We start from the raw sequence: 65,299 nt of genomic DNA, 5'->3' as shown, positions 1-65,299 counted from the left end.
TTTAACGATTTGTCATGTTGGTGAAAGTTCAGCTCCACAAAATTAATTACATTGCTGAATGGATTCACTTTCACAGATTTCATCACTGAAGGCAAGTGCTCTTGTTCTTGGCTTTTTATCTGACAGAATATTATTTGGTATTATTGTTATCTGCCTTTTTTGTCTGCAGTGCAAAGCTAATTTGATTTATGCAGTGGAGCAGACTTGACCTAAACATTTTGGCTAATTTTATGTTGCTTTCAGCTATCAGAAAGAGTGTAGTTTTACAAAGTTTAAATCCCTTCCTCAGAATTCCACAGATTTGCCCTCAATAACAGCACAGAAAATGTGGAAAAAGTCAGCAGATTCTGGCTGGCCCTGCAAAAGACCTAAAACAGCAGAGCAAGATAATTAATTTGGGGCAACATCAGCAAAGGAGGTGACACAAGCTGTTCATTTACTTCACATGTGTTTTAATAGTCCATTAGTAATTACTATTACAAATGTGATGTGTTGCTCTGATATCAAATAATATTCTAAATTAATACGATTTTCTTTCTTTTGCAGCAAACAATGCAAGGTATTTTAAAGGATGTTTTAATGTTTTTATAAAAGGCAATTGATTCCTGACACTATAATTTGACCCAATATGGATTTTGATCTATGAAAGTGAAATTATCCTGTTTTGGCAAATATTTCAGGAGCACATCTATGATGCAGAAAGTGGGAGTGGATATCTTGCTTGGCTTCTGAAAATTGTGCAGAGAAACTTGCTGTGCTGAAAAAGAATGATCCTAACTCTCCTCAATGAGGTCTAAACGTCAAGAGAGTCACTAGCTCAAAGAAGCAGCGTGATGGAGATTCTGCCAGAGAGGGCATCTCACTTCTTGCCCATACAGCAATTGAAGCAACTGTGTTTGAAGAGGTGAGGTAGATATTTCCCATTGTCAGGAACTAGTTCACAATGCAGATACAACAACAGATATTCTAAAAACCTTTCCGAGGTTTTAGACACCAAAGGATTGGTGAATAATATTTAAACATACAGGTGACTGTTGCTTCCCATGCATAGGACATGTCTAATTCTGATAAATGTAATTAAAGGTCAATCAAGACTTCATTCTTCTCTTCAATTTTGAAGCATCCTACAAGCTCTTGGAGAGGTGGGACAGTCAGTACCTTTAAGCCAAAAATGATCCAAGAAGTGAGATGCCTGACAGCAACACCAGCTGTTCATTACCTCCTGATGTTAGCTGAGAAAACCCCAGAGAATGCCATTGATTCTAGTAAGCTGAAATGGTCAAAGTTAATATTAAGTCAGATCAGACTCATTATCCAGTCCAGAGCACAATATTCTCATTTCTGTCAAAGTAGAGATTGTGTCAGTTGTTTTATTTTTTATAGTGGTAGCTCAGCGGTTAAGGTTCTGGTTTACTGATCAGAGGATCGGGGGTTCAAGCCCCAGCACCGCCAAGATGCCACTGTTGGGCCCTTGAGCAAGGCCCTTGACCCTATCTGCTCCAGGGGCGCCGTATCATGGCTGACCCTGCACTCTGACCCCAGCCTAGCTGGGATATGTGAAAAAGAAGAATTTCACTGTATATGTGCAAATGTATAATGTGTGATAAATAAAGAAAATTATTAATTATTAATTATTATATATATTTATTGTTATTTATTTTTTATTTATTTTTTGCTCTTGTTTTACTACAGCCTGGAATAATGATTTGTCCACACTGCTGTTGCTGATTAACCTTCTTCAACAAACTGAAAGAACAGATTTACAACAGATTTGCACATGCCGCTGTGGCATGTCTGGTTGTTAGTGGCACAATGCTGTCTGTTCCTTCAGTTTCTGGATCCACAGGGTATGAAAGTTTTATTAGTATTTCTTTAAAGCTCAACTAGTGACTAGTCGAGAGAGTTTACTGTAAATAGATGTTGGTCAATGCAGCATTATTTGCATGCATTTATGTTTTGTCCAGTTAAAATCAATCAAACCTTACTATGCTAAAGCTTTGTGTTTAAAAAATGGAATGTGCCAACTTTCAGTAGCATTGGCACATGTTGCTATATCTTGTGGCATCTACAGTGCCACATGCTACAAGATATAGCAGCAGGTGCCAATGGCACCAGAACATAAGATGCCATAACGAAAAATGTGTTACATGTCTGGTAGTGACTGACACATGCCACTGTATTTTGAGATACTTGGGTGACACTTGTGGAGTCGGCAGCTTAGACAGACTATTTCGTTAGGGAAAAAAGGTAAGTGGCTTGTTTGATAGGTGTGTGTGTGTGTGTTGCTCCTAGTGGTGCATTCTAATGGTTTATGGAATTAACGTCTGAAGCCAAACATACTTTTGTACTGTATGGCTCTACAAACTGAAGACAGCTCCATTTTATGTAAAACTAATAACTTAATGGTTTCAACCTGAAGGAATTAAACTTAATTCACTTTCAAACATTCACAGTCTCTTCACATTCACTGATTTTGTAAGTGAATAAAGAAGGTTGAGAATGTGAAAGGTTCTAGTTTGTAAATGTGAATTCAATGAAATGTCAACATACAAATGAGGTTTATTTTTACATATATTTTATCTATGAGGACATGCTGTGATCTATGAGACCCAGAAATTGGCCATCCTCACACCACCAGCTGTGATGTCAACAATCAAGACTTCTTCTAGAAGCAGGTTTTTCCAATGCTGTTCAAAATATTAGGGATGCTGTCATGTGCATTGTATGTATTTTTATTTATTTATTTATTTTTTTTTTTAATGAGTTGAACCATTTTTAATTTATCTGTATTTTCTAGGGTACTACTGTTAGATCTCTGCTGACATGGACATAATGGCATTTTGTTTTCCTCTTGTAGAGAACACTTTATTTGATGTGTTCTTGGTTTAGACACTGCTCGTAGTTAGGGAGAGGTGAAAGGTACAGTTCTGTATTTGCAACAGTGTACATAAAACTGTATATTTAAGCACTCATTCTCTCTTAAGCATTTAACATAGGCGCACACATAACATCTATGTGTGTGTGAACAGGTAAAGGCACAGAAAATATCTGTGTGTGTGAAGACACATAATCTCTCTTTGTGCGATCTGATGAAGATAAATAAATGCATGTGTCCCAAACTTCGTGCACTTTCTTCTCTTCTCCTCAACCTCGACTTCCAGAAAACTGGTACTCTGTTCTTATTGACACAGTGACATATTGTTTTACATATACATTTCTTGTGTTATGTCTGCTGTATAGGTTATATATAGTTATGGTTGTTGGAATGTACTTGCCATGTACCAACAACGCCACAACGAATATATGTAGGAATGAGCGACATATCTTGTCCAGTCTGGTTACTTCTTCACAACGTCACTGTGTTGGGCTGGGTTGAAAGTGAACATTCCAGCATGAAAGGATATGAAAAGGATGTTTATAATAAGGAGACGTTCTTGAGAACTACACGAGTGAGAGTATGAAAAGAAGAAAACAGGATACATGACGTATCTTACTGAAAGGTGTTTGGTTTTGACCCAAATGTGTGTTATTATTTACAAAGTTAATTAGAAATTGTGCTGAGAGTACACCATACAGGTGCAGAGCAATTATTTCAGACCAATTATTAACAATAAGCTCCATGTAGACCATATAAAATATAATAACCATTTAGTGCAATGACCATTTATTATACATTGGCCATATATTCCCAAATTATTCTGGCAACATCTTGGACAAAAGTAAGCATTTGGCTAATTTCAAGATTATCTGAGGTTACATCCTTTTTAAGGTAATGAGAAATGTAAAACTATATAGACAGTCACAATTTTTTTCAATTGCTAACAAGCTTCGGTCAATACTGAAGTCACATTTCACACAGTCAGCGAAATAGAAGTGTACAGTATGTGGACCAAACTGTGAATACATTTTCATTGCTTTTACACAAAATGCATTCAATGACCACATTCTCCAAAATCCATGAACTCTTTTCTCATTCATACTCCAACACCTGCAAAACTATATATTTGCAGCACATGTTTTCAAATGCTAACACACTGTTTCCACAAATGTTACTGTAAAATCGAATGATGGCAAATGTTGTGCATTTCTGCAGTAATCAGGTTGAACTCTGGTATCAATATGTCCAGGTAAGATATCTGTTCAATAACCAAACCTGGTACACACACAGCTCAGCTATGCAAAATGTAATGTACTGTAAAACTGTGGATTTACTGTATTTTAGAGAGTAATGGAGATGGAAGCTAGGCAAACTGCACATACATCCAATTTGTGGATGAAGCTGGATTCAACCTGGCAAAAACACACAGAGAGCAACCATGGATGTCCCAGGCCAGAGAGAAGCTAACATCATGTGTGCAGCACTGTCCAATGATGGTTTGCTGTTACACAAACCACTCATTGGCCCCTACAATACAGAGAAGCTCATTTCTTTTCTGGATGACCTGCATAATCGACTTATGCCAGCAGTGGAAAGAGGGGCAAGAAACTCCCCTACTTCATTGTTGTGTGGGATCATGTGGCATTCCACCACTCTGCTGCAGGCACAGACTGGTTTGCTGCACATCCCAGGATGTCAGTACTATTCCTGCTTCCATACTCCCCCTTCCTAAACCCTAAGATGAGTTTTTCTCTCCATGGAGGTGGAATGTTTATGACCACCATCCACATGACCAGAAGTCCTTATGCCATGAATGCGGGGTGTGGAGACACTTCTCCTGAAAGCTGCCAGGGTTGGATTACACATTCCAGAAGATACTTATCAAGATGCATTGCCAGAGAAGACAATGTGATGTTGATGAAAACTTGTGGCCAAATGCAGGAGAGAGGGAGAACTAGAACTCTCACAGTACTGCACAGTATGAGTGATTATACTATACATGTTGTTAATGTTTATTATTATTATTATTATTATTATTATTTTTGCAGCCCTTGAATTTCAGGATTTAAAAAAAAAAAAAAAAAAAAATTCACAAGTAAATTACTATATGCAATGATATAGAAGGAATAAAGAATATTGAAGCAAATTGCTGCATTTATGATTCATTCTTGGTACATATACTTCAGTACAGTCAATACAGTGAAAAGGTGTTATTGTTATTCTATAATGAAATACTGATTTATGTGAAAAATCATTCAAACTTCAAAGATAAAGGTTAATCATTTATGTAATGCTCCCTATTATCAGTGTTTTTTAGGTCAGTGTGTTCTGAGTGACAATGGATGCTTTCTGAGTGAGAATTGTTGCCAGTGTAATGGTCGAACATGCTTATTCTGAGACATTGCTGCACACATTGTGATGTTAGCTCCTCTCTGGCCTGGGACAGAAATGTTTTGGTGGTTTGAGTGAGTTTTGGAGGTGACATTATTTGTTTGGCCAAGATGCATGTATGAAGCGTTTTGAAAAAGTGTCTTCAGTATTGACTGAGCGATGCTTGTTAGCACATGTTTTACTGGATACATTATATGCATTATTCTGAATGAAACTTCTTTTATGTTATTGACAGAATGTAACCACTGTTCATCAGAAAGCTACACAGCAGTTGGTCTGAGTTGGTGCAGTGACGTCATTCTTAATTTAATTTCGGCCGCTTAAACGTGTGTGTGTGAGTTTGTGTGTCCAGGTATTGCCTACGTTGTGGGGAACAAATGTCACCACAAGGATAGTAAAACCTGAAATTTATGATGTTGTGGGGACAATCAGTCGGTCCCAATGAGGAAAACAGCTTATAAATCACACTATATTATGTTTTTGAAAATGTAAAAATCCAGAAAGTTTTCTGTGAGGGTTAGGGTTAGGGGATAGAATATAAAGTTTGTACAGTATAAAAACCATTATGTCTATAAAGAGTCCTCATAAAACATGAAAACCTAATGTACGTGTGTGTGTGTGTGTGTGTGTGTGTGTGTGTGTGTGTGTGTGCATGTGTGCGTGTACTATGTTTATACTACATTGTGGGGACCAAATGTCCCCTCAAGGATAGTAAAACCTGAAATCACCTACCTTGTGGGGCCCAGCCACTGGTCCCCATGAGAGAAATGGCTTATTAAATATACTAAACAATGTTTTGTTTTTTTTTTAATGTAAAAATGCAAAAAGGTTTCTGTGAGGGTTAGGGGATAGAAATTATCGTTAGCTCTGTATAAAATCCATAAAATGCATGGAAGTCTATGGAGAGTCCCATGATGATATAAAAACAAGTTTGTTTTTGTGTGTGTGTGTGAGTGTGTGGGCTATAGGGTTGCTTTGATTCCTCATCGCAGACCGGGAAGGTGATGGAGTATTGAGGCGGTTGGGCGACAACTGGAATGTGAATGGATAGGAGATGATAGAGGGAAGTGCCAGGATTCTGCGAAGCGGAGCATTGTTGATTATTTGTGAAGACTGTGCTCAACAAGGTAAGGCTATTAAATTTAATACAATTGAGGGTAAAAGAGTGCTAGCTACATTGGTTGAGAATAAAAACATTGTCCGAGGAGTTATCTTGGGAGTACCCACAGCCATGCCAGTTGAACAAATAAAGGATAATATAGTAGGGGCAAAAGTGATCGAGGCAAAACGTCTGGAAACAACAAGAAATGGAGAGAAATGCAATAGCTTAGCGGTAATGATTAAGTTTGATGAGGAAAGACTACTGATGAAAGTATTTATAGGCTATATGAGCTATGAGGTCAGGCCTTAAGTTCCCTCGCCATTAAGATGTTTCAACTGTCAAAAGTATGGGCATGTTGTGGCCATATGTAAAGGGAAACAATGATGTGGAAGATGTGCAGGTGCACATGAGTACGGAAAGTGTGAAATGGGAACTAAGTTAAAATGCTGTAACTGTGGAGGGGAGCATAGGTCAGCCTATCGTTGATGTGAAGCCAGTAAGAGAGCAGCAGAAGTGCAAAGAATGAAAATCTCTCAAGGGGTAACATATGCTGAAGCAGCAAGAAGAGTGCCTGTTCAGTTAGAGGATCCAAAGAAAATCATTACGGAAAGCAACAAAACAAAACCATGTGAAGGGTGTGTCAAAATAAAGAAAGATACGTTGATTGTAGGTAAAAGCAATTTTTATTATTCATGGTGGATGTGCTAAAGTTCTCAGCACAAACAGATAAGAAAACTAAGAAGATTAATATAATAGTGAAGTCAGCAGAGAAATATCTTGGAATCAAAGGTTTGGGATGGGAAGTGGTTGAGGAAAAGTTAAATGGGGGAACTTCTAGTTCAAAGCCATGGGATGGCAGTTCTTCAATGCATTTATTATTCTGCAGTGGAATGCAAGAAGTCTCATTGCTAATGGTCAGGAACTTTTATATTACATTTACAAGATAGACCGCATGTAATATGTATAGAAGAAACATGGTTGAAGCCAGAATGGGCTTTTTATATATGGATATACTGCTATCAGGAATTATAGGAAGGATGGAAAAGGTAGAGTTGTGGTAATATTTGTGCAGAATGGGATGAGATACGATATAATTAATATAGGGAAAGAACATGAGTCAATAACAGTCAAGATTTGGGCAGGAGAGGAGGAGTTCAATCATGAATTATTATAACCATTGTTATTATAACTGAATCATGATACACTAAATACTGTTGGTGGACAACTACAGGTTAAAGTGGTATGGTGTGGGGACTTAAACGCACACAGTACATTGTGGGGAAGTAGATATACTGATGTAAAAGGTTCAAGCATAAATAAATAAATAGAGGAATTTATTGATGAGAAAGGATTAGTGTGTATTAATGACGGTAAAGATACTAGATATAATAGCATGCGGAACAAAGAAAGTGCAGTAGATCTGACCCTGACATCATATGAAATAGCAGGTATCACAGCATGGGATGTGCTTAGCAAAACATCAATTGGCAGTGATCATTATCTCATAATGATTAGAGTTAGAATAGAAGTATATCAGGAAGGGTTAATGAGAATACCAAGATGGAATTTTAATAAAGCCAACTGGGACAAGTTTCAAATATTAAATAAGGTTTGATGTGAAGAACTTCTAAGTGAGAATCTAACATATGTGGATGAGTTTAATGAAAAACTGGTCACAGCAATTATACAGACATCAGAGGAAACAATTCCAAAAAGTGTAGTGGGCAAGGATAAAAAGAGTGTACCTTGGTGGGATGAAAACTATAGGAAAGCTGTTAAAAGAAGAAATAGAGCTTTTAGACAATTAAAGAAACATTGTTCGTTAGACACGTTGATTCAGTATAAAAGAACACATGCAATAGTCCGAAAAACTATAAGAACAGCTAAATGTGTATATTGGAGGCATTATTGCAATAGTATAGGTAGAGAGACTCAGTTGTCGGATGTTTGGGGAATGATCAGAAGAATGAGTGGCATGAGAAGGAAGTATGAAATACTAGTGTTGCACCAAAATAGTAAAATAACAGTTAGTAACATAGACACGGCAGAGCTTTTGGCTCAAACATTAGTGAGGATTCAAAGTTCAAATTTATCAATTACATCTAAGCAAGATAGGGACAATACACTTGCACTAAACCCAAGTGTAACAGTAAGAAGAACTACGTCAGGAGAAAATTTAGATCTACCTTTCAATATGCTTGAGTTAGAGAGAGCCATCACAAATACACAACAAACTTCCCCAGGGAAAGATTATATCTGCTATACTATGTTGGCACATATGGAAGACAGCTCACTTGCTGCAGTTCTGAGGTTGTTTAATATAATTTGGGAATCCAGCATAATTCCATCAACATAGATGCAGTCTGTTATTGTGCCAATCTTAAAACCTGAGAAAGACCCATCAGACCCTTCAAACTACAGACCAATAGCCTTAACATCTCAATTAGGGAAAAAAGTTGAACGGATGTTAACTGAGAGACTTAGGGTATGTTTACACGACAACGATGTACTAAAAACGGAAAAGTTTTCCTTTGCGTTTTTGAAAAGTTTCGTGTTCACACAGATCCGCGAAAATGACTAAACACGCTGTATTATGCATGCCAGGCCAGTAGTTAGCGATGTCACTTTGTAAAGAAACACTACACGCCTGCGCACATAAGCGTTCTTCCACAGAGCGGTGAATACAAACAATGAAGATGGCGAAAGCGTCGAGCAATTTTGTCTGGACGGATGATGAGGTTGCTTTATTACTACAATTACTTTGCTGGAGAAGTGTCAATAAACTCAAAATCTTGAGCAGCACAAACACAGTCCTGTAGTCTGCCACCGTAGTTTTGAATGTCTTGCGCATTGTTTTGAAGTACTCGCGCGCTTGCCTATAGACTGAACACGTAATATGCATGCGCATTACGTGATCGTTTTCACAAATTCACACTTCAAAACCCGTTTTCAACAGTTTGCGATTTCAGGCCCCAAAATGCCGTTGTCGTGTAAACGAACAGCCAAAACGCATAAAAAGTTTTCCGTTTTCAGTTGAAAACGTTGTCTTGTAAATGGCCCCTTAATTGTGTCCTAGAGAGTAAACACCTGTTCTCACCATATCAAAGTGGATTTTGTAAAAGGAGAAACAAAATGGATTCTGTTTTATGTCTAGAGTCAGAGATCAGAAAAGCTCAGACAAATAAAGAAATGGTTGTAGCTGTCTTTTTTATGTTGAAAAAGCCTATGATATGTTGTGGAAGAAGGACTCCTTATTAAATTAAATAAATTAAGTGTAAGGAGTAGGCTATATAACTGGGTGTTAGATTTCTTGTTTGGCAGATCAATAGAAATAAGGGTAGGTAAAGAGTGTTCTAGTATGTACTTAGTAGAAAATGAAACCCCGTAGGTATCACGAGCGCACTGGGCTCTCCCTCACCGTCAGTCACCCTGCTCTCACTGGCCTGAGTGTTAATCACACACACCTGCAGCTCATTATCATCTCCTTTGGACCTGCACTTAAACCCAACACTCACACTTAGTCAGTGCTTGGTCTTTCCTTTTGTTCCGTCACAGTGGAATACTGCTTTTCTGTTTTTTTTTTTAGTTACCTGTTTGTCAACGATCTGTTCTGGATATACAAGATAAGTGACTTTGTGAAACCTGAGTTTACTGCATATATATATATATATATATATATATATTTCTTTTTTTTGAACTGGGAGAACAAGGTATAGGGAAATCGCTATATGCAGACGCCAGAGCCCTTTGGATTGGGGGCTGGAATCTAGAGCATATGCTGAAGAAAAGGCAATTAAGATGTGGAGGAATGGTCAAATGAGGTTTTAAGTTATCAATAGTAACATCCCAGGTGATGTTTCTGTAAATGGCATAACAGCTTTCATTGAAGTTATATGGTCAAACACTTCAGCAAGTAAGGGTGATTTAGGTTCCTTGGGGTTTTATTTTATGATAAAGTCACATGGAGACAGGACATAAAATAAAATGTAAGATCAATCTTTTGTGCTGCCTGTCAGGACGGGACTGGGGAGCAACTAGGTCATCATTGCTGAATATACACTGGGCCCTTTTATGAGAGCAATTTTGGATTATGGTTTTGTATCTTCATGTCAGAAGCTGAGATTATAATATTAGATTCATATCAAGCCCTAATAATATGAAGTGGGGCATTTTAAAACACTTCCAATAGCAGCAATACAGGTTGAAATGGGAGAGATGCCATTGTGCATTAGTAGAATAAGATTTATGCTTTCATATTGGTTAATCTGCAGGGGAATAGTGAATTGCACAATGGCAGCAGTACCTTTTTTTTTTTTTTTTTTTTTTTTTTTTTTTTATACATGCTTGTGGGTTTCTTTTCTCCGGGGAGGCCTCATTGAATGTGTAATGTTATTTATTCGTCCCCTGGTGTTTATTATTATGAATGTGTGTGAGTGGGGTATGAGGGCAGGTTGTTTCTCTCCATATGTATTCTGTAACGTAATTGACGACGGCTATGTATTTAGCTTGAGTGGTATTAATGGCATGTGTTGACTAATCATTGATTGGTATATATTTATGATATGTGGCATTTATGTATTCCGTGGATATTTGTGTTTTAGAGATTTGCTGTGTAAGGAGTTTGTGTATTGTACAATCATTTAAATTCCCCTAATGAATATATGGACTCATTTGTTGATGCTCTAAATGTCCCAAAGTCAATCTACTGTGGATTGTTAGCAATATCAAATGTTTGCTAGGATAATTGTACTTGTATTAATGGGATCAACCTGCAGTCCCCCCAGGGTTTTAATACTTTTTTTCTCTCCTGTACAGCACTTTGGTTAGGCCGCTCACTGTTTTTAAATGTGCTCTATAAACTGAATAAACGTACTTAAGTTTTATTTTTATTCAATTTATGTATAGAGTTGTGTACTTGAGTGTTTTCCTTGGTTATTTGATGCCCAAATAAATATTATTGTCCAGTGGAGGACCTGTGAGCCCCTGCGCTGGGGGGGGGGTTCCCTGCTGGCTTCCTAACCCGCTACCGGATGTGGGATACAGCATCCGTAAAACACATCAACAGTGGCCGCCTAAACCTCGAGTTCAAGATTACCCCGAAATCGTAAATAACCCCTCCCAATTTACTCACGGTGTTTTCGCAATAACAGCCAGCCCACGTCCCAGCACGGCAGCTCCGGCAAAAAAAAAAAAAAAAAAAAAAACTAGCAGTACCAAACACCCCCACCCAACAACAGAAATCATTACTTTTATAGCTTCACGCCCATACTGCTAATACAAAACAGGTGTGTGTAGCCTAATATTCTTCCCCCCGCGGAACGATGCTTTAGGTGATTCCTCACCAATTTGTTTGGGATCAGCGTTTTACATCGGCATAACTGTCTAGCTCATGTTTAGACAGACCAACAATATTATGTCATTCTTCATCTGCAGAAGTGAAGAGTTCCAGTAGACGGTGTGTTTCAAAAGCACAGACAACTTGTTATATTGTAATTACTTTCCACCATGAAAGTCTGCCCATGACATCCCCGTTCAGTCACGAAGATTTAATTTAAGTGATCTTTTCGTTTAGAAATTAGATTACTTACAACATTAACAGATATACCCCTAACACTTCAAAAAACAGACACTAATAATTTCCCCATGTTTTCCTCAATGCATTCCTTCGCTTCCATGTAACACTGAGCAAACGGCATAGATGGTTTAGAAAGGCCAACAATTTCAAACAAAAAAAATAACTCCAGTTGTTACATGACAACGAATGCCATATCAAACATATGTAACCTGATTTTGTCTTAAGGTTTGCAAACCCTTAAATAATAAATGTATTATTCAACTATATAGCAACAGAGAAAGCATTAAAATCATATTACATGTTTACTGAGTGGCACCTGGTGGCCAAGGTTGGTACCGCATGTTTTTTTATTTATTTATTTATTTATTTTTTAAGACTTGTGTCTCAGTTCCTTCCTGAGCCCATTTGCTTCCCCCCCCCCCCCAATCTCGGCTAATCTCCTGATCCACACTCCAGTTCAGTAGGTTGCGGTAATGCATCTGTAAGCTAGTTTGCCAACCGCCAATAAACCCTAAAAGAAGAGAAGTGTGCGCGTGTTTGTTTGAGGAAGTGAAACGGTTTCACCATAATGTGAGTCGTTGCCATTAACAGGGAACTTTGAGTGAAAATGAAACGGAGTGTTTAACCTCCATCAGATCGAGCTGCAGTGAGAATGGACGGACCGAACCGTCTGATTCACGATGACTGTCTGGAGTGTTGGACTCTGATCGGATCCGGCGGGTTCGGACAGATCTACCGAGCAAAACACACGAAATTGGGAACGGATGTGGCGATTAAGTTACTGCTTGATAATGACGGGTAATTTGAGTCTGTGCTGATTTAAAATGTGTTGATTTTAATGGCCTCTTCAGTTTAAGTTTGTTGAAATTAATGATTCACTTGAAGTATTTGACATAAATGAACATGCACGATTTGTTTTTATATGGTCAGAAAATTTCCTCCTAGTAAAAAGACCTTTTGAAAATCAATAGGAGGGTGCAAATATTGACTCTTCATTAAAGGAATATTCCGGGTTCATCGACAGCGTTTTTGGCATAATGTTGATAACCACAAACATAATTGACTCAAAAGGACGGATGAGTTTGGAGGGTTTAAAAGCAGAAATGTGAAGCTTATAATTTTATAAAAGCACTCGCATTAATTTGTCTCGTAAAACTCGTGTATTATTTGCTCTAAAGTAATTTAAATCGTCTTTTTAACAGTCCTTTTAGTGCTTATGCCACTGCGTCGTCATGAAAGTAGCTGTAAAATTGTATATACTATAACTGTACACAGATGCGGTTAGTAAGTGATTTTATCACACTAAAATCATGTGAACACAGATGTATTGTGTCTATACTTTTGAAACCGATTGGCTCCATTCACTTCCATTGTGTTTCACTGTAACAGATTTATTTATTTTAAAAGGAGAGAAATTAATTTCTGTGGTAATTGACAAACATTATTCCACAAATGTTGTTGTTTTGAGCATAACTTGTATTGAACCCAGAATATTCCTTTAAAAAAGTTAGGCTCATGTCTGAAATCTTATTTTTTTATTTTTTTCAGGATGACTTTGTAATTTATTGCCAACTCAAAGTACGCAACAGATTTATACACAACACAGCCTTTCATTACTTTTAAATATTCTATATTAACAAAATAAAAAATATGAAAAAATCTTTGCTTATTTAACTAAACTTTACAAACAGCTACTGTAAAGCTGTTCAAGTTGTAGTCCAAAAACCTGGAGGACAATTTGTATTTTCAAGCCCTTTTCTTTGGGTTTTGTTGTGGCAGTTTTGAATTTGAGTAACTCAAATGTGGATTTTGAAGCCGACATGTTATGTTGCTGCTAACAAGTTGCTAGATAAGAACTACTCTATTTACGTCAGGCACCTTCTCTCATGTTTGTGGTATTTGTAGTCCTTATCTAGCAACTCGTTAGCAACTTTTAAAAAAAAAAAAAACACTGCGGCTTCACATTTTGAGTGTTTATGCTTGTGTAATTCTATGTTGCAGAACAAGTCATTCAAGTACTGTATCTTCAAGCAATGTTTACCACAGACCTTATTTTACTCGAGTTGAAAAACTCCATTAAAGAAAACCCAGAGGGAATCCCATTTCGTCCTATGTACAGTATATGAAATTTTCCCAAAATAATAACTTGTACAAGAAAAATTGAGCTCGGGTGCATCCTGTTTCCACTGATCATCCTTGATGTTTCTACAGCTTGATTGGAGTCCACCTGTGGTAAATTCAGTTGATTGGACATGATTTGGAAAGGCGCACACCTGTCTATAAGGTCCCACAGTTAACAGTGCATGTCAGAGCACAAACCAAGCCATGAAGTCCAAGGAATTGTCTGTAGACCTCCAAGACAGGATTATATCGAGGCACAGATCTGGGGAAGGGTACAGAAAAATTTCTGCAACATTGAAGGTCCCAATGAGCACAGTGGCCTCCATCATCCGTAAATGGAAGAAGTTTGGAACCACCAGGACTCTTCCTAGAGCTGGCCGCCTGGCCAAACTGAGAGATCGGGGGAGAAGGGCCTTGGCCAGGGTCACTCTGACAGAGCTCCAGCATTTCTCTGTGGAGAGAGGAGAAACTTCCAGAAGAACAACCATCTCTGCAGCACTCCACCAATCAGGCCTGTATGGTAGTGTGGCCAGACGGAAGCCACTCCTCAGTAAAAGGCACATGACAGCCTGCCTGGAGTTTGCCAAAAGGCACCTGAAGGACTCTCAGACCATGAGAAACAAAGATAGAACTCTTTGGCCTGAATGGCAAGCGTCATGCCTGGAGGAAACAAGGCACTGCTCATCATCTGGCCAATACCATCCCTACAGTGAAGCATGGTGGTGGCAGCATCATGCCGTGGGGATGTTTTTCAGTGGCAGGAACTGGGAGACTAGTCGGGATCGAGGGAAAGATGAATGCAGCAATGTACAGAGACATCCTTGATGAGAACCTGCTCCAGAGCGCTCTGGACCTCAGACTGGGGTGAAGGGTCGTTGTCCTGTTGGAAGATGAACCTAAGCACTCAGCCAAGATAACAAGGAGTGGCTCCGGGACAACTCTGTGACTGTCCTTGAGTGGCCCAGCCAGAGCCCAGACTTGAACCCGATTGAACATCTCTGGAGAGATCTGAAAATGGCGGTGCACCGCCGCTCACCATCCAACCTGAGAGCTTGAGCGGTCCTGCTAAGAAGAATGGGGGAAAAACTGCCCAAAAAATAGGTGTGCCAAGCTTGTAGCATCATACTCAAAAAGACTTGAGGCTGCAATTGGTGCCAATGGTGCTTCAAAAGAATTGAGCAAAGGCTGTGAATACTTGTTTTTTTTATAAATTTGCAAAGATTTCAATCAGTTTGTAGAATTGAGGAAAATAATGAATTTAATCCATTTTGGAATAAGGGTGTTGTATAACAAAATGTGGAAAAAGTGAAGCGCTGTGAATACTTTCTGGATGCACTGTAAATCATGGTTCGAGGTGAACGTGTTTGTGTATTATGATTTGATCACAGATGTATAGGTTATATATAAAATGACCCTGCATAGTTGTGCTCAAAACAAACTGCTCTGTGGAAATAAAGTGAACTGAACTTGTGATACTATTCTTTTTTTCTCAGAAGACTGAAACAAAGAGTGAGAACCCTTTACGTACGTGTTCCACGAGACTGCGCGCCTCCAAACAAACAGCGCATCAGACATGCGCACAAACGGCTTTTCTGTCATCTGTTCTTAATTTAATAAACTGCGTTTCTTCAAGTGCGTGTCTGTTTCTAACAGAATTTCTTGTCATTCCGAATCCGAGACGTCTTACAGTTACCCACCAAGAACATTATATTCGCTACCTGCAATTAAACATCTCCTGTCAGCGCAAGTACTTTGCTGCCAATGCGTTATTTAGGTTCATTTATCATGGGTTGCAAACGCTTCATTAGGCAACTGTTCTTTATTCAAGGCTATTCTATTCGTTAGGCTATTGTATTGATATTGGAAGTTCCATTCATAATGTTTCCCCCTTTTACCCGGTAAATTTCACACCGGTGTTGTCCCTTTTACCAAGTAAAACCGGTAACGCCGTAGGCTACACCGTGGTAACCCTAGTTGGAAGACATGAAAAAATGATAAAGCAATGATTTTGTAATTTCTGTGCTTTATTTCAAGAATCCTAATATTCAGTCCACACAGCACATGTTGAAAGAATTGTTTTGGATGTTGTCTTTAAACAGAACTCATTGATCATAATTCAGTAAATAATGATAATGGGCAACTTTTCTTCATCTTTATATTCTTCTCATTCATTCAGCAGGTCAACGTCATCTCTTCAGAGAGAAGCTAATCTGATGTTCCAGGGTGGAAATCCAAACGTCCTGTGGATCTACGGCTTGTACGAGGGGTGTCGGGGCGATGCGCGTAACCCGTCTCAGGTGGGTCTGGTGATGGAGTTCATGTCAAGGGGCTCTCTGGCTGATCTGCTTCAGATGTTGGGTGGACCCCCACCGTGGCCTTTGACCTTCCGCATCACTCATCAGATTGGTCTGGGAATGAACTTCCTACATCAGCTGGACCCTCCCCTTTTACACCTGGATCTAAAGCCCAGTAACGTGCTGCTGGATGACAGCCTCAATGCCAAGGCAAGTCCCTGTTTCACATATGCAGCATATAAAGGACTGCAACATCAGGCTCACGTTGTGCTTTCACACTGATAGTGTTTCCGATTTATACAGAAAATAAAGTTATGTTCTGCACCCAGAAATCACTTAATTTTCTGTGTAGCACTTAATATCATCCAGTTAGCATAACACCCAAAAATTATTGCAGTTACACGTTGCTTACGCAATGCAGTACGACACAGGCAGAATATGGTTGTCAGTCCTGTATTTGAGTGCTTAATACGGTTACGTTCTCACGCAGTTCGGTTATTTACGAGAGCGACAACTGCATTCTATAACCGAACTGACATCTGCAAATTTTCAGGTCTCGCAACTCGCCAAACCTGTGCTGTGTGAACGGAACTATACTGGACAACCAGCTGTTAGTCACGTCATATAATGTGACACATGATGCACTATACGTGTGTGTGTGTTTCATATGGGGCTCGTTAACTCGCGGCGATATGAGCTGTACATCATCCCAAGATCCAGCCGTTGTCTTCCACGTGACACAAATGGTGCGATCTGAACTTGGTTAAAAAGGTTTCAGATTCGCTGTTAGTTAATTATGATCTGATGGATAAACTCGCGCCTCATTTGGACATGTTTATTTGATAATGCTGTGTCAATTGTGATAAGACATGCCGGTTTTTATGGAAGTCGCCATCTTTAGTCACTGTTGCTATGTTTACAGCTGTTAGAATATGGTTGTGACTTTGGTTGTTAATTCATACAGATAGTATTCGAACTGGTATTGTATGAATGGGACATTTCAAGACTCACATGTATGCATTTGTCAATCCCAAACACTGACTGTGTGAACGTAGCCTCTAACTTTTCTATTTCCTTTTAGCTTACAGATTTCGGCCTGTCGAGAATCGCTCGAAGTCTTTCTAAAAGTTTCCGAGAGAAAGATGAAGTGGAGGGAGGAACTTTGAGCTACATGCCGCCTGAAGCGCTGGAATCTGTGAATTACAAACCAAACAAAGCCTCTGATATTTACAGGTATCAAAACAAACACAAAGTTGTCTTCAGAAGACTTGGAAGAAAAGCACACAAGTCATATTAACATATCCAAATATTCACACATTGAGAAATGCTCAGTACTGTGCAGAAGTCTTGGGTACATCAGATGTTTCACAAAAACATTTGTCTTCAGATGGTTATTTATATCTTCAGCTTTAGTGTGTCAATAGGAAATATAAATGTTTGACTCACAAACATTACTTTTTGCAAATAGAAAGATTAGAATTGCAGGGCTCCATGTTCTACAGATGTCATGGCCCCCACTGAACATTGTGTCAGTCTGAGATTACATAAAGAGACAGAAACAATTGAGACAGACTAAATAGAACTGTGGAGAATTCTCCAAGAAGCTTGAAACATCCTATCTGCCAACAACCAAGAAAAACTGTGTCCAGGTGTACCTAGGAGAATTGGTGCTGTTTTAAAGGCAAAGGTGGTCACACCGAATATTGATTTTAGCTTTTTATGTTTACTGGACTTTGTTAAATAGTTTTCATTTATCAATTGTGGCATTATTTTTGAAGACATCCTCACTATGCAACATTTTTCCCAAGTGCCTAAAATGTTTGCACAGGACTGTATATACTGCCTATAATTATTTAAACGGGTATCAAACATATGAAAATGTTTATGTAAGAATGTCACATAGGATGAGTTTGAGTGTGGTAATTAACCCATTGGTAACTGTACTGGTGGAATGGAAACAATGGAAACAAACTTTGACTGGATTATTTCCATCAATTCTTGTCATTTTCATCAACAGTATGTTTTAATTACAGCCGTTTGATTGTCATATGCCTTTTTTTCCTCTTGTCCTCGTTTATAGTAAAATAAAAACCCTATTCTAGCTGAAGGCAGTAGGATACAGAAGATGGGGTAAGTTGACCAATCAGATGAAAGGGGCGTTTCAGTGCCGCTTATGTGCGTATCAAATATTCAAGGTGTACTCTTTATTTTTTTAAACATTGGGGGGGGGGAAAAGGCTTCCTTCAATCTCATTTATTCCTTTTTAGATAGAAAATGAAATGGTCAACAGGAAATTAGTTTGTATCTGCTTATTTATCAGTGTTAACCAATAAAGAAATTTCATTTTTGGGTTAAAGGAATGGATGCAAAAATGCACGGACTGTGTACCTTTTGGATAATTCATTTTCTCATTTTTGTCTTCAAAATGAAATGACCAATAAACGGTTCATTTATCACATTTCTGTTATCTCATCACATCACAATTTGTTGTATCTGCTTGTTTTTCAATTTAAATTGTTTTTTCATTTGTGCATATAAACCGAAATTATAACTTATTTGTTTCGCACGTATGGGTGGGCCTGACAGTCCCGTTTCCACTGATTGGTCAACGGGCACTATCATCTGTTCTTCCTGAACCCCGTTCATAGAAAATAAGAGTTAACCAAGTTTAAGTTTGTTGATTGTATTGATGGGGCAGTGCTTTTTTATTTTGAAAAGGACAATTGTGAATTGGGATGCTGTGCACAGACCAAACTCTAACTAAATAGACTTTGTTATCTGGTTGTTGTTGTTGATTTAACAGTTTATTGATTCATACAATTAACAAAGAAAAGCAAAACATATATTCAAATAATCAAAATTTAACCCACACTATTACCCTTCCCAATCCCCATCCTGACCCTCAACAAATATCCCTGTGGTCACGAGTATACACACACACACACACACACACACACACACAAAAGATATATATATATATATATATCCATTATAGATTATATATAAGTAATAATAATCACACACATTTAAAAGTATACTTCTCTCTCCACTGCCCCTCCCCGAGAGCCCTCCAAGAATGCCAAATAGCTGCCCCATTTCCCATCAAATGAATCCAAGTTCCCCAGCCTTCTACATAACACTTCCTCGAAAGCCGCCACCCTCCCCATCTCCATCCACCACTCTTAAAATGAGGGTGCTCCAGCCGACTTCCATCCCCTTAAAACAATCTGTCTGCCGATCATAAAACTGGCTAGGACCCAATTTTTTTTTTGTTTATCCCCTATATTGATGACCGCCCCATCGCCTAAAATGCAGAGTCTGGGGCAAAATGAAATTTGAGTTCCCAATATGTCACACAAAACTCTAAACCTTCAACCAAAACTCTTGGATCTTAACACACCACTAAAAAACATGTGTCTCCATATTCTGATTGGCATCGCCAGCAGGTGGGTGTGTCTTTAAGACCAAGCCTATACAATCTAGAGGGGGTCCAATAGAATCTATGTAAAATCTTGAATTGCATAAGGCGCACCCTTGCATCTCTAGATGCAGACTTGATGCGTTTTAGAATCCTAGCCCAAGTTTAAATAGTTAAAGCTCTGTCCCCCAGACTCTGAATTAGCAGGGAGTAATGCACTGATGCCACATGACCTTTTCCAAAAGCAGTAGTCACCACTCCCAGAGTATCTGCCGCTTTAGGGGGGGGTGTATGCTACTCCCAAGAATAGTACAGAGCAGATGGCACAGCTGTAAATACCTAAAGAACTAAGATCTGGGAATCCCAAAATGTTGAACCAAATTTTCATAGCATCTCAACACTCCACTATTAACCTCCATCACAATCCACTCTGACCAGCAGAAAGGGGACTTAATGCATAATTTTGGGTTCAGCCATATGCTCGAGGCAACATTTAAATAAATGTTTGAATTAGACACTGGACTTTTTTTTTTTTTTTGGTCCGTATTGAGTGTAAATGCGAGATAACGGGGTGTTTTTTGCATGATCAGTCATTTTCAAAATCAATGCCAAAATGTCACTTTCTGCCAGGGTATGCAAACTTTTGAGCACTCATGCTCTGGGACTCATCTATTCAGATAGAAGACAAAGGCAGGCCTTACACAGTCGTAAACTTAACTCAGGCCCCCACATACCAGGTCATAAATTTTACCGATGAAAAATCGTGGCAAACTCAAACAAAGGGAGTCCAAAACAGACTACAAATCCCACACTAAAGGATCAAAGGATCAAACTCTCAACTCCTATTGGATGAGGCACACGACAGAACGCACCTCAACCATGACATCACCAGGAGTAGAAATACCTCAGAAATGCTTCTGGGATTTGCTTCCAGCAACTTTGCTTGCCGTGTGTAGACGCAGCTTCTCGCTGCTCATGTGCAACCTCGTGGCACAAGGAAGTAACGTCCGACTTAACTGTGGCCATACAATCTCCATCTCTCTGAATGAGTTGAGAGTACTGTGTTCCACCGAACACTCTAACGGATCCGAAGGAGACCGCCGAGCAATCCGCATCTTCATCCGTTTGTCTGCAGAAGTGAAGAGAGAGATTTCTCTTCCATCAAGTCGATGTCGCTAATTTCTCCGCCAGCCCGCCGAGAATCAGCAGCCGGTACCGCCCGCCGACAGAGCGAGGAAATGGCCTCCCGTCATCACCCAAGCCTCGAGGAACCGAGTCCGAGTTAAAGGACGGATGAACACACATTCTGCATCCTCATGCGATTCAAGAGGTTTAGGTCTGGGCAGAGATGGAATATTATAGTGTTATTCTTGTGTATCAAGGTTATTGCTTGTACAGTTTACGGACCGCCATGTCTGCTCATTAATACTCGAGGTATTTTTGCTGTATTGTCAAACCGCATTGGGCTGTTTGTGCATTTTCGCCATCGTGGGTGAGACAGGTAAACTGAGCTCATCCATTAAAGAGTCAAAGAACACGGGTGATAAACTAACAGTTGCTTTCTCTCCCACGATTGCGAAATCTGCTTTGGGGCCATCACTTAATTCTCTTTCTCATACCAACCACACAAACACGCACGACCCCTCACAAAATTTTTGGCTAGTAGATAGCTTCGTGATAAAGCTCAGCTTTGTCCCTAAGCTATCGTACAAGCGGATACACGTGGTAACTGGTAGACGCCATTGACTGGTTTCTCTCCGCCCACATTCGCGGTCATATTCCCTGGCCGGAAGTCTCGCGTGACACTCTAGTGGAGAGTCACGTCCGCCATTTTTGTGCACATCCCTCCTCACACACACACCTTATGTGTTATAGGATTATTTTATTTCCATATCCAATCATAACACTGTTTAGTTTGTAGTTGTAAGTCGGAAGTTTATTGACTGCATTGTATTATTAATTGATATTACTGCATAAATAAACTGTTATATTTCAAAGAGAAGTGTTTTGGTTTATTTTGCATACACCTGTGTCATGCTGATGGGATGTCAGTGCTCGGATTCAAGCCTTCATTTTTTTTTTTTTTTTTTTTTAAATCGATATTCTTCGGATGTCGATTTTTCCTAAAACAATCTAATATTGAGACTGTTATACTATCTGGTTATTAGTCCCTGATTCCAGGGTGGTGCCCCATCATTGTTAATCCTTATTGATTTAACGTATCATAGATGTTGACAATTAACGATTATCTTTGTTGATTTAAGGGATTAAAAAAGCTAACATTGATTCTCAATGTTCTATTGATTTTAATAATTCTTTAATAATTATTGCTAATAACCAAACCGCTCCTAAATGTAGCGCACTACATTTACTGGAGCCCATATGAGGTTTTAATGAGTTAGATTTAATTAATTTAAATCGCTAATTATTTTAGTTATTATTTCTGATAGTAACACTGATCTAAACAACCAGTAAAGCCCTACAAATATATAATGTCTATTGTGTTCCAATATATATATTATATTTAGAAAATGAAATTGTTTTATTCCATTTTTAAGTCTTGTTGCTGTTTTGTATTGTGCACTGGAAGCTCCTATCACCAAGACAAATTCCTTGTATGTGTAAGCATACTTGGCAATAAAGCTCATTCTGATAAAATACGGAATCAGTTGTATAAATTAAACGCCTCCTCCCGAACATTCCCCCAACCGACACAAACATGCACTACAGTGGTCACTTATAACGTAAAAATAAACATTTTTAGAAACCTAAAAAAAAACTTTCAAAAAAACAAGAGTGCATATACACGTCAAACTAAAAATTTAAAAATCCCTCTCCACTGCCCCTCCCCGAGAACCCTCCAAAAGCCAAATATCCACCCCACTTCATATTAAACAAATCCCATTTTCCCAACCTTCTAAAAATCGCTGCCTCAAATGCTGCCACTCCCGAAACAAGGGTGTCCGCACTCTCTCCTCCAATACCAAGTTTAAATCTCTCTCCCATAATCTCTTGACAGAAGTTGAAGCTCCGTCCCCTAGACTCTGAATTAATAGGGAGTAATACACTGATGCCTCATGACCTTTTCCAAAAGCAGTAATCACCACATCTAGAGTATCTGCCCCTTTAGGGGGGTGTATGCTACTCCCAAAAATAGTACAGAGCAGGTGGCGAAGCTGTAAATACCTAAAGAACTGAGATCTGGGAATCCTGAAATGTTGGACAATTTTCAAACAATCTCAACACTCCACCCTCATAGGTCACCGAGCGTATTAACCTCCCTCACAATCCACTCTGACCAGCAGAAAGGAGACTTATTAATATGTAATTTTGGGTTTAGCCATATGCTTGAGGCAACATTTATTTAAATGTCCAAATTAAACACACTGAACACTTTTGTCCATACCGCAAATGTGAGATAATGGGGTGTGACCTGACTTCTCCGGTTAGTTTAATAGAAAGGCTTTGCAATGGCAAAATAGGGGCAAGAACTTCCTGTGCAATACCAAACCAGGGAGGGGCTCTCTCAGGTGGAAGCGACCAATGAGCCAAATATCTGCATAATACAACAAAATCTTGGGTAGGCCTAGCCCAGCTATTTCAACTGGCCTATGTAATTTATTGAAATGTAATCTGGGACGCTTACCATTCCAAAGGACTTCACTATGCTATCAAATTGCTTGAAATAAGAGATTGTCCCAGGTAGTTGAATTTTGGAATACAATTCATTTTAATAAAATGAACCTTCCCAATCATAGATAAATGTAATAAAGCCCACCTGCCCACATAGCTCAAACCTTTTTATTAAGGGGTCAAAATTAACTCAAACAAATTTGCTGGGAATAAAATGTCCAAATATTTAATGCCCTGTTTTGGCCACTGGAAAGTGCCTGGCTGAAAAGCTGTTACTGGGCAGTACACTGTCAGAGCCAAAGGTTTGTATTTAGACCAACTGACTCTGTATCCTGAGAATTTAGAAAAGGAATCTAATAATTCTGTAGAGGCAAGGCATAGATCTAGTAGTGTTGGAGACGATTAATAAAATATCATCTGTGTAAAGCAAAAGCTTATGTGCCACACCTCCAGCCACCACTCCTGGACAATCATCTTCCCTTATCACGGCTGCTAATGTTTCCAGGTCAAGACAGAACAATAATGGGGAAAGAGGGCAACCCTGCCGGGTGCCCCTGTCCAGAGTAAAATAATCTGAAATTAGTCCATTTGTTTGTACTTCCGCTACCAGGTGTCTATAAAGTAGCTTAATCCATCCAATATAAGTCTTCCCGAACCTGTTGTGAAGGTTCCAACAGCAGGGAAGCGGGTTGGTAGTCCAGGTAAATCCAGGTTTTATTCAAGCGTTCAGCTTCACAGACAAAGTATAGGCTTTTCAGCGTCACGCAACTCTCTCTCTCTACCTTATTGCTCTTCTTGGCGGCCTTTTCAAGTCCATCTCCGTCGTCACTGTAACGAGAAACGGGTGTTACGCATCATTAATCACTAGGTGATGGACCTTACCGCTTCCCCTCTCGCCAGTGACTGACCCACGACCACGTCTCTCTCCACACCTGTATATTTCCAAAATCTTAAAGATGATCCCTTTCTACCATATCAAACGCCTTTTCAGCGTCAAGTGAAATGGCAGCGACCGGAGTCTGCTCATTTGCCACTGACCACATTATATTAATTAGAAGCCTGATGTTATCAGAAGAGCTGCAGCCCCCAATAAACCCCACCTGATCAATATGTATAAGAGATGTCATAACTTAATCGGTTAGCCAGAGTTTTTGACAATTTTAATATCTAGCTGGATCAGGAAAATTGGATGTTAACCCTTACACTCGCTTGGATCTTTGTCCTTTTTTAAGAATCGGACTGATCCGGGCTTGTGTCATGGTTGGTGGAAGCTTTCCATTCTTTAATGTTTCTGTATAAACTTCTAACAAAATTGGAGCCAGTTCTGTAGCATAAGATCTAAAAAGAACTCGGCAGCAAAGCCATCTGGCCCCGGAGCCTTTGCTTGTAGGCAAGGCCTTGATTACCTCGCCAAGCTCCTCCAAGGTTATCTCAATCAAGAGAATTTTTTGCTCAGTCGTCAGTTTAGGGGTTTCTAATATCTTCATCGGTGGACGAAGATGTGGAACTATAAAGATCAAGATACAATTCTTTAAGCATTATATCAATGGCTGAGGTAAATATTTCACCACCAGCAGATTTCACTGAGGGAATGGTAGAAAAATGCTTTTATATATCTAACCAGAAATGTTCCTGCCTTGTCCCCGACTCAAAGTATGACTGTCTTGCCCTGAATAGCCAAAACTCCACCTTCTGTGACAAAATGGTATTATCTGTATTTCAATCGGGCCAATTCTCTGAGGCCATCAGACGACATTCGGTGCTTGAGCTCTGCCTTGGCACTTTTAATATTCACTTCCAACTCCACGAGATCTTGTGCTTTTGGATTTTTGGTGAATGAGGCATACTGTATGATCCAGCCCCTAAGAACCGCCTTAAGTGCCTCCCAAGCCACACCCACAAAGGATACTGAGGACCAGTTGGTCTCCATAAAGGCTAAAATCAATGTTTATAAGATTTGTTGGAATTCAGGATTTTGCAAAAGGGATACATTAAAGCACCAACTATGATTTCCTTTTCTCCATATGTGGCAACACCTTTAAACACCAGGGCATCATGAGACTAAAATGTTTCCAATTGAGCAATCACCAACAGATGAAATGAGTGACTTAGAGTCCCTACCAGATGGGTTCAAAAGTCTAAAAATATTTGTAAGGCCAAGATTTTTACACATCCTGTGAAGCGTCAATGTTGCACTAGGGGGCTTGCACACTTTTGCTTCACTATGATCAAGGACTGAGTCCATCAAAATATCAAAGTCTCCTCCCAGTATTATATCATGAAGTGTGCCAGCAGCTTGCAACATCCCTTCAAGATCTATAAAAAAAAAAAAAAGCCCTGATCATCAATGTTAGGTGCGTAAATATTAGCCAAAATAAGACTCTGCCCCTGAATTTCTGCTAAAACAATGACTCTTCCTAATTTATCATTAATCTGTTTCAGACATTTGAATTGTAGATACTTAAGTGTAATGACTCCCCCGCTCTTACTTGAGCCAGCATGAAAGAAAACATGTCCACCCCATATCTTCCCAAATCTTTCAGCTTCCTGCAGGGAAATGTCTTTCTTGAAGAAATATATATATATGTATATTACTTAAGAGAAATAGCCTTCGTTCTTTTTATGGGGTGCACCAACCCATTCATGTGGAGAGAGACAATCCACTCATATTAACATTTGACATTTTTGCATATGAGAAAATATAGATTGTGTGTCAAAAACAAAATTATAAAGACCACATTCCAACATTAGTGCAACAATCAAACCCTGAACTTCCCCCAGAACCAAACAAACAGATAAAAGAAAAACATGCGCATTAAACCCGCGCACGACCGCGCCAACTGGTGTCCATCACTTTAAACTCGAATGGTCCATGTACGCCTACGAGAGCCTCAGCGACAAGTTTGCCATCAGATTGCTCAAGTCCGGTGTTCCTATACAAATTTTGTGAGACAGAATTGCACAACAAAAGAATCTATAAAACAAACTCCAGCCAATAGGCGCACAAATCACAGAGCATGCAGTTTCATCCACAAAATCAAATAAAAAATCAAATCACTTGTCACACAACCAGATACATAAGTGCAATGCTGTGTGAAATTCTTGGGTGCAGTTCCGAGCAACATAGCAGTTGTGACAGTGATGAGCCATATACCAATTACAATAAACATCAGATTTACACAACACAATTTAAAATCTAATATACACAATATACAAATAATAGCATACACTGTACAGTATACAATACACACACATTATTAAAGTGTGTATATATAGAATGTACAGTAGGTTGTATTTTTACTGTGTTGACATTCAGGCTTTCGGTTGATAGTAAGTTGTTAAGAGAGAATATAATAATATAATTTGACAGTCTGGTGTGAGATTATAAGATTAATAAAGTGCAGTGCTGATGTATTTTGATTGTGGGAGATCAAGAGTTCAAAAGTCTGATTGCTTGGGGGAAGAAGCTATCATAGTCTGCTTGTGCGGGTCCTGATGCTGCGATACCGCCTGCCTGATGGTAGCAGTGAGAACAGCCCATGGCTCTGGTGGCTGGAGTCTCTGATCCTCCGAGCTTTTTTCCACACACCGCCTGGTATATATGTCCTGGAGGGAGGAATGCTCCCCTCCGATGATGTGTCTGGCAGTTTGCTATTGCCGTACCAGGCAGAGATGCAGCCAGTCAGGATGCTCTCTACAGTGCAGGTGTAGAACCGTGTGAGGATGTGGCGGTTCATTCCAAACTTCCTCAGCCGTCTCGGGAAGAAGAGGCGCCACTGACCCTTCACAACGTCTTCAGTGTGGATGGACCATGTGCGTTCCTCAGTGATGTGGACACCCAGGAACTTGAAGCTGCTGACTGTCTCCACTGGTGCTCCATTGATGGTGATGGGACTGTGTTCTCTGTCTTCTGAAGTTCACCACAAGCTCCTTTGTCTTATTGACGTTGAGGGAGAGGTTGTGCTCCTGACACCAGTGTGTCAGAGTGTGCACCTCCTCTCTGTAGGCTGTTTCATCATTGTCAGTGATCAGACCTACCACCGTCATGTCATCAGCAAACTTCATGATGGCATTGGAGCTGTGTGTTGCCACAGTCATGTGTGTACAGAGAATACAAGAGTGGGCTGAGAACACAGCCCTGTGGGGCTCCAGTGTTGAGGGTCAGTGATGAGATGTTACTGCCTATTCTAACCACCTGGCGTCTGCTTGACAGGAAGTCTAGGATCCAGCTGCACAGCGAGCTATTTAAGTCCAGAGCCCGGAAATTCTCATCAAGCTTGGAGGGCACTATGGTGTTGAATGCTGAGCTGTAGTCTACAAACAGCATTCTCACATAAGTGTTCTTTTTTCCAGGTGGGAGAGAGCAGTGTGTATTGTAGATGCAGTGGCATCATCAGTGGAGCGGTTGTTGCGGTAAGCAAACTGCAATGGGTCTAGAGAGAGAGGCAGCACAGAGCAGATGTAATCTCTGATTAGTCTCTCAAAGCATTTGCTGATGATGGGGGTCAAAGCAACAGGATGCCAGTCATTTGAGCAGGTGATTTTGGATTGCTTTGGAACAGGCACAATGGTGGATGTTTTGAAGCATGTGGGGACTACAGTCAAGGAGAGGGAAAGGTTGAAAATGTGCATAAAAACACCAGCCAGTTGGTTCGTGCACGCTCCGATCCCTCCCCCGCCCAACATTTGGCAAATTGGACCACTTCCGTTCTCCTTCTGCCCGCTTACAGGCAGAAACTGAAACAGGAAGCACCCATCCTCGGAACGATCCAGTGCTGGTCGGACCAATCAGACTCTACACTACAAGACTGTTTTGATCACATGGACTGGGAGATGTTCCAGTCCGCCTCCTGATGACATCGAGCTTTACGCTGATAGCGTAATGTTTCATCAGAGTGCGTAGAGGACGTCATTCCGACCAGAACAATATGGATCTATCCGAACCAGAAGCCATGGATTAATAGCAATGTTCGCACGGCACTTAATATGTGGACCTCCGCTTTTAATTCCGGGAATGCGGAGGAGCACAAACAAGCCAGTTATGCCCTCCAGAAAAACAGAACAGCAAAACGCCAGTACAGGAACAAGATTAAAGGATAGTTTAACACCACCAACTCTAGAAGCATGTGGCAAGGAATTAACATCACGGACTTTAAAGGGAATAAAAAGTCCGTCGTGAACACCGCTGCATCTCTCCCGGATGAGCTAACTTTTTATGCTCATTTCGAGGGAAATAATACCCCCCTTGCGGAGAGAGCTCTCGCGGCTGACGCTACAGAGGTTAGTTCACTCTCCATCTCTGTATCGAATGTAACCCGGTCCTTCCAACGGGTGAATATCCGCAAAGCCGCGGGTCCAGATGGCTTTATGCACAAAACTGTCCCGAAGGAGTGGTACTCCATAAAACAAACTCCAGCCGCTAGGCGAAACCAGCACAAAAAGTACCAAAAAAGGTGCTCAGTTTACTCAAGCAGTCAAGTGACTGTTCAGTGAGGCGGTCCATTCGGCTGCAACATGAGTGCAACAAAATAACTTACTCCATTGACCTATGAAGGACATCGCTTGCTGTGGGCATGTGATTGTTTTACAGACATCCTTGGCATCAGTTCTCAATTTGGCTGGGAATAACTGTACAAAAGCGACCTTCCGTTAATGTAAGAGTTTCTTGCATTACTTGAATTGATCACGTTTCTCTCGTCGAATTTGCAAAGTCTGTGGTCAAGAAAATGCTGTGGTTCTTCCAAAAAAGCCTTCCTTTACTACTCACTTCACGTAACACAAGATCTTTATCGGATGATCTCAGAAATTTGGCCAGAATTGATCGGGGCCTGTCTTCCTCAGTGGATTGCTGAGCTGGAACCCTGTGAGCTCGCTCGATTTCCAGCTTATGGCCTGTTATGTCAAGCAGATTCGGAAAGAATCTGAACCGTCCAGGAATTTCACCATATTCTGACTCTCTTCAGCCTCAGGAATTCCGACAATTCAGATGTTATTCCACCGGCTATGGTTCTCCATGTCCTCCGACTTCTCCCAGACACGCTCCAAATCCACCTTGGTCGCTAGCAGATTAGCAGATAATTCCCTCTCTGACTTCAGATAATCGATCCATATCTCGACATCCACTACTCTTGTAACCACCTCTAGTCTCCATGGCAGTGATCGATCGATGCATTACAGCAAGATCCTCCAAGTCAGCAACGACCTTCGTCAGCATTGCCGACATGTTCAACATCTCTTGCCGAATTTCCCTCTTTTCTCCGACCAAATCGACTCCCTGGCTCGGGGCCTTCTTGTGGGTGTCAGCTTGAGCATTTAAGTGTCTTTTAATGTCTCCAGAGCCCAAGGATTTTGAATTCTTTGACACATTGCCCTCCTAAAACAGTTATGGAACAGTGTATCAAATCTCACTGGTTTGTCATTTAAGTGTTAAAACTAGCAAAGTGCTCAGAGCTCGCCGTTCACATGTCCGAACCTCGCATGTCATCGCGTGACTTTTGTTGTCATTATTAGTGATAATTAAATCAAGCCCATAATTGCAGGGGAAACTTAATGGGAAATATAAATGTTCACTGGAGGTGAATAAGACTCGCAGGATATCGTCATGGTTTTGAGGAGTAGCCTATAAAGGACACGAAAGGACTATGATTTTTTTGAGTATGGGGCTCTGTGTATTGTATTTATTCTGTTTTCTTTTTTTGTAGTTACACCTTTTGCTTTCCAGTCTTTATTCAGCAAGTGTCAAGTTCATTGTCGGGGCGCGAGTCACGCACAGTTCTTCAGTGTTTTATTAAAAATGTTTGTATCAAAAAGGTAAATGTATTACACCAAAAGTATACTAAAATTTTGCCAATTAATCCAACCTCGTCTTAGAGAATCACGTTGCTGGTATATCAAGCCAAAAATCCAAGGCACTCACATGGGGTATAGGCCTAATATGAATAGGATCGGGTATTATAATGATATATTAACCATAACCAAATTGTGGTTAGAGCCTTAATGTACAACAGTTATTTTCCCTTATTCCCATTGTTTTAAACACATTCGCTGTCCATAAATAGTATTTTGTGTAATGGTTTAATGCATATTGTGAAGGAAACATCTTGTCTGTATGCAGATCATATAGTCCAGATGTTAAAGAGAGACAAATGCATAATAGATAAGTGTCATTTTATTAAATCAGTTCACGATTAGTTGTTGTATTCTAAAAATAAAATTAAAACCATTTGTAGCCATTAAAAATTTAAAGTTAATTCTGTTCTGTTTAACACACATCCTACTGTATATGGACACAAATTTATACCCCCACTGATATTTCACTTTAAAGGTATACAGAGACATGTTGGGCAAAATAAAGTCCTTTCGGACTGTAGCCATGGCAACCTGCACACCTAAAACTGCAACGCGAGCACTGCGTTGACCGTAAAAAAAAAAAAAAAAGTTCTCGATGTAGGCTACGAGAAACTTGCGGTGATTTAGCGCTCGCCATAGCCTTTTCACACAGGACTTTACTCTGAAGAAAAGGAATAGGAAGGACAGATGACATTGCAGGTTTAACCAATCAGGAGAAATGGGCATGTCACATCATCCGCTTGTGCAAAACAAATAATAAGATTTAAAATGTGCTTCAATGGAAGAAATCGAGCTAAATTCCTGTTTTTCTATTTCTTATGAAACGGGAAAAAAATAACCTCTTGTGCTCATCTGGACTATTTAAAAAAAAAAAAAAAACTGCGTAAACATGCACTAAACTAACGGCTTTGACAGTTATCATGCATCTTGCTGTGTTTTTAAACTTTTGTTTCATCCAGCTGTCCTGCTGCTTTCAGAACAAAGGCGTCCTAGATGCATTTTTGCACCCATCTGTGCTATTTTTAATTGTTGGTCTATGTAAACATGCACTTGATGGACGTCTTTGACCATTTGATGTGTTTCCAGCGATGTGGGCCACATTTTAAGAGTAGTACAAGCGCAGCTTTTAAAAATGCATCTGTTCTGTAAGATTATACAGTATGTATGTCATGTTTTACAGTGCATTGGACTATGTCTGTGCAGTGTCGATTGTATTATGTGAGTTAACTGTATTTCAGCGTGTATTACATGGGCGACACTAGGGCTGGGCTTCTGTGGCTTGAGTCACAAATCTTAAGCCCGGAATGTTTTCTTGTATTGATGTCAGTACCTTTACTTGTATCAAGTTGATAAAACCTATAATATTTTATTAAGTAATATATACATTAATGATTTCTTTCTTTCTAAAGTATCAGTAACTCCAAATAACACCATAATTGATATAATACCAAAGTACACACGTGCTGTCATGTTGAAAGCTGCTTTCCAGTGTGTGCGCTTGCAAAACGCGCTTGTGAGTCAGGACCCGTGATTGCTGCTGTGTGTCTATTCAACATTACTGTCTTGGTGATATATTGGAAACTGTGTTGAGATGGTCCATCCAGTCAGATGCAGTAAGTACCAAATATAAAGATATATATATATATATATAATGAACCCTGAGAACAAAGAATGATATATACAGATGTGCTTGAGGAATTTGAAAACTGTCACAAGCCAGGAAATGTGCTTTTTTTGCAAAACTCTTAAGACATGGTGCCATGGACCTTGCAAACTCTGGCAAAACTAGAAGACATTCTTTTTCTTAAGCACCCGTCTTAGTTAAAGATAGCATGCTGTAAATGGGCTATCTATGGAAAGCCAAAAGGGACTATCGTTTTTTTTTTTTTTTTTCTTCAGTACTTGATCTTTGAGTGTATCTGAAGCCAAAACAAAAGTTAGTGGGACGTTTTAGTTTTAGTGTCAGTAATATTTAAAGTTTTACTGTATAAATTACATATTACAGATGTAACATTTAATGTAAAGTGCATTATTTTAAAGTATCTCATGAAAGGATGTTCAAATATGTATCCACAGAGGTCTGGGCTAATGCTGTCTTGTTGCGCTATCGGAATTATCCTACTTCCCACTTCTGAAGTGGTAGTTACGAGTACGTTGTGTTCATGTGCTTTGTTGTCAGAAAGAACAGGAAACATGGATGACGCCAGGTTCATTCATACATATTTTTTTGAGGAACGTTTTTGACACCATAATACATATCACTGTTGGCTTTCTGACAATAATGGAATTGTGGTCAAATACAAGCCATTTTCACAGTGTAAAAATTTACAACAGGCATAGAATGGTTGCTGATATACATAAATGAATGTGACCAAAACGACAAGAGCTAACAATTACCTGTATTTAGAAGAATGAACAAAACCTGTCATTCACTATAGAAACTGTACTCTCCTCCATGTTGAAAGTTTAGGATACCTTCCATCTTGGAAACTCGGGTGTCAAAATTCTCGGAGTTTCCCAGTCATAATTACGACTTGAGGGATCATTTATGTGCAACTTCCGAGTGTGGAAACTCTTTTACGATAATTCCAATAGCACGTGAAGGCAGCATAAGCCCTGAATGTCCACTGAACCTAGAACCCCCCCTGGTGGATTGTTTTATTGGCTCATATCAGTGTGGATTGTGTGTTTGCATATTTCAGTTTGGATAATATGTTCCCTTTCAAGTCGGTGACTTCAATGCTGCATCAGTTTGCTGACGCTATTGGGAATCTCCGCAGGAGAGAGGATCTCTGAGGCCATTTTGAATCATGCCAGTTTCAGTTGGCTGTTAGTGTTTAATGCTCCACCCTCTGTGTTTGTACAGTGGAAGAGTTCATGGAATTTATCAGAATTTTCTCCTTCAGGGTTGCAATGACACAAAAAAAAAATCATACTCTGGATGCCCATCTTCTATTCTTCATCAGATTGCACACCTTCATAGTGAGTGGATAGTTCGTCTGTTTTCCTATGGTCCTCTGATGAACAGCCTTGGTTGATGCTTTGCCGTTGAGTCTGCATGTCGACAATGCATGGAATATATTCTCCTGTGTGTCAGCGGACTAACAAGCCTTTGCTTTGCCATTTTGCTGATTCACTAGTGACAGGATTATTGTCCACAACATCTAGTGCTCCAACAGAAGCATATCCTTTGAAATTGTCATTTCATAAAGTCTACGTCTTGTGTCTGTGTCTACTGTACACAAGCATAAGAGCCGTTTGCTTAATGATGTCTTTCTCTAGATGGCATTTCGTAAATGTTTCCCACCATGTGAGCAATATATTCCCCTTTCTGATGGGCACGATCACTGTGTTATCAGGTGTTATCACCTGGGTCAAGCTCATGCGGAAGCAGCGCTCGGTGAAACTGATTGTGTTCACTGCGAAAGCATAAAACTCGATGCTTCGCTCTCAGATCACCCTCTTTCTGAGGGACGACGCCGGTCCCCTTTCCTCCCACCATACTTCTGTGGCTCCCAAGGGACCACACGATGAAGGTATACGAGGACAGGATAGAGTTTGAGAAGGATTTGTCACTGGAGCAAGCCTTGCATGCCGCCTCCACCTTCCCCTCTAGCGTCTTTGCCTATAAAGTACACTCATGATGATTTGCGGCCCACTATTGGTGCACAGGGAACGATCATGTTCTGCAGGTACACTGGACACAGCTGTTACACAGATGCATGGTGCGCTCTTCTGGGCATTTCAGCTGGGACATAAGCACAGTTGAACACGCCTAAGTGTTGCAGTTCACAAGTCAGCCACCTTGTTTCAATAATGTTTAACAACATCCTCCACCTTTTATGGTGTGGGATGCACTGGTGCTACACTCAGATGTACTGAGTCTCCTCAGCAAAGATGGGATAGAGAGTGCAGGTGTGCGATACTCGGAGCAGGTTTTAAATCGCCTCTTTCTGTTAACGAAAAAGGATGGCGGGCTGGGCCCTATTCTGGACTTGAGGTATCTGAACAGGACACTTACGAAGTCTCCCTGGAAGATTGCCACCCAGAGACTGATTTTGTCTCATGTTCATCCTCTGGACTGGTTTGAGTCAATCGTCCTGAAAGATGCAAATGTTCATGTTCAGATAGCCCCTTGCCACAGGCAATTCTTGGGATTCGCCTTCGAGGGGACTGCTTACCAGTTCATAGTCCTGCCATTTTGTCTCTTTACATAGTCAAGAAATGTTGATGTGGTGCTCACTCCACTAAGGCTAAGTGCCTCGTCCTTTATTACTTCAACTACTGGTTGCTTTTAGTACAGTCAGAGGAACAAACACATGGGCCTGGTGGGACCACAGGATTTGGAGCCGTTGGGTCTCTGAGTCCATTGGGCGAAGAGTGTGTTGCTGCCCAGTCGCCAGGTTTTATTCTTAGGAATGAAATTCGACTCGGTCCCTATGTGAGCATGTCTAACTGAGAATCATACTAATTCCATCTTCTGGTGCTTGACTGCTTTCAATCTGGGCAGGGCATTCCCACTTAAGCTTTATCAGCAGGCTCTGGGGCTCATGGCTGTTGCGGCTAACGACGTGTAAAATGCCTGTGTTTATTCAGAAGGGTGTGGTGCTCTGCCAAGTGGCCAGACACAAAGTTGTCACAATGGACGCATCCAACACAGGCTGGGGATGTATGTGCAAGGGGAGTCCAGCATTTGGCACCTGGAAAGGTGTGCAGATTGAATGGTACATAAATTGCTTGGAGCTGATTGCAATCTTCCCAGCGCTGAAAGCTTTCTGGTCAGTCATGCAAGGCTTTCACATCCTGATCCATTCCAACAACCCACTGTTGTGGCATGCATAAAACACCAGGGGGAGTTTGGTCATGTTCGATGTTAAACCTGCTGCGCCAGCTTCTCCTTTGGTGCGAGAGGCATTTTCTGTCAGTGCATGCGATGCACGTCCCTGGTCACCTTAACTCTGGTGCAGATCTGCTTTTGTGTCAGAAAGTGATACAAGGGGAATGAGTACATTGGGGAAGCCAAAGTAGACCAGACTCCAGTTCACCTCCGTGGAGACGACACATTGTCGCATTTAGTACTGCATGACTCATGCTCCTTTGGGCTTTGGTGCCCTACTTCACAAATGGCCAGTTAAATGCAAGTATGTGTTCCCTGCCATTCACTTGCTTAAAGTATTGTGCAAAGTGTGGGAAGACAAAGAAACCATGCTGTTAGTTGCGCTGGAATGGCCCAACCGCCCCTGGTTTCCGGAGCCAGTAGAACTGTTGGACCCCAACCCGTGGAAAATTCCACTGAGGAGGAAAATGCTCTCGCAAACGAGAAGCACAATCTGGCATCCACGTCCAAAGTTGTGGAAGCTTCATGTCTGCCCCTAAATGGTGTTCTCCTGACACAAAGGTTGAAATGGTGAGTTTTTGTTGACTGGTGTTACTCTCAAGTGGAGGACCCAAAAAATACTTCACTCTCAGTAAGAGCATTTAGATACAGGTCACACCCCATCTACACTCAAGGTGTGTGTCACAGCCATAGCGACTAGACATGACCCCCTGGGTAGTTCGTCAGTAGGCAAGCGCCCCTTGGTCATTAAGTTTGTGTTGTGCAAAGCAGCTTATGCCTCCTTGACCCGTCACTGTTCCTGTTTGGGACTTGCCACTTATGCTAAATGCGCTTAGGAGTCCCCCGTTCGAGGCACTGGATACAATAAGTTTGCGTGTTCTCTCTCTAAAGACTGTGCTGCTAACTCACTTTGGCTTCAGTTAAATGCATCAGGGACCTACAGGCCTTATCAATCTGTAGGGCCTTGGCCCACTTAAAATGGCAGCAGAGACCGCATGGCCCTTTGTTCTATGGTCAAAAGGAGAAACATTGAACTCAGTTTCCCAAGGTCCTTCAAATTCACAACTGGATGCGAAGTCCCGCCCATGGACCCAGGCTTAAACGCCATTGGTCGAGTGGCCTACGACCGATGACGTCAACAAAACCCGCAGACAGATGAATTTCGCGCTCTGTGCTAAGCTCTGCCTGGCTCTAAAGGGACATCTGTACTGTGCACGTACTGAAGGAGTTTTCCCTCCGTTTGGACTGAGAACAAAGACCATGTTTTTCTAACCTCGCCATTTGGCCACGGTAGAGTAAGATTAACTTAGCTTTGTTCAAGTCTTATTGTATACTCATATCAACCGGTTCAGTTTCACTGTAAAGCAACAGTGAATTTATTTTGAAAAACGGAAAGGTGACCAGTTTCCCTTCTCCCTCTTTTTCATTCAACGTTGACTATCTGCATTCTTCCCCACCGCTGGATCCGAAGAATAAAGCAGAGATGCGTCTTTCCGCTGACGAGCGTAAGACAAGGAACCATCCAGACCGTTTCTCCTGACCGCTCAATGCAACAGGAATTCCAACGGACAAACCTACTGAAATCACACAGGATTTCCCAAGTAAGGCTTGATATCTGGGCAGATTTAGTTTAGAAACTGTGACTTCTCTTGTGAATCTAAATCGTATTTTTGACTCTAAATGCTGATGTTTTGGATATATATATTTGTATGTTAAACTCTACTCGCTGTTTCAAGTGGGGATATTTGTTTGTTTCTTTTGGGGTTACGTTTGTTTTGTTGAGTGATTTGAACTAGTAATTCAGTCCCGCTGTTACGAGCAGTTACCCTTAACTAAACTGCATGCATTCTTCCTTGCTCCCGCTCGCGCGCGCTCTCTCTCTCTCTCTCATTGATATTCATTGAGTGAGCGGCGCCTCAGTTCGTGTTCGACTCAGGCTGGTGAACCAAATTCTCCCGCCTGTTTCGTCAGTTCCTTTGTGTCCGTTCATTTCCATTCGCACATGGGATCAGCTCCATTTTGGACTTAACCCTCCATTCTGAAACTGATCCTCCATTTTATTTTTATTTATTTTTTTATTCCTTTACCACACCTGGACACACACACTATCATATAGAACCACTGTTATCTTAGGATATCATTGATTTTATTTTTGGATTATATTCAGATAGTATTGGCTGTGTTCACTGGCTGGCCGCCAAATTCTCCCGCCTGTTCCGTCAGTCTCTTAGTGTGTCCGCTCATTTCCACCCGCACGTGGTATTAGCTCCATTTTGGATTTAACCCTCCATTTTTGAACCTGATCCTCCATTTTGATTCCTTGGTTACCACACCGGGACACACACACTAGCATATAGCTCCACTGTTAGCTTAGGATATCATTGATTTTAACTGGATTATATTCGGATCGTATTGGCTGTGTTCACTACTGCTTGTGTATAATAAATCTTGTTATATTATAAGTACTCTTGTTTGTTTTTGTTTGAATGTTGTGTTGAAGCCAACCTCTGCCACGTGAAGAACTACTATGTTGTTGGTATTAGAAACTAACTAACTAGATTACTGTTGGATTTGTGTATCAAAATAATTGAACTAGGTTTCCCCTTTGATTATTTTGATTAACAATTAAGATACTTAACCTACAGGGTAGATTTTATTCTGAGACTCAGTCAGTAACTTGCTATCATTTTTCTCTTTTCAAAGAGTGGTGCCCCGAGAATAGAGTTTAATGAATTAAATTCTATTTAATTACTATTTAGCTATTTGATTATTCCATAATTAATAACAATTAATTATTGATTATTTCTGATAGTAAAACTGATTTAAACAACCAGTAGCACCTACAAATCAATGACTCTTGCTTAGGCTTGTCAAAAGCTGTTCTCAAACCTTGGAAAGGTTATGTGCCCAAGGTTTTGACCATTCCTTTCAGGTCTCAGATCATTGTTATAAGCATTTTCTCCTCCTCAGTTTGTCAGATGGGCACAAAAGCTGCACATGCTCAGTCCTGTAAGGGCACTGCATACATGCGTTGACCGTGCAAGTAAAATGAGGCCGATCGACTCTGTCCATTTTGGAGGCCAAACAAAAGGTTTTGCTGTTTTGTGGGTCAAGAGAGAGGCAGCACAGAGCAGATGTAATCTCTGATTGGTCTCCCATCATCAGCAAATGCTTTGAGAGACTAATCAGAGATTACATCTGCTCTGTGCTGCCCCCCTCTCTTGACCCGCTGCAGTTTGCTTACCGCAACAACCGCTCCACTGATGATGCCATTGCATCTACAATACACACTGCTCTCTCCCACCTGGAAAAAAGAACACTTATGTGAGAATGCTGTTTGTAGACTACAGCTCAGCATTCAACACCATAGTGCCCTCCAAGCTAGATGAGAAACTCCGGGCTCTGGGCTTAAACAGCTCGCTGTGCAGCTGGATCCTGGACTTCCTGTCAAGCAGACGCCAGGTGGTTAGAATAGGCAGCACCATCTCCTCATCACTGACCCTCAACACTGGAGCCCCACAGGGCTGTGTTCTCAGCCCACTCCTGTATTCCTTGTACACACATGACTGTGTGGCAACACATAGCTCTAATACCATCATTAAGTTTGCTGATGACATGACGGTGGTAGGTCTGATCACTGACAATGATGAAACAGCCTACAGAGAGGAGGTGCACACTCTGACACACTGGTGGCAGGAGCACAACCTCTCCCTCAACGTCAGTAAGACAAAGGAGCTTGTGGTGGACTTCAGAAGAAAAGACAGAGAACACCGTCCCATCACCATCAATGGAGCACCAGTGGAGAGAGTCAGCAGCTTCAAGTTCCTGGGTGTCCACATCACTGAGGAACTCACATGGTCCATCCACATTGAAGTTGTTGTGAAGAAGGCTCATCGGCGCCTCTTCTTCCTGAGACGGCTGAGGAAGTTTGGAATGAACTGCCACATCCTCACACGGTTCTACACCTGCACTGTAGAGAGCATCCTGACTGGCTGCATCTCCGCCTGGTACGGCAATAGCACCGCCCACAACCGCAAAGCACTGCAAAGGGTGGTGCGAACTGCCAGACACATCATCGGAGGTGAGCTTCCCTCCCTCCAGGAAATATATACAAGGCGGTGTGTGAAAAAAGCTCGGAGGGTCATCAGAGACTCCAGCCATCCGAGCCATGGGCTGCTACCATCAGGTAGGCGGTATCGCAGCATCAGGACCCGCACCAGCCGACTCCATGATACACTATATTGCCAAAAGTATTCACTCACCCATCCAAATAATTGAATTCAGGTGTTCCAATCACTTCCATGGCCACAGGTGTATAAAATGAAGCACCTAGGCATGCAGACTGCTTCTACAAACATTTGTGAAAGAATGGGCCGTTCTCAGGAGCTCAGTGAATTCCAGCGTGGTATTGTGATAGGATGCCACCTGTGCAACAAGTCCAGTCGTGAAATTGCCTCGCTACTAAATATTCCACCGTCAACTGTCAGTGGTATAACAAAGTGGAAGCGATTTGGGAATGACTGCAACTCAGCCACGAAGTTGAAGGCCACGTAAAATGACAGAGCGGGGTCAGCGGATGCTCAGGCGCATAGTGTGCAGAGGTCGCCAACTTTCTGCAGAGTCGATCGCTACAGACCTCCAAAGTTCATGTGGCCTTCAGATTAGCTCAAGAACAGTGCGTAGAGAGCTTCATGGAATGGGTTTCCATGGCCGAACAGCTGCATCCAAGCCATACATCACCAAGTGCAATGCAAAGCATCGGATGCAGTGGTGTAAAGCACGCCGCCACTGGACTCTAGAGCAGTGGAGACGCGTTCTCTGGAGTGACGAATCACGCTTCTCCATCTGGCAATCTGATGGACGAGTCTGGGTTTGGTGGTTGCCAGGAGAACGGTACTTGTCTGACTGCATTGTGCCAACTGTGAAGTTTGGTGGAGGGGGGATTATGGTGTGGGGTTGTTTTTCAGGAGCTGGGCTTGGCCCCTTAGTTCCAGTGAAAGGAACTCTGAATGCTTCAGCATACCAAGAGATTTTGGACAATTCCATGCTCCCAACTTTGTGGGAACAGTTTGGGGATGGCCTCTTCCTGTTCCAACATGACTGCACACACCAGTGCACAAAGCAAGGTCCATAAAGACATGGATGAGCGAGTTTGGTGTGGAAGAACTTGACTGGCCTGCACAGAGTCCTGACCTCAACCCGGTAGAGCACCTTTGGGATGAATTAGAGCGAAGACTGCGAGCCAGGCCTTCTCGTCCAACATCAGTGTCTGACCTCACAAATGCGCTTCTGGAAGAATGGTCAAAAATTCCCAGAAACACACTCCTAAACCTTGTGGAAAGCCTTCCCAGAAGAGTTGAAGCTGTTATAGCTGCCAAGGGTGGGCCGACGTCATATTAAACCCTATGGATTAAGAATGGGATGTCACTTAAATTCATATGCGTCTAAAGGCAGATGAGCGAATACTTTTGGCAATATAGTGTAGCTTCTTCCCTCAAGCAATCAGACTTCTGAGCTCTTGATCCCTCACGATCAAAATACATCAGCACTGCACTTTTATTACCCTTACTCTTATATCTCACACCGGACTGTCATAAATTATATTATTATTATTATTATTATAATATTCTCTCTTAACAACTGACTATCAACCGACAGCCTGAATGTCAATACAGTACAATGCTGTACATTCTATATATACTATATATACTTTTTTATTTTTATTGAATAATGTGTATCTATATAGTGCGTATTGTATACTGTACAGTGTATGTTATTATTTGTATATTGAGCGTAATTATGTGTATCAGATGTTTAAATTGTGCTATGTTAATTTGATGTTATTGTAAATTGGTATATGTCTCATCACTGTCACGACTGCTATGTTGATCGGAACTGCACCCAAGAATTTCACACACCATTGCACTTGTGTATATGGCTGTGTGACAAAGTGATTTGATTTTGATTTGTTTCCAAACAAACACTTTTTCCACTCAATCGTTGATGCCATTGCACTCAGTGGTGGAGCTACTTGGGGCCCCAAGAAAGGAGGGGCCCCACGCAGGCAGAAATTATAGTAGTTCACAGCACCAACACTTGAAACCAATGATTGGCAATGCTTAGTAGACTAGAATTACATTTTGAAACCCCCCCAAGCGGCCCCTATCCCTTTAGCTACAATCAAATTCAAGTAAGAGCTGGATGCTGGCATCATGAAGTGGATGTCTGACATACCAATTTGGGAGTCAGAAGAGGAAAAAAGAAAGAGGAGAAGACAAAGCATGACCGTGCTGACTGGTACAGAATCTGTAATTTTTTTTTTTAAGGAATTATCCCTTCTCACGGAAGATTGCCAACGGCTGTGTGGAACTGACCCTCTACTATAAAGCTCCACTGCTGCTAGACTGTTGCTGACACATCAAGCATCCTAATGGCATCTGTCTGCAAACACTGGGAGAGAGAGAAGTGATCATAGTCAGTTACCTCAGGAATGATTTAAATCATGTTTGTCAGCAGTGCATATACATATCTTTATAGTTGCCAAAAAGGTTTCCAGTCTTGTAAGGCTTAATAAAAATAAATAAATAGATACGCGATGGAGTGGTTTGTAACAGAATCAAAGCAAACACTTATTTTCAACCAGAGATGAGCCTAATTGTTTGCTTGGATTGAATAATGATGCTGAGTAGATAAAATAGATCAAATATTATTGCAATGGACTTGTCTACAGGTCTACCATTAGGCTACTTTGGACATAGTTTTAAATAAAAAAAGGAACTTTTTTTTTTTTTAGACATTTTTAATCACGTTCCATCAAAATGTGTAGGCTATAATGTCATATATATTGTTATCGGTAAAACATCCAAGAATATTGCTATATAATACTGTGTGTGTATATTTGCTTGTATCCCCCACCATCACATGGTTATTTAATAAATATTTTTTTTTCTTTCTCCCCTTTTCAGTCCAATTTGGAATGCCCAATTCCCAATGCTCTAAGTTCTCGTGGTGGCGTAGTGACTCTCCTCAATCTGGGTGGCAGAGGACGAATCTCAGTTGCTTCCGCGTCCGAGACGTCAATCCACGCATCTTATCACATGGCTTGTTGAGTGCGTGTGGAGGCTTCATGCTATTCTCCGCGGCATCCACGCACAACTCGCCACGCACAACACCGAGAGCAAGAACCACACATTATAGTGACCATGAAGAGTTTATCTCATGTGACTCTACCCTCCCTAGCAACTGGGCCAATTTGGTTGCTTAGGAGACCTTCTCGAACCACTTTGTTGATTTTCAAAAAATTTAAATCTATATAGCGATTCTAACAATGTTCACATTTAGGGTAAAGGAGGAAGCGGGTGACAGCGAATCCAACTCAAATGGTATGTTTATTTTAAATTCCAAAATCACGCTTTTCAGCAGACACAGTTCAGTACAGTCTTTTCGGCTTGTGTCTCGTAACTCTCTGCCTCACTGGTGTCCAACTTGCTCTTAAATCCTGTCTCCACTCTCACTGCAATGACAAACACCTGTTAGAGACAATCATTGCCAGGTGATGATCCTTACCATTCTCATCTCCTGATATCGCTCTCCATTCACAAGCTGGCGCTCAACCACACCCCCACCACCACATACCCCCATTGCCCGACTCAGTCCAGGGAGTCATCTGGCCTGCCCAGTACCCCCCCCCCCCTTTTTTTGGTGGGGGGTTGAGAAGAAGAGTCTTCAACAGCCATCTTCGCCCCTGGTCTGTGGACCACCTCGAACTTAAAAGACTGAAGAGCCAGATACCAATGGGTGATCTGTGCTACTGGAGTGGGGCATGGTCCGTACAGAGGGTGACGGCTTGTCCCAGGAGGTAGTACCGAAGGGTTAGGACTGCCCACTTGATGGCCAGTCTCATCAATTGATGCAGTCTTATCAATTTGGGGGCGCACCTGCCTGTGACCCAAGTGGAACTCCAGATACCATACCTCCACCCATCCAATTGCACACTTCTTGGGGTTTGCTGTGAGTCCTGCCCATTGCAGCAACCTCAGAACCGCCCCCAGATGCTGCATATGCCTCTGCCAATCATTGCTGTATATAATGATGTCATCCAGATAGGCAGCGGTGTATGCAGATTGCGGTCTGAGGACTCTGTCCATAAGGCACTGAAACGTAGTCGGGGCTCCAAACAAACCGAACGGAAGGGTCACGAATTGGTGTAAGCCAAATTGTGTGGGTAAGGCAGTTTTCTCATGGGACATTGGTGTTAAGGCGATCTGACAATAACCCTTCGTTAAATCCAGTGTTGAATAAAAGCAAGCCATGCCCAACCGATCGAGCAGTTCATCAATACAAGGCATTGGATACACGTCAAATTTAGACATCGCATTGACTTTTCTATAATCCACACAGAACTGGACCGTGCCATCGCTCTTCGGGAACCAGCACCACTGGGCTGGCCCAGTCACTGTGGGATTCTTCTATTACCCCCATTTCGAGCATAGCCTTTAATTCTTCTCGAACCACTTTTTTTGTGCTCAGGTAATCAGTAGGGACGACTGCATACCACTACCCCTGGGTTTGTTTCGATATGGTGTTTTGAGGTTCGTACGACCGGGAAGGGGTGAGAACATGTTCGAGAATTCTCTTTGCAACCGGGCCACATCCGTGATTTGCGACGGTGAGAGGTGGTCTCCGCAAGTGACTGGGGTGCCGCCATTGGCTTTTAAGTTCACCTCCGGCCTGAGCTCTTCTCTCTCTTGTACCACCGTTGCCAAAGCCATGGGGACCACCTCCCTCCATGGTTTTAAGAGGATGAGGTGGTAAATCTGACGCACTCCACCCCTATCCGTGCGTTTAACCTCATAATCGACTTCCCCGACTCGCCGTGTGACCTCAAAGGGACCTTGCCATTTTGCGATTAATTTAGAGCTTGATGTGGGTAGTAATACAAGGACTTTATCTCCCTGTGTAAATTCCCATAGCCGAGCTCCCCTGTTATACAGCCTGGTCTGATGTTCTTGAGCCTGTAGCAAATTATCCTGTAATAGTTGTCTCAATGTGTAACTCTCTCTCTGCCTCATTGGTCCTTACCGTTCTCATCTTCTGATCTCCCTCTCTATTCACAAGTTCAACCACACCCCCACCACCACAGTGATATATGCCGTTACTGTGATATAAAATTACTCCATACCGTGATATAGAATTTTGGTCATATCACCCACTCCTACTCGCAAGGCATGTAGTGCCCCAATGGTGTTAAATCTCACTCCACCAGAGGCATGGCCGCCTCTTGTGCATGGGCTGATGGCATGTCCCTAAAGGAAATTTGCTTAGCTGCAGGTTGTGCTTCCCCTAACACCATTGACAGGTTCTACAACTTGGATTTTTCCTCCCTCTCTTCCTAGATGCTTACTGCGCAGGAGGGTTAACCCTCCTCTGTTCACTGCCAGTGCATTCATATTTTACTAATGGTCTTAGGGCTGTGCCATCTGCCACTATTGAAGGTTAATCTATAAAATATTGCACTACCCTTCTGGCGAGTGGCATAAAGCTCACTGAGGGTCATGTACCACTCGGCATTCTCTTCACTAAAGTGAACTGACGTAATTTGCAGTGTTGTACTACCCTGGATTCTTCAAAGCGTCAGTGTCTGTAGCAGTCTTTACATTCAGAGAGGAAAAGAGATGTCACGACCACATATCCACCTTAAACTGTCATTTTGTCATCCCCCTTTCTATTGACAATATGAACTACCCTATTGGCTTGTAGGCATTTGGATCAGTAGTATGGCGTGAGGTATAGATTATCGAAAGTGTCAGCAAACTGACGCAGCGCCGTAGTGACCGACTTGAAAGGGAACGGTACGGTTATGATTGTAACCCTGGATCCCTGAAAGGAGGAAATGAGATGCTGTGTCAGTTTGCTGACACTTTGGGGAATGTATACCATCAGGTCATGCTACTGATTTCTCACTTTAAAGAGCTGAGAGATCACTCTATCCCCTTCAGTCAAATTCTGGTCATTTCAGCGCTGTGCGCCACTGTATATCATTTATGTCATTGCATGTAAGGGGTGGAGTTAAGTGTTATCTGCCAATTGAAATGCCATGATTCTAAAGGGATTCAGAGATCATCTCTCCTGTGGATATTCCCTGCAGCATCAGAAAACTGACGCAGCGTCTCGTTCCATCTTTTCAGGGAACCAGGGGTACAGTTGTCATGTAAAATATTTTTGGCTCATATCAGTGTGGATTGCTTGTGAACCAGTCACACAATGATTCAAGCTTTGCAAAGGAACTGTTAATGAAGGATGGGGCAGTTTAAAAAAAAAATAAAAAAATGGACCTGACTGCAAAACCGTATGTAACCAGTTTCATTGACAAAGTTTCATATGTCATGGCTGTTTGATATTTAAAGTTTATGGTTCTGCTGTGATTGAGTAAACAGTTTGATACATTCAGATGCAATGTTTTGGATGTGCGTTATATGTAAACCCTGAAATTTTGTTTTACAATTTTGTGGAGCTGTTGGTTCATTGTCTTCCGATTGAGTTTCAAATATACAGTATATGGCTGTTTTTGAGGTGCTGCACAATGTTAGCTAATCATAACAGTGGGCTAGAGAGCTGAAAATCTAATGATGCAGACAGAGGGCCAGAGACAGGTTGAAAAACTATCATATTACAAAATTATGACTGTTTGGGTGAAAATAAAAGGGACCGCAGGGAAGATAAAACTATAATAAAAAAATACAATAAAAAAAGAGCATGCCATGACTCCTTTTAAACAAGATTTCTTTGTGTATTTATACTGCCTCAAAGTCTGTGTAAATGTAGATGTGGTATATACCCCCCCCCCCCCCCCACACACACACACACTGCATATGCATTTAAGTTGATTTTGATTTGTGTCTCGTTCTCTTCAGTTATGGTGTGTTGTTGTGGTCCATCATCACTGGAGAGGAGCCATATGCTGGTAAGCACATTTGAGCTACACGCACACTCGGGTCTACGCTACTGTTTTTATTCTAATCTCTCTCTCTGTGTCTTATAGATGCTCACTCGAGTATGGTGCGCTTTCGTATCCCTCTGGGTGACAGGCCTGATCTGACATTAATCGATCACAGCAAGGCAGAAGGGCTGGATGATATAGTTCAACTCATGACGGCATGCTGGACTCAAAAACCCAACCAGAGACCATCATTCAGAGGTCATTCTAGAGTGCATTAAAGGAATAGTTACGTCCCCGAGGGGTAGGATGCAACAAAAGTAAAGAGAATGACTCCCGCTCAGCCATCAGACCAAGTATTAGCAGACACTACAATAATTTCAATATTCAACAATAATTTATTATGAACAGATTTTTGAAAAGCAGCAGGGAAAAGGACTTCAGGATGACCCCTGGCTTAAAATAACAAACAAAACAATCTAATAAAGTAAAGAGAAATAAATAACCTGGAAAAATAAAAATACAGAAAATCTTGCCTTCCTACTAGTAAACTAAATCCAACTAAACAGTCAGGTCACCACTACAAACCTGACTGCTTTAAAGGCAGAACACTAGTCATGGTTTCAAGCATTAAATCACAAGCTGCTTATAAGGTACTGCTCTCAGAACTAACATAGCAGAGAAAAACACTCTGGGTTTGGTCTGGTGGATGGCGGAGAGTCGTGATAGCTTCCACCTGAGAGACAGTGCAGGGATTTTATAAAGCGCACCTTTAGGAACCACCAATCGCTGTTGCAAACTGGAGCTAATTTGAAACCTGAAAAAATAATAATATGGGACACAACAATGGAATCGACACGTGGATTTCCTTCGTTCTGGCACAAAACTAGAAATTTGTATTATAAGAATGATATTCTGATGCTCGCTGATGATATAAGAGACATGAGCAAATCAAATGACATTTAAATCTTCAACTAAGATCTCTTATCTTCTGGAAAACTTAGCTGAACAAGTTTATCTAGGACGCATACAAGATTTTCCAGAACTTATGAGGCGACACATACATAGAAAATCTGAAAATATGTGGAACAAAATCATGACCATTATTATGAGTTAAACATAATATCTGGTTGATGTGTTTTCATGTGCTTGTGACAAGTGCAGTTTCACACAGAGACTGATACAGAGAGGCTCATGTGATGCAAAATAGAGTTTCATATTAATGATATTAAATAGAAATATTTATATCCTTTCATCATGCACTAGTGTATGGTGCATTGCCGATTGAGTCTGTCAGACTGAATTTAAGTGTGTTGATCATCATTGGTGCTGTCTTTGAAAACCCCTGTTCTAAGATATTAATGCTGTTCAAATATTTTGAATAGTTGCACTTACTGTAAATCTCACAATTTGTTCTTTCTATGTACAGAATGTTCATCTCTTTGTCCTGTGTTTGCTGTTCTTAGATTGCGTTCATGTGACTGAAAAGGTCTTCGACATGCACAAACGTGGAGTGAATGTTGCGGTTCATGACGTTCTCAAACAACTGGTATTTACTTGATTTCTAATTCTTGCTAAATCTTAATATAAACATTGAGATCAAATGCCAATATGCAAGAAATAGTTGACGTACCGTACACAGAATATATATATATACATATATATATATATATATGTATATGTATATATTTGGATCCTATTTTTTATACTTTGAAAAAAATTATTCTTTTTAAATATTAGATACTATTAAAATAATATTAATAAATAATGGTATATAACAATTTAATTGAAGTGTACTTTTTTTATTTATCCTTTAGGATACAGTTGATAATCCAAACACACAAGGCAGAAAAAAAGGTAAATAGAGCACTTTTTTTCTTTTTTTATTGATGATGATGATGATAATTTATGAATTTGTGACATGATACTGTGTCATCTTGGGCTGTATGATTAAGAAATGTTTTCATGGTATTTTACATTCTTCATCTTCAGTAGTACATCCTCAGGTTTTGCCCTGTGTCACTGGTCCTCCACCTGAACAGGTATATAATGTTTAATATGTATAACCTCAAATCACAGGACTTCAGACGAAAATAATACTGCATAGTTATTAATTTATGTATTAAAATTTAATTGTTAATATCAAATATAATTAAATATTTTATAATTATATAATTCAATACAAATCCAATTCAGATATTAATTAAATATGTACTCTTTAAATATTAGATACTATTAAAATTATTAATAAATAATAGTACGTAACAATTTAATTGAAGTGTACTTTTTTATCCTTTAGGATACAGTTGATAATTCAAACACACAAGGCATAAAAAAAGGTAAATAGAGCACCTTTTGTTTTTTTTAATGATAATGATGATGATACAGTGTTATCTCGGGCTGTATGATTTAAACTCATCATTGGTTCTTAATGTTTTGAAAATTGTCAACCCTGTTACACAGTTGCATTAATCAGTGACATATTTGCAAGTTAAAAAAATCTAGTAAATTGTAAAATACTTTTTTGTTTAAAAAAAAAAAAAAATATATATATATATATATTATATTTTATATTTACACATATATATATATATATATTTTATATTTACATATTGATGGGGAAAGACAGAGTTATCATTATATTTTAAAATGGAGAGTTTATCTGTTGTTGAAGTTTTAATAATGCATATTTTTTTGAGGACACAAAAGGCACCGATTTTATAGAAAGACCCATTAGCCAAAATTTGAAAACACATACTGATTTATATATAACTTCATATCCAAACCACATAATCGCTACTCACCTAGAGTGCAACTTCATGGAGCAGAAGTAAATAAGCAGAATTGAGATAAAAGTTCATAAGAATGATGCTGTGTGGCTTATCAAGGTTCAATGTTAGAGATCCAGTTCCAGTTTTATCCATATCCACGAGTCTTAAAGCTGAAGTGTTCAGTTTCTGCGACACTGATCATGGTTTCTCATGGTTCCCCATCCAACCTTCAGGCTGTATGACATAATCACCATGATGATTCCCCACATGTATTCACGTCATCATGGTGATTGTCATAGCCAGTAGGTTGGACTCGCTTTAATTGTAAATATGTACATTTCTATAGCTCTGCTTGATTTTAAATTTTAAACTGGGTCACCCCTAAAATGGGCCATACCATTGACATTGACAAAAAACGCTCGTTCAAGTATGCACATTTATATAGCACATGGACAGAGTGAATGTGTGTAAAATGATTGTGTACAGTTCAGTTGGATGATAAAGTTTACCCTCTGTAACTTAATTCTGATGATTCGAATACATGAAGCAGGCTGTCTGCTGAAATAATGAAAAATAACCACAGATCTAACAACAAAGCTGAAATAAAAGCTTGCATTTTATCTGTCAGTCAGACACGCTTGGAAGTTGCGTTCGTTACTATAGCAACAATAGGCTGCAGGCACGTTTTCTCATCATCATTGGCCTGTAGAAAGAAAAAGAAACAAAACTGTAGCATTTTATTTAAAATGAAAATAAGATACATGCCCTCACGTTATACAGAATAACATTATTAAGAATAATGAATAAATAAAATCGACTCATTTTTCTGTTTTAAATATCCTGTTGGTAGTGTTGTAAGAAACAACCCTACTCACAAATGCACTGTTTGAACCAAGAAAAAGTTTAGTTAAGCCCTATAATGATAGTGAATTATAGAAACATGGAGTGATATTTGCAACAAATAAATAAATCCTTCCTTTTGTACTGACATTTCAATCACCAGTGAAGACAACAAGAGCCAGAGAAAGAGAACAAAGAGGGATGTGTTTTACTATTTAGTGAAGAAAAGTTAGATTAGGAGTAGAAAAAGTGCATGAAGATATTTACATTTAGGTAGTCTATCCATGGAAGTATTGTTTGATTAATATATTTAATATTAATAAAATTATATATTGGTAACTCGTTACAATAAGTATGTGTGTACATTAACATTACACAATTAATTATCAAGAAAAATGAACAATATTTTTACACCATTCTTATTCATGGTTTGTCAATTTCTATATACATTAATACAGTTTTAAAATAAAAAATTAATAATTTTCATTGTTATTGGAATGTAACACGTTACATGCATACATGTGCATACGTTAACATATGAAACCTTAACGTAAAGTGTATCATTAAATCATAAACACCAACATCAACACCCCATTATCATGTAATTCACACCCTGTGTGTGTGTGTGTGTGTGTGTGTGTGTGTGTGTGTGTGTGTGTGAATTATATATAATTACACATGCATACATAAGCCTTAAAATAACACATTGGCTGCTAAATGTGAATTTAGTAATGCAGAAGTTATAATAGGTCACAAATAGCAATAGAACACCAATGAATAACACTCCACATCAAAGGAGTTCATTTTCATTTGATTTTCAGGTCTTTTTTGAGCATGACAATACTTTCCTTAGCTTTCATGATCATCAGAAATGTGTTTCTTACATTAAATTGTGATTGTCATTGTTCTTGTTAATGCCAAAGCATTTACAACTTGCAGGTTGCTTTTATGTTTAACTGATATGTATATTCTCACACTATGCTGCCCATAAATACGTAACACAAGTGTACTGTTACTTCACTAATATTCTACAGATGATTTATATTATGACATTTAAATTGTTCAAGTATTGTCCTATCTTCATCATTTCAGGTGATTACCATCAGATGACCTCCACAGTGGGTACAGTGACTTTAAAATGCTAAAAGTTTCACAATAGATTGTGCAGATGCATTTTAGCAATACATATTTTGAATATTGAAATATTTTGAAGAATCAAAAACAATGTGTATTGGGTGTATATTCCTAAGGTACAGTCAGTAGAGTATAGGGCTGTCAGTTGAGCAGAGAAACTAAATTCAAATTTGTACATGAAATATTGTCAAAATTCGAATAATATTCAAAATTAAGTCAGCTGATTTTTAAATTGTTGTTTCATTAAATACATAATACGGCAAAGTGTTATATTATTGCAAAAAAAAAAACAAACAAAAAAAAACATTTCTGGCAGTTAAAAAAGAGCATTCCACTAATGTGCATAAAATAAATACATTTTAGTTGGTCCATATTTTCAAATGTTATGTCAAAAGTAAAATGAGGGGGGTAGACGCTTCAATAGACAGTACGCATGGCATTACATTGCACTGATGCCACAGTATATATAGTACCCCAGCCTCAAGCTTCATAATAACAGCGGAATGCCACATTGCTTTTTAATCATTACAGTTGTATGTAGGGCAGCAATACTCCCAAATAGCAGTGTTATTCAGCTGAACTAGGTCGTGAAGCGACTCAGACTATGAGCCCAGGCCAGGGGCTGTTCAATCAGATGGAACACAACAGAATACAGGTGCTGGTCATATAATTAGAATATCATCAAAAAGTTGATTTATTTCACTAATTCCATTCAAAAAGTGAAACTTGTATATTATATTCATTCATTACACACAGACTGATATATTTCAAATGTTTATTTCTTTTAATTTTGATGATTATAACTGACAACTAAGGAAAATCCCAAATTCAGTATCTCAGAAAATTAGAATATTACTTAAGACCAATACAAAGAAAGGATTTTTAGAAATCTTGGCCAACTGAAAAGTATGAACATGTACAGCATTCAATGCTTAGTTGGGGCTCCTTTTGCCTGAATTACTGCAGCAATGCGGCGTGGCATGGAGTCGATCAGTCTGTGGCACTGCTCAGGTGTTATGAGAGCCCAGGTTGCTCTGATAGTGGCCTTCATCTCTTCTGCATTGTTGGGTCTGGCATATCGCATCTTCCTCTTCACAATACCCCATAGATTTTCTATGGGGTTAAGGTCAGGCGAGTTTGCTGGCCAATTAAGAACAGGGATACCATGGTCCTTAAACCAGATACTGGTTGCTTTGGCACTGTGTGCAGGTGCCAAGTCCTGTTGGAAAATGAAATCTGCATCTCCATAAAGTTGGTCAGCAGCAGGAAGCATGAAGTGCTCTAAAACTTCCTGGTATACGGCTGCGTTGACCTTGGACCTCAGAAAACACCCCAAACCATCACTGACTGTGGAAACTTTACACTGGACCTCAAGCAACGTGGATTGTGTGCCTCTCCTCTCTTCCTCCAGACTCTGGGACCCTGATTTCCAAAGGAAATGCAAAATTTACTTTCATCAGAGAACATAACTTTGGACCACTCAGCAGCAGTCCAGTCCTTTTTGTCTTTAGCCCAGGCGAGACGCTTCAGACGCTGTCTGTTGTTCAAGAGTGGCTTGACACAAGGAATGCGACAGCTGAAACCCATGTCTTGCATACGTCTGTGCATAGTGGTTCTCCCCCACATTTTTGAATGGGTTTTGTTTCACAATCCTCTCCAGGGTGCGGTTATCCCTGTTGCTTGTACACTTTTTTTCTACCACATCTTTTCCTTCCCTTTGCCTCTCTATTAATGTGCTTGGACACAGAGCTCTGTGAACAGCCAGCCTCTTTTGCAATGACCTTTTGTGTCTTGCCCTGCTTGTGCAACGTGTCAATGGTCGTCTTTTGGACAACTGTCAAGTCAGCAGTCTTCCCCATGATTGTGTAGCGTACAGAACTAGACTGAGAGACCATTTAAAGGCATTTGCAGGTGTTGAGTTAATTAGCTGATTAGAGTGTGGCACCAGGTGTCTTCAATATTGAACCTTTTCACAATATTCTAATCTTCTGAGATACTGAATTTGGGATTTTCCTTAGTTGTCAGTTATAATTATCAAAATTAAAAGAAATATACTTTTAAAATATATCGGTCTGTGTGTAATGAATGAATATAATATACAAGTTTCACTTTTTGAACGGAATTAGTGAAATAAATCAACTTTTTGATGATATTCTAATTATGACCAGCACCTGTAGAACCGAATGCAAGGATCTCGAGACACACATTTCCAAGTTGAACATCTTTCCTAACAAAGCATTTAAACAACTCATTGCTTAATCCGAGAAATGCTTATAAGAGAGCAAGACGCAATGGCCAAGTACCTCCACCAACTGTAAGCGGCTGTTCACACTGAATGCTTTTGCAACTATCCATTTGTTTTTTCTATGTAAACGCACTAGACAATGGAGTGTCATGCAGGAGCGCTGTTTGGATGCTGTCTCTAATTAAAAATAATTAAAGCATCTCGAGACACCTGCTTTTTGTTAAACTGTATTTGTTGCACTGTGTCTAACCATTTTTAGTGCAAGAATGATATCGGTCTGAAGTCCTCAGTGCTTGGCACACATCCAAAATTCAAATGCACAGTTTTACATTTATGCATTTGGCAGATGCTTTTATCCAAAGCGACCTACTGGGACAGAACCCCCCGGAGCAAGCTGGAGTTAAGTGTCTTTCTCAAGGACACAATGGTGGTGGCTGTGGGGATCGAACCAGTTATGTGCTTTAGCCCACTATGCCACCACCACTCTTACTCAGTTTTAGCATTTGAATGTGCATTTTTTTTTTTTTCATAAATTCAACGAATATTCGAAATTCTAATTTTAATTTGACAGCCCTAGTAGAGTATAAGTATTAGATCTTGTATAATGCTATACATTTTATTTTAGTTTGTGTTGAATGTTTTTGCAGGTGGAAGCAGAGAAACTCAAAGCTCTAGTGGTAAGATTTTCAATTAAATTGAAGAAAATAGTGTATTTTAGATTAAAGGTTTGTCAGATTGGACCTGAGAGAGAGAGAGCGAGCGAGTGTTCGGTAGATCAGTCACTCAGATTTTGGCATGTCATCTGATGTCATTTTGTCATTAGCTGTAGGGAACAGAACTGTAAGTGAAATTCTCCTTGAGCACTTGGATGAACTGGAATCTCAGGAGATGAAAACTTTTACATGGCATTTGACTAAAGGTGTAGAAGACTTCAAAATCGCTAAAGGTCGACTGGAGAAGAAATCAAGATGTGAAGTTGTGGAGTGCATGATTGATTATTATCGTACAGATGGTGCCGCTCAACTCACTCTGATCATCTTGGAAAAAATGAAGATGAACTATCTGGCAAAACAATTGCAGGAGAAGCTTCAGGTGAAAGGTAAATCTCATTGCTCTACTGCTCTTTTCCTTGCATGTGCAATGAATAGGGATTAATGCTTTAAGCTTAACAAGACATGCAAAAGCACCATAAAAGCATCACAGAAGTGTTCCATACAACTTGTTCACTATATTCCAAGTCCAAGCCTTAAGATTGCTTTGGGTGAGAAACGGACCATAATAAGTGTATAGTTTAATTTCAAGTCAAGTCAATTGTATTTGTATAGTGCTTTTCACAACAGTGAAAACAAACAAACAAACATTGTTTTAAAGCAGCTGTACATGAAATTATGCTATAACAGAAAATGAATGTCAATATTAGTTATGTTTAGAACTATTAGTGGTTCAAATTGGTAAACTAAGTGTTGTGGGTCAATGATTAAACAATGATTTTATATGAACTAGAAGTTTTAGTGTTAATTTCCTTGAAGTCACCCCAAATAATCTGAGGAAATACACACACACGCATTGTCCTTTGATTTTGGCAGATGAAGTTTAAGAGAGGGTTGTCCCTTCTTTGACCAAATTGATATAGTTATCAATCAGTGAGGAGCATCGCAGTCTGGCTGGAAGCTTAAGGCAGCCCATGCTTCAGATAGTGGCTCATGAGAATCCCATGTCTTTGAGTTTGCATCAGTTCATCTCTTAGTATGATAGGATAAAATTAGCATAGATGCCATTCAATTTAACGCAGGGTTAAAGAGTAAGAGAAGTGTTTTTGATTCTTGCAGACCTAACTAAGGCAGCATAGCTATGAATTGAGGGATAAATTAGGTGTATACCTGGCTGAATAGATATGTCTTTAGTCTAGACTTAAACTGAGTTAGTGTGTCTGAGTTCCGAACACTGCTAGGAAGACTGTTCCATAGTTTACAAGAAATATGAAAATGATCACCTTTTGTGGATTTTGATATTCTCTGTATTGTTAACAGGCCGGAGTTTTGCGATCGTAATAAGCACGATGGATTATAGCGTGACAGAAGGTACTTTGGAGCTAGACCATTCAAAGCTTTCTAAGTAATTAACAGGAATTTAAAATTTAATACAAAACTTAACAGGAAGCCAATGCAACGCTGATAAAATGGGCTGATATGATTGTATTTCTTGGTTCTAGTTAGCACTCTCGCTGCTTCATTTTGAACCAACTTTATTTATTGAACCAACCAAGTTTAGTTTATTAGACCTGCAGGACATTTACAAATAATAATAATTTACAATAATCTAGTCTTGATGTCATGAACACATTAATTAGTTTTTCGGCATCAGAAAGAGGTAGCATGTGTCGTAACTTGGCAGTATTTCTTAGGTGGAAGAACGCAGTTCTACAAATATTGGAAATTTGTTTTTCAAAGTTTAGATTGCTATCAAATATAACACCTAAATGTTTTGCTGTAGAAGTTGACATTACAGTACATCCATCAAAAGTCAGATTATATTTTAGCGTTTTTATTTTTTTAGGTTTTTGTTCCAGTAATTGGTACTTCTGTTTTACCAGAATTGAGTATAAGGAAATTTCTAGCCATCCACTCATTGATATCATTTATACACTTATTTTGGAAAAATGTTACATTTCGTCGGGTTTCGAAGAAATATAAAGTTGTGTATCATCGGCTTCGTCACAGTGCAAATGAATTCAATGGTTCCTGGTAATGTGGCACTCCATACTTTAATTTGGAGTTAAACAGTTCCTCATTTACACAGACAAAGTCAAAGCAGTCAGAGAGAGAGGACCTAAACCAAGCTAATGCCTGTCCACAAATGCCAACATAATTCTCAAGCCTATCCAAGAGAATGTCATGATCTTTGGTGTCAAATGCAGCACTTAGACCTAAAAGCACTAGAAGAGAACTGCAGCCATGATCAGATGATAAGAACAAGTCATTTGTAACTCTGATAAGTGCAGTCTCTGTACTATGATGATGCCTAAATCCTGACTGAAATTCTTCACAAATACCATTTCTCTGTAAAAATTACAATAGTTGAGAGAACACTAATTTTTTTAGTATTTTTGACATAAATGGTAGATTTGAAATTGGTCTGTAATTAGCCAATTCTCTAGGATCAAACTGTGGTTTCTTGATAAGCGGTTTGTTAACTGCCAGTTTAAAGTTTCTTGGGACATGCCCTAAGGATAATGAGGAGTTAATAACATTAAGAAGAGGTTCTGAGATTACAGGAAACACCTCTTGCAGGAGTTTAGTCGGGATTGGATCTAACAAACATGTTGTTGATTTTGATGTTTTGATCATTTTTGTTAGCTCTTCCTGACCTATAACAATGGATGAATTAAATTGCTTGGATGGAATATTTTTATTCTTCTGGGGTGCTGTGGCAGACGGATGTGTAATTCCAATTTTGTTTCTGATGATTTTAATTTTATCAGTAAAGAAATTCATAGTCATTACTACGATGCTGTGATGGAATATCTGGTTCAATAGAAGTTTTATTCCTAACCAATTCAGCCACAGTACTGAATAAACACCAAGGATTGTTATGGTTATTTTTTATGAGTTTGCTCAAATATGCAGACATGACAGTTTTTAGAGCCTGTCTGTAGTTAGACACTATCCTTCCATGCACCGCAAAATACCTCCTAATTTTGTATTCTTCCACGTACGCTCTATTTTCTGAGCTGCTGTCTTGAGAGCATGAGTGTGATCATTCTACTATGGTGCTTGATTTTTTTTTTCTCTTTAATTTTCTTTAATCGAAGGGGGGAGACACTATCTAGAGTGCTAGAGAACTGTATCCATATTTTCTGTTGCAACAAGTTATTCTAAACTTTTTGGCATACTGAGTATTTGAGACAAGTCTGGCAGATTATTAGTGAAGCTATCTTTAGTAGTTGAAAGAATAGTTCTACCTGAACGATAACATTGCATAGATTTTCTTTGCTTAGTGCAGCATACAAGAGACGAGGTAATGATCGGAGATCATCGCTCTGCGTCAGCATTTCTATATTATCAACATCAATTTCATATGACAAAATTAGATCTAGCATATGATTTTGGCGATGGGTTGGACCTGTCACATTTTGTCTAACTCCAACAGAGTTGAGAATATCGATAAATGCTTATCCCAGTGTATCATTTTTGTTATCTATGTGAATGTTGAAGTCACCAAAGATTAAAGCTCTATCCACAGCAACCACTAGATCTGACAGAAAATCTGCAAATTCTCGAAGGGATTCAGAATATGGCCCTGGTGGTCTATATACTATATACTAAGACGACAAATTTGTATTTATTTATATCTGACAATGTCACATTAAGTATTATCAGTTCAAAAGAGTTACATTTGAGTAACACTGAAAATATCACTGTAATTTGTAGCAGCAACACCTCTACCTTTTGTACAAGGCTTATGTTTATAACAATAACCTGAGGGAGTAGACTCATTTAAACTAATATATTCATCTCTTTTAATGCAGGTTTCAGTCAAACAGAGCGAATCCAAACTATGATCTGTAATTTAATTTACAATTAGTGATTTGGATGAAAACGATCTAATGTTTAGTAGTCCTACCTTTACATGATGTTTATTTTTTTTATTATTATTATTTTTAAGTTTGACGTCAATAAAAAAAAAAATTCTAAATGACTTAATGAGGGTTTTGTGTTTGGTAGTTCGGGAACAGACACAGTCTCTATATGATACATATACAGCTGATTCATTCTCTTAAGTAGTGTAGTTTATGTGCTCTGTGATGTCTCAAGGTAGCTAGCAGACATTCAGATTAGCCAGTTTGTCTGCTTCCTGACCTGGGCCCCAGTTAGTCAAATACTATCATTATTAATACTATGAGCCAAATTACTAGAGAGGAGAGTGGCACCTTCCTTGGAGGGATGGAGTCTGTCTCTCTTTAGCAGGTCAGGTCTTCCCCAAAAACTTCCAATTTTGTATGAATCCTATGCTATTCTCTGGACACCATTCAGACATCCAGCCATTCAGTGACACTAATCTACTATAAACCTCATCACCATGACAAGCAGGGAGGGGGCCAGAGCATATTACAGTGTATATGTATACAGTGTCTGACATCGTTTTTGCAAGTTCACACACCTCTTTAACATTATCTTTAGCCGGACTTCGTTTCTGCTGACATGAATAATCTCAGAAAATCTAAGTTTAGCATTAGCAAGCACTTGTAAATTTGATATGATGTCAGATGCTCTGGCACCAGAAATGCATTTAACAATAGTGTCTGGAGTCTCTATTTCCATGTTCCTTACAATAGAGTCACCAATAACAAGGGTGCTTTCAACATGATTCTCAGTGGGTTCATCGCTGAGTGGTGAAGATCAATAGGAAATCCTAACAGGAGTGGTGTCAGTTTGCCCCATGAGTATGCTGCAGAGATGTCACCCAAACGCCCTGCTGCGGGGGCTCTACAGCCGGAACCAAAGTGTGAGTTGCTCGCTGTACTATCCGCATCCGAAATACCGGCTTCCCTTTCTCACTAACCTACGCTAGTGTTCTGATGCGTGTCTCTAATTCGTTAACCTTCTCTGTCAGCCTGACTAATTCCTTACATTTATCACGTGAATCCCTCACTGCTGACCGAAGAAGCTATAATAAACATGTTGAATTAAATGCAAGAAACGATAATATGAGCAGATGCCATGACTTACTGCAGTTTGTTGTTGTGGTGGGGTTTTTTGATCAGCAGTGATTTGAGAGTGATTCAGTGATCCGTATAAAAAATGCATGCGGTAAAGCATGCAGTTTAATTGCGATAAAAGTGGAAAGGCGGGTGTGCGTGGTAAAATGCACATAGTTGCATTGTGTTAAAGTATAAAAGTGGAAAAAACAATGCTCGTGAAAAAATGGGAGAGATTAAAGATTAAACACTGAAAATAGAAAGATAAGCAGGCTAGCAGTCTACAAACATGAGCTAGCAGCAACAAGAACAGTATACAGGAAACTGTGTCACCATAGTGTCAACAACCAAACGAGACTCCATCCAACTAATGTGGGGGGTTTGCTGCATCAGGTGCATTCACAGAGTGATTGTATGGTTTGATGTGCTTTAGAGTTGTTTCTCTTCTGCGCATAATTTACGTTACTGCTATTCTCTATATTTCATAATGTATGCATGTTATAAATTCAAATTTCCATGTATTTCGCAAAACTGATTGTCTTTACCACAAGCGAGTTAAACGAGTGCGCACATCCACATCAAACTGATTGCAAAGGAGAAATGTGCAATCATTTTGATTAAACTGTGCTTTGCGGTTAGTTATCGTGCTGCATATCTTGATTTAAGTTTCAATGTAATCAATTGTGCAGCGCTCATGAATATCACACATTTGTCTCAGGTCAAAGTGTGCCAGTTTTTTTTTTTTTTTTTTTTTTTTTTTGTGTTTTACATGGTTTCTCTCCTCATCATGCAAACACATGTAATACAATCAGTAACGGGATGCGACTTTTCAGCGCAAGAGTGAATCTGCACTGCGTTTACAAATTATTGTGCTGTATTGAACTATATAAAGATGAATATAATGTATAATAATGCTAAGGATCCTGATATTTGATAGTCCTGATAATGCCAAATGTAATGTCTGATTTCACCAGTAAATTTATATTATGGCTAACATTATTTTACTGGATAAGCATGCACTACCATTAAACATTTATTTTAGAAAAGAATATAAATTTAATCAGTGAAAATACTATTTTAAAACCTAAAATATTAATTTAAAATACTTCAATATATGTAATCATCATATGTATCTAACATAATTATATATTTTTCAGTTATAAAAATGTCTATTCTGGTGTCACCATTGCCCTCTTCTGGCTGTTTTTTTTTTTTTTTAAATCCAACTAATCGATTAATTGAAGAATAACCGATTACCAAAATAATCATCAGTTGCAGCCCTAATCTCAACGATTGGTTGCTGCTAGCTCACTCAGGATTTGGTTTCACAGCATCGAGATATAATTTGCAACCATTAAAAAAAAAAAAAAGATATGGGATTGAGACCCAAACCTAGGCAAGGGCGATATGTTGCAGACTCTGTTTTTAGGTTTGGGACTGAACTCGTTGATGCAGGCGGGACTGTCTTTATCAGTGTTCAGTCGTTATGCCAGTGTTTATATAGGGAATAGTGAACGAATGAGCGAATTCATATTTAGGTTCTATTCATGGTTAAACTATTTTATGAAGTGTTTAATGAATAACACACTCATGGAGAAATAAAAAACCTTTGTATATAATATATTGTCTTGTTTATTGTTTTATGTTACTAGCTATCACTTACACTGAATACAATATTAAAATGATTTGCCTCATTCAGAGATAGGCTGCATATTTTCACTCTTTATTGAACTGAAGCAGTTGTAGGCATTGTTCCGTTTGTGCTGGTATCTTTTGCACGAGAGGTGACAAGATTGCAAAAAAAGTGACATAAAACCGACCAAAGATGCCAGACACACACGACCCCACAGTTGCATTTCGTAATGCAATCATTACTGGTACCAAATGTATCATTACTGATACACATTTATTGACAAACATCTGCAAGTTTATTTGTTTTATAAAAAAAAAAAAAAAAAAAGTGTGTAGCTGTTTCGGGGCAGGGGATTTGCAGTGGCTGACCTTGGTGCCCCCTCAAAAATATAGGTGCATGACGCCCCTGTGTGTTAGGGCTGATTCAGTTCACAAAATCAGTCTAAATAATTCACAAATCTGACTGATCCAGATTCAAGAAGACTTCAGAAGACTTGGAATATAATGCATGAGTCATATGGACTTCTTTCATGATACTTTTATAGTGATTTCCCATCTTTTTTTTTTTTTGTCATTTCAAAGCATCCTCAAAGTTTCTCCTTTGTTCTGCATTGGAAAGAAAGTCATGAGTTTGGAATGGCATGGGGCTGAGTACATGATGACATAATTAAAATGTTTAATGATTCTTTTAAGGGAAATTGTGAAGTGGCATTTAAACCTCTACAAATAGCATACTTTATCTGTTTCCCTCTTGCCATTCTGCATTACATATTATTATATTATTAATTAAACTAACAATATTCTTTTACTGGTTAGATAATGTATATAGACACAACATGCCCAAAATAACATCGAGTTGCCTCAGATGTGTAGTACAAAGCCTTAAATATATGACAATGGATCAAGCATCTGCTTTTACAGTTTTATTTTTATATTGTGAAAACCCATACCTTTGTGGGATGAATGGTGCTTTGTTTGTTTTTGCAGATAGATGCAGCCATCCGAGCTCAAGTGGTAAGATTACTTGAGTTTTATGTGGAGCTGGTATATGGCAGTAGTAACATCAAGATCGTGGATTTAATTCCCAGTAAACACAAACTGATAAAATATAACTTTAATGCACTGTACTGTAAGTTGATTTGGATAAAAGCATCTGACATTTGCTACATTTAGCTTCAATGGCAGCATTTTCAGTCTCTCAATATATATTTCAATCTTTAAACATCTCATGAATATAGGGATATAGTTTGCATTTGCGTACCTGAAATATGTGGTGCTTTTTGTGTTGTCGCTATACACTGAAGGGTACACTTTAATCACCCCTCATTTTCTTTTCTTTTTTACTCAGGAGGAGGTAAAACACAAAGTGATCTACTGTTAGATTACCTGGAACAGCTGAGAGCAGCAGAAGTAAAAGGATTTAAATGGTTTCTCAGTCAGAAGGGGAATGACTTTCCACCAGTCCCAAGAGGTAAACTGGAGAATAAATCATTAGAGGAGCTGGTGAGCATCATGATTGAACAGTACGGCTCTTTTGAAGCAGGATCAGTCATGATATGGATTCTGAAGAAAATGAATATGAATGAACTTGCAATGAATCTAGAGAAGCAACTTGTGTAAAAAAAAAAATAATAAAAAAAAAAAAGGTGGCCATTACAAAGCTCTGACCTGAATGAACATTCAGTGAACTGAACTGAAAAAGCGAGTCTGAGCAGTTCTGTCAGGAGGAATGGGTAAATTCTCCAGTAAAGTATTATGAGAAAGTTTGTGGAATGTTAAGCATTTAAAAGGCAGTGCCACTGAAAACTACCCAAGTGTATGAAAACTTGAGCCACAGAAAATCTGATATAATTAATAAAAGCTGACTGCTTATGGAAATAAATTAGATGCACTAGTTGACCTAACACTGGAAATGTATTGTAACATAAAATGTGTGGCACTGTGAAAAATTGTCTTATGTGAATGTCTTTTACCCTCAACTGATTTTATCAAATTAAACAACATTTAAACATACACATAATTCATCGTACTTGTATTTACTTGAACATGCCTTGAGCTTGATACTTTTGTGATGTTTACTTACAGAAATGCAAAATAATGTATTGCTGTATAAATATAATGGTGTTGCATAAAAAATAAAAAAAATAAAATAAAAAGTAAATGATACACACTGTGGAAACACGTTTGTCTGTAGGGTGCCGAATGTAAAAATCACCATATTGTATGCAAATAATGTAAGTGAAGGGATGAAATGTGTTACTAGTGTGAACACGTTCCACGTGTTATGCCTTCTGTCTGCACCATACAGTGGCACAATTCAATCAAATTTATTACTAAGACTTATGCAAGACTGGTTTTATGATTCACACAGGAATTCATTCTGCTCGTGAATCATGAATGAGGCCCATTGTCAGCAATCATGAAGATACGGCGGTGGAGGAATTGTATTTTTATTTTTATTTTTTTGAACAGTTAGTTATTAAGCAAACATCCACTAGTATCAGCCAAGTTATTCATTGAAGTACATATCAGGATTTTTATTTTTATTTTATTTTTTTTCACTGTAGTTTAGAAGTTTAATGAATATAAATATTCCTCTTAAAGGAATAGTTCACCCCAAAATTCAAATGATGTCACAATGTATTCATTGTAATGTCGCTCCAAACCTGTATGACTGAAAGTTTACAGGATTTTTTTTTTTTTTTTTGCCATACAATAAGAGTGAAAAGTGACTGTCAAGGTTGAAATAAGCCATGCATTGCATACAAGAGACATTAAAGGTCATGCTAACTACTGTACAACACTCGTCAAAACAACATAGTAAACAAACAGATATGTAGAAAGTAGTTCTTCACATCATATTTATAATAAAGAATCAATAACATGAAAATGCATGACTTGTTTTTCCATCAACATGGCAGCCAGTATGAATAATGAAGAAAAACTACTGTCATACCTAAAGCAGCAAAGTCCAACACTTGAACCTGCATCATATTTATCATCATGTGCTGTGCCCATCAACAATGCCAGAGTCAACTTGAGATGTTTTTCAAAAGTCAGGATAAAATTCAGTGGGGAATGCTAGTCTAACATGTTCAAGGAATAAATCTGATGAATAAATACCTATTTTTCACTAAGTCATCTCTGTGCACGCTTGTTTTGAGTCGATCCATGGTGCGTACAGACGCCACAACTTCAAAGGCGCATGCTCATACAGCTTGAATGGAACAGTTTTTAATGCTACTAAAATGTCATAAAAACTGTTTGTTTCATGAATCAAACTACTTGTTTATTATAAAACAAAAATGTAGAATATTTTCAGAAATTAAGACACCTAAGACAAGTGTCTCTCTGCTACATAGTTTCTGGCCTCACACTCTATAGAACTACAATGCCAGTCATGCACTACGTCTCCTCTGCGAAGTTTGCAAACTTTTACTCCTGATTTCTCACAATACAGGGACAGAAGATGTGTACAAAAGTAACAGATATTATGGTCTAAAATAAAAAAATATTGCATTACTTTACTCGTTACTCGAAAAAAGTAACCTTATTACGTAAAATGTTACTTTTGTCGCGTTCCCCTAACACATCAGATTTTTGTATGGAAGATATGAGTAATGGCCATGAACATACATATAAAACTATAGTTTATAGGCTATATTAGGGCATATAGTCTTCATATTCAAATGCCACAATGAGTTGGAAAACATTTGTAACATATGAAAACGTCCTGGTTACTTACGTAACCTCCATTCCCTGATGGAGGGAACGAGACATTGTGTCGATGTAGTGACACTAGGGGTCATTCTTGGGAGCCCGAGACACCTCTGGTCTTTGATTAAAGGCCAATGAAAATTGGCGAGTGGTATTTGCATACCACTCCCCCGGACATACGGGTATAAAAGGAGCTGGTATGCAACCACTCATTCAGGTTTTATGCTGAGGAGCCGAGACAAGGTCCTGGCCATTTCAGCGGGTAGTTCAGCGTTGTGGCTGCGTTGTGGCCTCCATCAGGGAACTGAGGTTACGCAAGTAACCAGGACATTCCCTATCTGTCACTCAGTCGACGTTGTGTCGATGTAGTGACACTAGGGGTCCCTATACAAAAACGCCACAACTGGCTGAACTGTGTTACGTGAACTGGTGGTGTGTGATGGGCAGACCACTGTGTGCTTCATAGCAAGCGCACCAGGCCGACACGTAACCTCCCCAACGCAGTTATGAGTGTCGAATGACCCTTTGGGGACAAGTCGACTACCCAAAAGATAGAGATGGGCCAGCCCAGTCTTGGCCTCTTATCCCCTTTTTTTCCCACTCCCTAAAAAAAGGGGATTAACAGACTGGGCCCACCAGGTCTAGTCAGGGGGGTGTCCCTCCCAAGGGGAAGACACCGCAGAGACCACACCCCACCCAGGGAGGGGGGTATTTAAGTGTAAATACGCCATATGGTTTTGCCGAGCTATGTCGGAAGTATGCCATATGGGGGAGTCCCAAGGTAGGTCCTGCCCTATGGGGGAGGAGTTACTTCAAGCATGGTGACTGGGGCAGAGGGGCCTCTGCCTAAGGAAGACACAGTTTACCAACAGGGAAACAAATTAGTGGAAGATATACGTCGCATGGGGTTACCTACGGGGAACCACCACATGCGGATCACCTACCCCAGTACAGGGCTTAGTTAGCATGTGTATTGAGCTGGCAGCGAGTCTCTCCGCAAACTCATCTGCCACAGGGCTCGGAGGAAATCAACCAGGGAACACAGTTTGTGAATACTACTGGGAGTTAATGGCACACGTCTTCAGCTCAGGGGAGGTGAAAGGCGCTATGCGCAAGTGATACACCCGGTCGGCTATCCCGACTTACCTGCTTGTGCGTACCATTACACGGGTCGATACGGTTCCACACGGAGATTGTAGAACATCGCAAAGGTGTTGGGTGTTGCCCA

General features: G+C 39.7%; 1 protein-coding gene across 10 annotated transcripts; it reads left to right on the top strand.

Moving 5' to 3' along the window:
* Positions 1-12,409: 12,409 nt before the first annotated feature.
* LOC127441691 (receptor-interacting serine/threonine-protein kinase 3-like) lies at positions 12,410-62,374 on the top strand. Of its 10 annotated transcripts, none has more exons than XR_007897407.1 (14): positions 12,410-12,744; positions 16,244-16,571; positions 17,443-17,594; positions 46,012-46,061; positions 46,140-46,295; positions 47,501-47,583; positions 47,852-47,891; positions 48,027-48,076; positions 48,334-48,373; positions 50,738-50,767; positions 53,672-53,701; positions 53,848-54,123; positions 61,342-61,483; positions 61,703-61,849. XR_007897407.1 is itself a non-coding variant. In XM_051699357.1 (14 exons), exons 1-14 carry the CDS (start codon positions 12,599-12,601, stop codon positions 61,972-61,974), a joined length of 1,677 nt encoding a protein of 558 aa, XP_051555317.1. In that variant the 5' UTR covers positions 12,412-12,598; the 3' UTR covers positions 61,975-62,374. The 10 variants fall into 10 exon arrangements, 8 of the variants coding, with proteins under 8 accessions (XP_051555317.1, XP_051555318.1, XP_051555316.1 ...); XR_007897408.1 differs by lacking the exon at positions 61,342-61,483 and adding an exon at positions 58,360-58,529 and having other exon boundaries at positions 61,703-61,837; XM_051699357.1 differs by having other exon boundaries at positions 12,412-12,744; positions 48,030-48,076; positions 61,342-61,368; positions 61,703-62,374.
* Positions 62,375-65,299: the final 2,925 nt, after the last annotated feature.

The sequence above is a fragment of the Myxocyprinus asiaticus genome, chromosome 1 (assembly GCF_019703515.2).
Source record: "Myxocyprinus asiaticus isolate MX2 ecotype Aquarium Trade chromosome 1, UBuf_Myxa_2, whole genome shotgun sequence".
In the NCBI taxonomy this organism is placed as follows: Eukaryota; Metazoa; Chordata; class Actinopteri; order Cypriniformes; family Catostomidae; genus Myxocyprinus; species Myxocyprinus asiaticus.
Note: the sequence above shows the minus strand (reverse complement) of the source record. Positions and strands in the feature narration are given on the sequence as shown.

Bases quoted from the DNA above. Each gene is read 5' to 3' on its own strand.
- LOC127441691 (XM_051699355.1), top strand. From the start codon at position 12,599: ATGGACGGACCGAACCGTCTGATTCACGATGACTGTCTGGAGTGTTGG. The intron at 46,062-46,139 runs GTAAGCACATTT...TGTGTCTTATAG, and splicing joins TGGAGAGGAGCCATATGCTG to ATGCTCACTCGAGTATGGTG. The intron at 48,077-48,333 runs GTATATAATGTT...TTTATCCTTTAG, and splicing joins CTGGTCCTCCACCTGAACAG to GATACAGTTGATAATTCAAA.